At 47.5% G+C, this 55,433-nt stretch overlaps 3 protein-coding genes across 3 annotated transcripts; 2 read left to right on the forward strand and 1 right to left on the reverse strand.

The window, feature by feature from the left end:
- Positions 1-10,414: 10,414 nt before the first annotated feature.
- On the forward strand, positions 10,415-14,503 carry TMEM207 (transmembrane protein 207). Its single transcript, XM_066557119.1, has 5 exons — positions 10,415-10,510; positions 12,327-12,364; positions 12,786-12,830; positions 13,277-13,416; positions 14,355-14,503. The coding sequence occupies exons 1-5, from the start codon at positions 10,415-10,417 to the stop codon at positions 14,501-14,503; spliced, it is 468 nt and encodes a 155-aa protein (XP_066413216.1).
- Positions 14,504-22,875: 8,372 nt separating this feature from the next.
- On the reverse strand, positions 22,876-29,724 carry CLDN16 (claudin 16). The gene is made up of 5 exons (XM_066556971.1): positions 29,608-29,724; positions 24,966-25,068; positions 24,556-24,720; positions 23,331-23,522; positions 22,876-23,015 (listed from the first exon to the last, which is right to left on the reverse strand). Exons 1-5 carry the CDS (start codon positions 29,719-29,721, stop codon positions 22,876-22,878), a joined length of 714 nt encoding a protein of 237 aa, XP_066413068.1. The 5' UTR covers positions 29,722-29,724.
- A 13,472-nt stretch (positions 29,725-43,196) lies between these two features.
- Positions 43,197-54,526, forward strand: CLDN1 (claudin 1). The gene is made up of 4 exons (XM_066556453.1): positions 43,197-43,480; positions 51,388-51,552; positions 52,018-52,102; positions 52,587-54,526. Exons 1-4 carry the CDS (start codon positions 43,258-43,260, stop codon positions 52,747-52,749), a joined length of 636 nt encoding a protein of 211 aa, XP_066412550.1. The 5' UTR covers positions 43,197-43,257; the 3' UTR covers positions 52,750-54,526.
- The last annotated feature ends 907 nt before the right edge of the window (positions 54,527-55,433 follow it).

Raw genomic sequence — 55,433 nt, forward strand, 5'->3', positions numbered from 1 at the left:
GAAAAGGACCATCATGCAGGTCAAGGCAAGGCTGCAGGCACTTCTTCTTGACTGAGCTCCCCAACCATTTCCATCTTTCCTCTGGTGTATCCTGACATGTGCCACTGGCCTGCCATGACTTCCAGCTCCTTCACCATGAAATCACTAGTGAAAAGCTGCTTGTTTGATACCCTCCAGCTCCCTTTTCTCTTCCAGTGATTGCTGTTGATTGCTGGCAATCCTTCTGACATGTGCACTTAATCAGTTTGTGACAGGAAGATGGGTCAATGGGTGAGCTCTGAATAAACAGTAAGAGCTCCAAACTGGAAACAGGGATTGCTTTGCTGAGCACAGTTCTGGTGTCCTGGCTCCCACTACAGCCAGAGCAAAGTAAGAGAGTAATTATGAGTTATGTTTCTTCTGCACCTCTGTTAGTGTGAATCTAGTTTATGCATCATAACAGAAAAGCTTTCAAAAAAATATTGTTCTGCAAATTTTCCATAGTGATGTCCGATTTTTCTTCTGAATTATGTTTGGCTCTTGTCCTAAATAATTTCCAGCAGCCTTGGATTTCACAGGGCATTTATACACTTGCTATAAAATCTTCTGATGAGTTTTAAAAGGTTGGATTAAAGGATTTGACACCCATGAGCTACCTGCCAGTTGGCTGACAGTGCCTTCCAGCTTCACTCCCTTCTGTTGTTGTTATCAAGCAAATTCTTGCCCAGAGATTATTTCCAATTTGCCTTGATCATGGCAGTGATTCTCAAAGTATCTTCTTTGATAAAGACTGAACAATCTCAGGCTGGCTTCCATCAAATCAACAAGTTACTCTCATGGGACTGCACAGTCTTGAGGTGTGACCTGATCCTCTCCTCTGAAGCCATTAGAGATGGAAGCACAGCCCTCCAGGTTAGTTATTTCATCTCCAGGTGAACTAGTCCATCCTTTGGTTGCTCCATGTGCTTTCCCAGACAACATAAAGCTGAACTTCACCACGTGTTCTCCACTCCCCTTCTTAGCAGCTTTTCCAGCAGGACTTATCTCTGCTTCTTATTCTGCCAGCATCGCCTGCAGACCAACGAGCAGCTCGCTGCTCCTGGCAGTCCCCTCTTGCCTCTCGTGGCAGTCCTTCCTCTGTGATCTCTCCCTGCTATGCACAATCACATTTTCCAGTGTTTGTGCAGAATAATGGACATCCATGGAATCTGTGCAGCCCAAACCTTCCTTGTGTTGGGCAAACATGGCCTTTCTAGCATTACGTGCCCAGCAGTCTGCAAAACACCAGACATGGGGCCCCCAGAGGAGTACAGGAGGCCCAGCTAACACACTGACTTTAGTGGGGTGGATCTGTTTTAGTGCAATGCTCCTACTGTTCTGTTGTTTTTTCAGAAAATGACATAAAAATATTCCTAGACAACTTGTGAGCACCAAGAAAACAGGTTTTTTGCCATGGACCACACAAGAGCTTGTTGTTTCCTCTCACTTTTAATGTCACCACCCATGAATTCTGTTTATAACATTTTGGATAGACCACTGTGTTTCCCTTGCTCCATGCTGTCCTCAAGCTCTTCAGGCAGACAGCAGCTCTGTCACAATTGGATGTGATTCTGGCACTTACCTTCCATCAAGGAAGATGATTTTCCATAGTGTAATTCCAGATTCACTGAATCAAGTCTTAAACCTCAAGAGGTAAAGTGGGCTGTATTTTATACAGAAAATGGTTTTCCCTGCCAGATGAAATCTTAGGGCAGAGTTCCTTATTTTATATAGCTGCTTGGACATTTCTTCTATCTTCAGATTAATGGTGATGGGGTAATTTAGATTCTGTAGCAACCTGAGATGGCCGGATTTACAAAGTTATCAGTCCAGCCACTTACAGGCATCTTTGCTTTAATTGAGTTTAGTGCTGTGAAAATGATGAACTTGATGAAGGAAAGCCTTTTCCACTTGCCTGGAGAATAAAGGCCCAGCTGAGGCAGGACCAGCACCCTGCCTTCCTTGGCAGTGCAGCACCCACAGGGGGGAAGGCAGAGTGATGCTGTCTGGGGGTGCTCCCAGCCTGTGCAGAGCAGGAGGGAGCTTTGCTGCCTTGTGGTGCCTGTCCCAGAGTCTGAGCTGAAGCAGAGCAAGGGGTGCTTCTAGACCTGGCAGCTCTGTATTTGAGGTGCTTTTGCTTGCATCACCTAATCTCCTAAAGGAAGAGAGTGGTTTGGACATATGACTGGTGAACTGATGTCCATCTATCTGATTCCTCTGGCTCCATAAACTGTCAGCCAATTTTTAGCCTGATTTGAATCATCCCAAACCAACTCAAACCTAATCATAACTTCCTACAAGTAAAAAAAAAAAGTAGCTGACAGATAAAAAAGATAGAAAAGAGAGAACTGTTAATCCTCCCCTGAGGAGGAGGAGGAGGACACATCAAATGAGACAACATTGGGACAATATGAATCTGGAACTGTCAGACTGAGACCTCAAGTGGGAAAGGACCATCTCCCTAACCAGGACCAGCTTCTCAGCTTTACCCAGTGCATCAGAAATGCCAATCTCCTGCTGTCTCACTCAAAGCCTGGCCACCCTCTCATTTTTCTCACTGTGTTGGCAGGAGATTTGTGAGTACATCACCATGTGCCATTTCAAGCTTCATTTGAATAAGCGTCCCATATAATAGACTTTTATAGCTCTCTTCTGCGAATTCTAAATTAACACAACTAATTAAAATGTTCCAAAGTTTTATGTAAATAACTAATTAGCATTTGAGAAGGAATAGTAAATTCACAGATGGTCATGCTCCACTCAGGGCGCACGGTGTTGGGCCCTTGGTGCAATGTCCTGCCTGGCAGGACTGGACTGCCCAGGTTTCACCCCAAGGATGACCCAGCACCATCCTCCCTGCCTGCAGGCTCTAGGAACTCTGCATCTCAGGGGATTAGGTCCATTCTCTCTGACCTTGACATCAGGGCTTGCAACAGTAAGGAGAGCACAGGAGCATGGATGAGAACATCAAGGAAGAAGAGGTCTGTGCACAGGAGATGAGGGGAGTGTCTGAGCTGGGATTTTCAGTGTTTGTACTGAACAATGGATGTTCCCCTAGAAAACCTTCCTCTAGGATAGGAGAAGAAGCTGCTGTACTTCACACAACACAGCTGAACCTCAGCACTGCTGGGTTCCAGCCTCAGCGCTCCCACTGAGACCCTGGAAGTCTGTCCTGTCACACAAACCATGTGTCCATGGACCACAGCTGGGAATGAAGCTAAATACTTTCTTCCTCTCTCACAGGATTAGAGCTTGCTGATATCTGTAGCACAGTGGATGCAGGGGTAATACCTTGTAAGAATGGGAAGATTTAAAAAATAGATCTGCCTCTAATTCTGATTGCCATCCAGGTGGAAGTTGGAAAGTGTCCCTTCTCTGTCATCTGGACTCTCCTATGTACCAGGAACCCTACATTTATGCAGCCCATGGCACCCTGCACATCTAAGTGCTGTTGCTCACAAAAAGGACCCTCACAAATACAAGGAAGGAGTTGGCCAGCTGGAGTTTGCTCTAGAAGACAGAGATTGTCATTAGAGCAAGCAAGGAGAGGGAATTCATTTTCCCTTCCTATTGAACAGGTCCTACAGGATTATCCTCACCTGTTCCAAGGGCAGCTCTGACAGTTTGCATCTTTTGCTCCCAGAGCTGCAAAGACCTGGGGGAGATGGAGAGGTTTTGGTGTATTTGAGCAGGTCTCTAAGGAGGGAAAATGAACTTGGGAAGATTCATGTTGCTAGGACAATTTTTCTTGGCCAGAGGGAAATCGAGAGAGCAGAAGCAGGAGTCGGTGGGGAAATCAAAGGGTGAGTTAAAAGAAAGGAGTGTGAAGAGCCTGGCTGTTTGTGTTGAAATTATAAACAGGAGTGTGTTTTTCAGATATATTCTTGGGGAAGATGTAAAAGTGGGAGATGAAGTAAAACAGTAAAGCTGTTGAGGGGGAGAAAGGGCTAAGCTAAGCCTTCCTATTGCGTGGTCTTATTTGCAGTCCCTGTCTGCCCTGGAAGCATCCCCCATATCTCTCTCTGTTTATACATGCAGAAAACTCCTGCAGAGTGGGGAGGAAGATGCAAGCTCTCCATCTGGTCTTCCAGACGTTGTTTCTCATCCTGGCACCAGCCTGGAGAGGAGGTGAGCTCTGAATTGGGTGGCCAGAGGGCAGCCTGGCCATGGTACAGGGCTTTGGGGGCTCAAGGGGAGGGGAAGCAAACCCAGAGGAGCCTCATTGTCCCATCCTTACCCTGATCCCAGACACGGTGCTGCAACATCCTTGGGGAGCACGAGGTGGGTATGTACAGAGCATCTCACCCCCAGCATCAGCTCACTGTTCCTAGGCAGAGCATTTGGCATTTTATCTGTCACAAGAGGAAGCTGGAGAGCAGCCTGCTGGTCCCATGTTTCTTGAATCCATAAGTGCTGGTACCAGCCCTCACTAATTCTGGGCACACAGGAGCGTGGCTAGAGCCTGTTCTGAACTGACTCTGCCTGCAGGGAATGAGGGTCTGAAATCACTGCCCTTCCCTGCACGGAGCCCAGGTGGGTGGGGGTGCTTGGCAGGGGACAGGCTGCACCTGAGGCCCCAGCAACTCAAAATAAACCCAGAAAGGGCACCTGGAAGGAATTCAAGGTGCATGGGAGGCTGGTAAGCAATCAAGTGTAAAGGTATTTGGATCATCATCTTAGGCTGAAATGTCAGCAGGTGCCTACACTTAAGGACAAGCACAGGGTGCTCCTGTGGTGCCTGGAGCTGGGCTGTTGCAGGGGGCACAGGGGACATGTCCCTGTGCCTGCATGACCCCTCTTGCAGAACAAGGCCCTGGACCACGGGGTTTCCTGCTGAAGAAGCACATGTGCCAGCTGATAATGACCAGCATTCATTTGTATTTCTGCATTCATTGCTAAACGGTTCTGCCTGGAAAATTGCCTTGAAAATGTGTTTCAGGATGTGCCAGATAGTCTCATGCTAATTTCTCAGCCAAAACCTCCCATGTGGTGTCCAATGTGATATCAGTAACTCAAAGGCAGGGGAAAATGAAGCCTCTATTTGCTTTCAAGCAATTTATTCTCTTGTTGTCTTTTTACATCCAGCAGCTAAGTAAATTACAGGGATGAAAATACTAAAGGCTTTTAATTTTTTCACTGTAATTTCTTAACCCCTGGCAACTGAATAACAACCAAAAAAGAGAGATATTATGAAAAAGTACTAAAGCCTAACTATAATTTTTAATGATTAAATCCACATTCAATTTTAACTGATTAAAAGTAAGAGGACCTGTTGGAGTACAAAGAAACAGCAGCAGGTTTCAGAGTTCAAGTAGTTGTGATCAGCTTCAATTTCATATTAGAAAATTAAAAGAGAAAAATTTCTGCTGGTGATAACTTTGTATTTCTAGTATACTTCATCTTTCTCTTTTTTCAAGCTGCTTTTAATTCTATCAGCTTTAACCTTAATTCTGCTTTTGTGTTTCTTAACTATTGAGGATTATTCAGCCCTTTGAACTGATTTCTGACATGCTCTGTGTGAGGTACAGTGGTATCTGGAGAGATTGAGATGAAAGATCTCTTAAACTCTTTTTCTAGCTGGGCTGTAACACACAGAATTTCATGGGTATCTGGGAAGTCAGTGATAAAGCTCAGAATTATCTCATGCCCTAATGTCCAAGCTGGAAATAAGAGAAGCCCCACTGTCATTCAGGTGCAGTAGATCTTAAAATGTTATTCTGAGCTCTGAATTCTCACACAACAAAACAACTGCTAGGCTTGCTTAAATCCTGTTATTTTAGCACCTTTTATTTTTTTAGGATCCAGCTTGAGTTTTAAAGACAAAACTCAGCTTGGAAGAGGAAAGGAAACAGCCACTTCTCTAAACTCTTTCGGCTTCACCCTGCCCCACCACAACACAGCTCTCAGAAAGTCACTGCACACTGATTTCTGTATTTAATGGGGAGAGCAGAAGCAGCACCAAAGTCATCAGCACACACACAATGTTTGCTGGAAGTATACATTCTCAAAGTGCAAGAATTCCAGAGCAAGAAACCTCCTGCCTCAGTCCTTTCAGATAAGCTTAATATTTCAGTTGTTACAGTATTTATTTCAGGTGTTCATTATAAGGTTGGAACAGCAGTTTTTGGACAAATCACAACAGTTTCTCACAAAACTTCAATGTAGGGACTTCAGATAGTTTTAAAGTTTTGACCTCCCTGAATAGATGAACACCTGTGTATTGAGTTCAGTTTTCTGCAGTTCTCAGCAGGGGACATGCAGGCACATATAGGAGAAATCTCATATGCATAACCTAGAGGAGATTCCTTTTTCTTTATCTTCCTGCCAGGCAGGAGCCTTCACTGCCCCCATTCTCTGCTGGATTTTCCCTGCTGACACACCAGGGCAAACAAAAAGGCTCTCTGGACCATCCAACATGACGAGGTAGCAGATCTGCGGGGTGACCTCCGAAGCCCCGTTCCTGGGGAGGATGCAGCAGAACAAAGTCACCCTTGTTGGCATTCAACACTTCAAGCCCTGTGCAGAGTCTCTCCTTCCCCCTGCAGCACATCCCCCTCACAGGCTCACAAAGGGCTGCATTCATCAGGGACCAGCAAATGGGTATAATCCTTTTGAAAGACAACAGGCCCTGCCAGCTCCTCCAGGCCTTGGTTTAAAATGTTCATCCTTCCTCACCAACTCCAGCCCAGGGCCACCTTGGCTGACTCTCGTGCACATGGAGGGGTCTGAGGACCCACTGGGGTGGTTCTGTGGGGTGGGGAAAGGGCTCCCTGGGTCAGCAAGTCCTGTTGAAGTGGTTATATGTCGTGTGGGAGCTCGCTGACTTGTGTCCCAGGAGCTGTTTGGTTTCATGCCCACACTCCTCCCACGGACAAGCTGCTGCTCAACCTTGCTGCTCTGGATGGGGTGAACCGTCTTTGCTTTTCCAGCCTCAATTTATTCATGGTTGGTTTGCTCTCATTTGTTCCCGTGCCAGCACTGGCCATTAGCTTAAAAAGCTCTCCCCAGTGCTGGATTTGGTCATCTGTGTGTGTATGGGGAACGAGCAGCTCCTTGTGGCTTCCATTCACAGAGGATGAGACCGAAGCTGCTTTTGTTCTCCCGCTGCAGAGAGGAAATGCTCAGTCCTCCCCATTGCTCTGGTCTTCTCCTGGGCTAAATAAACTGAATTTGCCTGCTGAGTCATCCCAGGCTAGGCCAGGAGGGATCAGGGATCCCAGGCCAGGCCAGGAGGCAGCCAGACAGAGCCTTGATGCCAAGGCTGTGGCTGCAGAAGCAAAGACTGAGATGATTGTGGTGGTGCAGTCAAGAAGGGAGAGGAGAGGAGAGATCCCAGTGGCCTTGAATGGGAGCAAGAATTCATTGTGGTGGTGATGTGAAAACACCACAGCATAAAAAAGTGAACACATGCCTAACCCTTGTCAGTTGACCTTAATATAGAGAGCAGGGCTGCCCTGATATTCCTTGTCTCCCTTCCACATCTCTGTGTGTTCTCCATTCTGTTCCATGTCTCACCTCTCCTGCTGCCAGTCTCCTTTTTCTCTTTCTGAGTCTTTTATTCTGCACTGTTCTGGGAGGCTGGTCAAAACCTAGCAAGGTGCTTGCTTTCCCACAAGTCATCCCAGCAACCACCAAATGCTCTGAAGGCAGCCTAGAAAGAGCTTGAAACAAGTTTAAGCTGCTAGCTGTGCTTACAGGCTGCAAGGTGTTTTATGTGGGCTTCTGTTTGCCAGTGAATTGCCTCCCACTCTTACCAAGATCCAAAAATCCCCAGGTTGTTCCCTGAAATTTTGGCTTAATCTAAAAGCATATCTGAAATTGTATGACACCCAATGAAACATAGGCCATCAGTTCTAGTGCACAAAAATACAATTTGGAGCCCATCTCCTGAAATTCAGACCCCTGACACAACCCTGGCCCTCTCAGACTTGACGAGGTAAATCAGCTCCCAAATTCCTCCTGTCTCCCCATCCTGCATTCCCTTTCACACCTTTCATGAAACCCAGCAAGAGCCAGCCCCCAGTGGAGGTGGTTTCTGTGGCAACTCTGGAAGTCACCCTCTGAGTGATCCTAGAGCTGTCCCTCTTCCCACTGGAAGGAGCAGGCCCTTTAAGGAAAGCCATAATGGGCAGTCAGAAATTGCCCTATGTTTTGGTAGCTCCTGTTGCTGCCTGGGAGATGCATTTGTCACCTAGCAACAACACAAGGTGATGAGGAAATAACAGCACGTTAATCTAATGGCCATGAGTTACCATCCATCAGGGAGCAGCCTCCCAAGTCCACCAATCAGGTGAATAGAATTGAGGAGGAAAGAGATACCAAACTTTTCATCCATAAGTGGAGGAGGAGTGAGCACAGGTTATCTTCATGTGTTTGTACAAATGTATCTCCTCGTGGGGGGATGACAAAATCCCTGGAGAAATCCCTCAGACTGGAGCTAGCCCTCGGACACAGAGCTATCCCAAAGATGGGTCTCAGTTTTGCAAAACCCAAAGGCAGCAATGCCCCAGCTGGCAGGGAGCAGCAGGAGGGTGCCAGCCCACCAGAATTTCTGTGCAAAACCTCTCTGGGTTTTTGGTGTCCAGTCCTGACTGTCTCAGAGCAAGTCCTGAGGCTCCTTATGGCATTCATGTATTCAAGCTGCTCAGCTGATCGTGGACAGGGAGAGTTTTCCTGCTGAAGCAGTGATTCTTTTCAGTATTGGAATCACTCCTGAAGCAAAAGACTGGGCTATTCATGGACCCCCTTTAAGCCAACTCTGTCTCCTTTTGTCATCATTACAGAGAGTGCAGGACAGGCTTCACAAATTGCCATCATCCCTTGGAATCCCTGTATGGGTCCACCCAGCAGAAAACATCAAAGTTTGTCTCAAGACCAGGAGCTGAGCAGGGATAGAATTCAATTCCCTTTTCTTCTGGAAATAGATCCAGAACAGAGGCCCCATGTTATTTTTCAGTACCAGGAGCTCATTGAGGTACCTGCCCCCTGAAATACTGGGGTTGATCCATTTGGTGGCTCTAAATTGAAAGTACCCTGGATGCTGACATGAGGGAAGTAATTGTGAGAAGAAGAAAACTGAAATTAGTTCAATGATGGATGACCTCATTGAAGCCTGTAAGATTGTAAGAGTCACACAGTTCCCAGCAAGGCTGTGCACATTTTTATACTGCAGGAGCTTTTACTTTAAGAAAACAGCTAAGAAATTGGTTTGGCAATTTACTGTTGAGCAGCACTGAAAAGGATTGGTCTGAAGCAGGACAGCATGTTCAGACCATTTATTTTGTGTAGCACATGCACTTAGCACCATGATGAGAGATGCTTTCTCAGCGAGCATCATTTCAGGGACTCGCCTTTCATTAGTGCTGAGCTGAAAGTAAACATTAGAGAACACCAGGGCTTGGGCTGGGTTTATGCAAAACTTGAACATTAAATAACAAATCTGTGTTGTGCATGTATATCACAGCTGGTTAGACTTCTTGACCTCTCAGCTGAAGCAAAGCCACAGAGGTACATCTCAAGAGCAGCTCGGATTTGTCAATCATTACAGAAGTAATGGCATCCCAACATAATGCTTAACTCTGGAGTGACAGCTAAACATATTCATGGCAACACCCTTTGTGTTAAAATCTGGAAGAACCACAGTTAATGGTGCATTTCAGCCACGGGCTGTAAACTTCAGTGACAACCTATTACTGACTGCTGAACAAACTGGGATTGTCCCTTCCAAGGGGATCAGAGCTATGGTGCAAACCATCTTCTACCCCTGTTTAACCACATCACCTGGGATGGCTCTATAGGAATTGAATGTGCAGTGAAATTTTGTGTCCCTTGTTAGAAGCATTGGGGATGTATGGGGTTTTTTAAGCTGCATTTTCCTGGCAAACCCTGGCAGCTGCATAACAGCGGTGCTGGTACTGGTGGAGAGTGTCTCAGGATGGGAAGGGTGTCCTTCATCCTTGGTGCAGGTTTGAGGTGGTAGGCACAGTGCACAGGACATGGTTAGAGCTAACTCTGTAATGCCAGTATTCCATCTGAAGGCAGCATGCCATGAAAGTGTGGCCCCACTGCACAGACACCAGTGACTCTGTTTGTAGCAGGTCCTGTTAAATGCAGCCATGGGTTAATATGGAACTAAGTCTCAGCAGCAGGAATTTGTGAACAGCTCGGAAAATACCGAAACAACTGCAAGGTGCTGACCTTAAACCAGTGTTCCTTTAACTTTTGGTAGCTGTTTGTGTCCCTGCAAACCCAAATTTGCTCCCTGGCTAGCGGTAATTTCTGAGGCACAGGAAGCCATTGGGTAACGTGTTCTCTGGCTGCAGGCACCATGTGCAGAGAAGTTTTAAAAGCCCCAAATCACAAAGGGTAAAACACTGCTGCAAACAAAGCTCTTCCAATGTTTCTCACATTAATGATGCAGAGACCTGGAGCTTTGTGTTTAACTTCATGGATCACAGCAGGAACTGCAGTTCTGTGTTTAACCTTCTTCCAGGTAACCAAACCCTTCACTGGGACCAGGCTGATTTTAGGGACTTTGTCGGGGGAGAGGGGAAGGTTCCAACTTTTATAGAATTTAGTAATCAGCTTTCTTTTTTTATTATTATTTTGTGAAGGATTTTTTTGAGGACCTAATGAATTTGGGGAAGATTTAATGCTCGCAAAAATTCCAATTAATGCAGAGAAAACACCACTGCCTTTGTCCTTTATTCTGTCTGTGGCTATTGAGATGGAAGAGCTTGGGGCTTCAGCAGCAGGGGTGGGTGTTTGGCTGCTGTGACAGATTCCTGCCTCAGAGCAGATGCACTTTGCTGCAGTTTAACCACGCTGAGGTGGCTCTGCTGAGCTGGTTTGAAGGATGATAAAAGAGAGGCCAGAGGTTGTCATTCAGCCATGAAGAATACTCAGGATACATGTAATCACAGCAATCAGCTATCTGCTTTTGACTTGTTATTTAATAATCAGTTGAAATGCAAAAAAACCCAAAAGAATTAAAATATTATGCATCAGGGTGCATGTGTGACATGGCAAATTAGCTCAGTTTTAAAAGGACACGTCTGGAAGAGTTGAAGCTTCTGTCTTTTTCTCTTTTCCTCATTTGGATTTCAGCCACTCGTGAAATTTCACAGACAATGCTTTATATGAAAGACTTACTATACCCAAAAACCTCTGGTGAAACTAGGGACTGAAAGGCAGTGTGTGCACAGGATCAGACACATTATAGAGATCTGAGGGGGGATTTCTTACTGTTTACAGTGGCTTGAGTTTTGCATAACAGAAAGAACCTGTTAATTAGAGATTTTAAAAGAGATTTTTCAGTTATGCATATTTGATACAAATTTCTAGTTTAGAACAGAGCCTTCCAGTTTGACTCAAAGTCAAAAATCTCCAAGTGTTCTGGATATATGCAGAGGGAAATCCAAAGTAATTATTTACAAATTACATTCTAATAGGTTTTTTTTTTTCAAAGAAACAAATCTAAATTCCTCTATCTTGCTCCTTCTGCTTTCCAGTGTTATCACAACTCTACACCCGATCAGAATTTTTTTGTAGCAACGTTGGGCAACTGTAATAACACACCTAACACCAGTCAGCCAAAAGAATCTATTGAATTGGATTCAATTATACTGATGAACTGCTCTGGTTACTTTTTGCACAGATAATATGAAACTGAGGCTAAGATCAACAAGGCTTGCAAAAATAAACTGGCTTAAGCTGAGAATAGAAAATATACCTGAAAAACAAGTTTCAGGTTCACATATTTGCAATACCTGAAACCTGGCTCTGGGAATGATGCCCCACTACTATCTGAAAACAGGAAAATGCTGGGTAGAGCACACTTCTGGTCAAAACAGTTCCAATTTACTGCTGCATTCACAATTAGCTCCCCCCCCCCAAAAAAAAAAGAGCTACAGAACAAGAATTTGGTTATGGGCATTTTCAGCAGGTATTTCTGAATAGCAAAGCCCAGTGCAGCAAGCAGGTCTCAGACTCCAGCTGGTGTTTGCCTGCTCTTGCCTTTCCCTCTTCCACATCAAAAGGAATGCTTTCTCCTTGGCCTAGCTTTCATCTGCAAACTATTGAATTTATTGAGCTCTTGGTGAGGTTCTCTGCTAGTTTCGATTTGGGCTGGCTCAAAGCAGAGCCCCACAGAGGCAGATCCCTAAGGAGAGGTCTGGTTTCAACCCTGCAGGATCAGCACTCCTTTTGCTCTTCCTCTCCAATTTTCCACTCTAAGAACAGTAATTATACTGGTAAATTGTAAAAAACAAAACATACCTGCCCTGTCTGATTTACATGTGTGTTTTCAGTCAGCAGACTCCGGGTCGGACTGTGAGCTTGGCGAGAGGTGAGTGTGGCTTCATTCTCTCACCCAGGGCTGCCCCGACCCCAGGCTCTCTCAGGGGTGCTCTGCTCCTGCCTGGCACACCAGCACAGCAGAGGAATGAGGGCTTCCAGGAAAAGGATATTTAGGGTTGGTTGTTTTTCCAAAAGAGGAAATAGAGGCTGGCGACCCTTTGGGTTTTCAGCAAAAATGCTGCTGGTGGGCACCAGTGTTGAAAGGCAAACAAGTGGCACGCTGCTTCTTGCATCATCTGCATTGCTCCCATCCACATAGAGAAATTTTTAATGGGCTCCCTTCATGGAAGAAAACTTCTCAGTCTTCTACTTATTGATGGTGCTTGTCTTTGTGCTGGTAGATGTGCTGGGGCGGGTACAGCAGCCCCCTCACACTGGACTGGGAGTCCTTTTTATTCTTCCCTTTTTAGGTGCATTGGACAGAGCGATGAAAACTTTAGCAGCTGGTATGTGTGGTAAGTCTCAGATCTGCTTTAAGGGGAAAAGCTGGCAAATAATATTCTTTGATGGATATATGGAGAGAAAGGCATTAAGAGAGACTGATAGCTAGAGAGCATTGCTCCTGGGCTGTCCCTGTGTTCTGTCTTTACAAACTAATGGAAATCATTTATCCATATCCTCCTCACTGTACGCTGACAACTGAGCTGGGAAAAAATGATGGATTGTGTCAGGGAGAAAAGTTTGAATTTCCAGCCAGCACTGGCTGCTGAGCACTCAGGAGTGAGACATTGGTTTCGGGGGACTTTGATCATGTCCAGTGTGCTGGTGGGGAAGCCGCAACATTTAAGGGCTATTTGCAAAAGATGTTAATGAATATGTTAATTTGAAGACATGCAGCCATCTGTCGGTGCTGCCCGCAGATGGTGACAGTTCTGTTCCTCCCTTGCTGCCTCTGCCTCAGGTTCCTGGTGTTGTTTTTCCTGGCCCTGCTCCTGTCCTGCGGGATCTGCTGCTGCCTGCAGTGCTGGCTGAAGCGCCGGAGCTGCCTGCCCCGACGCACCGTGGCTGTCTTTGCCCTCAGCAGCTCGGATGCCTTTTGTGGTTAGTCCTGTCCCTGCTGCAAGGTCCTGCTGGCCCTGGTGGCCTTCCTGTGGCCCATCCATAACCCAGTAAAAAGCAGTCAGGCCTGGGAGCTGGGATGCAGCCTGGGGCTGTATTGCTGGTGAACAGTGGGGTGCCCAGCTCTGGCATCTTGGGGACATGTCCCCCCATGCACTGGGGGGCTGAAGCCACATCCACTTTTCACTGAGCCATACCTTGGTCCCTGTGTGTCCATGTGTCCCAAAGGTGCCTAGCTGGGGCTTGGCCAGGCAAACACTGGAGGTGTGTGGGACTTTCTCCTCGGTGCCAGGCCACTCAGTGGCCCAAGACATTGGGGCAGCCACAGCCCCTGGGGTCAGGCAGCTCTTTCCAGCATATGTCCTTCATTTCTCACTCAGGCAAAACTGTACTGGTCTAACTCGAGCCACCCCAGTACAACTCAACTGGCTAACACACCCTGGTCTGTTAGATTGTCCTGGTGGGTGCTGTTCTTTGTGGCAGCCACCCTCAACATTCCCCCAGGAGCACCCAGATTTTGAGGACTGGGCTATAATGACTGTGTAGCAACCAGAACTGATCTGGAGTATGGCCAGCAGCATCAGCAGGCTGAGCCAGACAACATCCCTCCAAGAAAAATAAAGCTAATCCCGTCATTAGGCTAAGCCCTTCCTAGAGGACATATTACCTGCTTTCTGGGTGGTCAGAGACAGTGTCTCCACAGGGAGGACCCGCCCAAACCCACCCAAATTCCTCTGTCCCAACTTCTTGTATCTGGAGTTTGTGGTGAAAGACTTTGTGATGCCATCCTTCAAAAATTACATCCGTGCCTTTCTTGTTTCCAAGTGGTTTGGCAGCTCCTCCTGGGCTCATCCCTCTCACTCCCACACTTGCCCTTCACGCCTGTCTGCTGTACAGTGGTGACTTTGCTTTTTCCCCAGCTACTGAAGCACCTCCGTGCCCATTCTCTGGATCCCTGAGCCCCTGCAGGACTGCAGAGATTTCCTCTTCTCCTGCCCCATGCTTCAGCCTCGGGGGAGCTGAATTGCCTCCATCTTATGAGGATGTTATGAAGGAAAACAAGCTCTAGACACCACATGTTGGCTTTCAGTGATCATACTTGGTTCATCAGAGATCTTCCATCGTGCCAAAGGAGCGTGAGATCAAATCAGCCTTTTCCACAGGTCGGCTGAGAGTCTCAAAAGCAGCACAAATTTCATCTGAACCTGAAAGAAGAGACTAAATGCAACAGAATAAATGCCAAAAGTATGTGTTGAATCTGTCACAGGAGTTCAGCTTGACATTTTGATATCTCTGGATTTCAAGAAGCTTCCTCAAAGGCCTGTCTGCATTTGGGGTTTCTGGCTCAGCCTCTAGATTTATCTCTCCAAGGCTGCTTGAGCTGGTGCAGCCCCATGTATTTTAGGACCAAATGTTGATAAATTACTTGGTAGTTACTTCTCAAGCTTGGGCTGCCTCCTTCACTCGGCACTGTGCCAAGAAACACCCTCTGGCAAAGTCACGTTGTTCTAATACATTGCAATGCAATCATGCCACTCTGTGATGAAGGATCGTTTGCCACATTTAAAATATTTAGCACAGCATATCAGATTTGTCTAGTGCAAAAGGCAGCAAATTTATGGCCAGGGAAGAGAAAACAAGAGACAGGGATTATGTAGGAGTAGCAGTGGCAGGAGCTGGTTACAGTGCCTTAAAAAAAAGTGAGTTTGCTCATTTGAGCTGTTCTTAATTTCATGATGACTGTCCTGAGCTACTCTTGCCCTAGCATTGCAGACCAGAAGGCTTTGAATGGCCCAAGAGCCACGTGGAAGTTCCCCACAGACATGAATTAGGGGCTTAGGTACTTAGTACTTAGCTATAGAAATCTATTAGGATAAAGAATGCCATTTGCTTTGAGGTGATCACTGCAGACAGGATGAAAAAATACTTTAAGAAGCCACCCAGACTGCCTTGTGCCCAAGCAGGATCATCTCAACCAAAGTCATTCCTTGGAGGTATTAGCCTAACTAGTTCTCAAATTATTGAAGAAAGATGCTGAATTTTCCCCTTAGCTGGATTCCAGATGAAAGCAAAGATTCCCCTTTGTTTGTCCTGGGCAGGGCAGGTCACTGAAGGCTGAATTCAGCCTGCCTGACCTCTCTGCCTCTGCTCTCTCAGAGGCAAGGGCTGGGGGTGCAGTGAAACCTCTCCTGCTGCAGAAGGGAATGTCAGCCCTGGTCCCATGCTCTGTGCTCCCATGGAGCCATGAGCCCAGTTTGGCCAGCTGGGCCCACCTGGGATTAGAATCCCAAAAGATTAATGGGAGCCCACAGCCTGCCTCATGGAGCACCTCCCCACCTGCAGAGTGAGGTTAGCACCAGCTCCTGTGCTCAGGAAGGAAACTGGGAAGATAAATGCACTAAAGGTTATCATATTCTCATAATGATTCTATGTAAGTACATTTGTGAGATAAAGAATTGCAACTTTTTTTAAGAAAAAATTATTTGCCAAAACCACTGCAAATTATCTCCCTAAAATCTTATTTTAGAAGCAGCTTTAATGTTTGACACTTGTGTAAAAGGAAATAAATGTCACTTGTAGCCAAATGAATGTTTGTGCCAGCAGGCTAAAATATTACTGGGTTTATTAATAAGGAAAATTAGCAAGTACAGACTCAGCCAGGAGAGAAATCAAGCAACTTCTGAGTGTCCTTTTGCTGGCTAAACTTAGTAAGAATTGCAGGTAATCAGCACCTCTCAGGATCAGATCTTTCGTGTACAGAACTGCTTCCACCACTCAACCCCTTCAATTTATGCCCTGAAGCATGAGATTTGATTATGTTTGTCACTGCAGCTTGCATAGCCTGTTAGTGGGCATTAAATCAGCTGTCACTTGATTCCCACCTACACACTGTTAGCTTCAGTGACCCCTTCATGGCAGAGAACTCCACAGGTTGTCTGCATTATGTGCTGCATAAAACATTACTACCTCCTGCTTATTAATGGCTTGGCTCTAAATAAATTGCTGCCTTTAATTTCACTGAATGTCACCTTCTAATCAGATGGCTGGAGAGGCTAACAAGCAAGGACTGCTCAGGTTTCAATGCCTCCAATCCCTCTGCATCCCTCTTTCTCCAGGACCGGTGATTGCCGAGGTGGTAAATCCTTCCCCAGCCACCCAACAGAGGGCAAGCAAGACTTTCAGCACACAAAACACTCGAGGGAAGGGGTTTGTTCCCCTGCTGCTTGTGTGCATTCAAGTGTGTTCAGTTTCATGTTTGAGGTGCTTTAATTATGCACAAAAGGAATCAAATTTTTCCATCAGAATTGCAACAAGTGGCTCAGAGTAATGTAAGCCAGTGGCTGTCCCAAAATCAGGCTCCATCTGGACTCACCAGCACCTGTGTGCTGTGGTACCTGTGCAACACCACAGGAGCTTCCAAAAACAGCTGAAAGCCAGGAGGTATCTGCAAAAAAGAGCTCCTGTAGGGAGGACATAAACTAATATTGCTGCTGGCTTGGGGTAAGGAAGGGAAGTACCCTGAGAAGGGGCTCAGGGCCCTGGTCCTTGACTTCCTGATCACCAGAATGGAGGAGAGGATGGGTTCCTTTCTTCTATAAAAGCATTTTGGGTGGCCCCACCAACCTCTTATTATCTATGGAAGCTGCTTGTCCCAGCTTGCCACCTGGCTCCTGTGTTCTCCAGCAGAACAGACAAGGTTTCTCCAGACCTGTGTTCCCATTCTTACACAAGCAGAGATTTTGCTGGGTAATTGATATTTTTATAAGTACTCAGCTCTTAATGAGGGCAGTTAAAGCAGTTGGCTGATGTTTCCAGAATTGCAAAGAGAGGAGAACCATTTCCTTATAATTCATCACCTTAGGAATAGGGTTCACCTTGGAAAAGCACTTGTCCTGCTGTGACTCTCTGGCTGCCACTCATCCTCTGGCTTACACTTCCTGCTGACTTTGAGAAGAAATGACAAACAGCTCTAGAAAAAAGCAGCAAACACTAGAAGGCAGATGTGTTTCTGGGGGAACTTGTCACCAGCAAGACTTGTGGGGGGACGTGGGAGTGGTGCAGAGGAGCCAATTGCTTGGTGACCAAGCAAAGGACAGAGGGAACGTGGTGGGCACACGGCTGGACTTTCACATCTGCAGATTAAGAGCTGAATAATAAAGATGTAAAGTGGCTCTCAGGCAAAATAGAGCAAAACCAGAGGTAGCTGAGTCATAACAGGGCATCAGTTTGGAATGCCAGGAGGGTTGGACATGAAAGATGGGGAAATAATTTGTATGCTCATTAATTAATTGTCATCCAAAATTCTGCATTATGGGCTGTAGACCTCTGTGCAGGGAGGATGAGGACAGGGTTGGGGACAGATGCCCGCTCTCTTTGGGTCACTAGATGGCACAATTCCGGCTCTTTTCTTCCTTGCTCAAAGGCGTTTTACAGCAGGAACCCAGCAGCTACAGGGAGAAAATAGTTCTCGCTGCCGTACCGGCGGTTGGACAGAGTATTTCAGTCATTAATCACTTGCCCACAATATTTAACAGATGCAGAAGAGCAAACTGTGGGAGTCCAGCCCCAGCTGAGAGAGAAAACCTTGCATTCTTGGTGGAATTTTACTTTTCTCTCCTGGAAAGTTTAGGAAATGACTAAGTAGATGCATCTAGGGTGAGACAAAGTCTTCAGCTGCTGCAGATGCATTGCTGCAGGTGTGCACTGGGGTCTGAGCTTTGTGGCTGCCAGCAAAGGTCCAGGCAGCCTCCAAAATCAATCCCCCATGCCCAAGGGCCAGTCCCATTTGTGCTGCTGCCTTTTGTGTGTCCTTGCAGAACAGCAGCGATCCCCTCCACAGGAGTCAAAGCAGGTCCTGAGCAAAACAAAACACCTGCTGAGCAAGACCTGGATGCGGGTTAGGGAGTCACAACACTCAAAGGCAATTGTGTTTATTGTATCCCACTGATGTTAGTTACAGCGCGTAAGAAAAACACAGTTCTGCACTGCTGTTCCTGTCTCCTGAAAATAATTGTTCAGATCCCCTGAATTCACACCAAAATCACATGGCAATGTCTGTGAAAAGGCAGGAAATCCATATCCTGGGAAAAACTGATGCAGCTGCAGTAGGAGATAGCCTGGTTCACAAGGTCACAGTGAGAGTGAGCACTAATTACAGCTGGAGATATTAAAAGCCCTCATGAGCAAGGCTGATCTGGGCAGGGAGAGGATGAGATGCTGCAGGCAGAAAAGGCCAGCCATTGTAGGTGCCATTTTTTATCTCCCTCACTTGCCTGTATTAAAATGGGAAATCAATAGTTATCTGTAAGCATGGAATCAACTTAGCAAAGATCTTACCTAAACACTTTACTGTTTTCCATAATCTGCAACCAGCCCTGGCTGAGTGCACGGAGATGCCAGGGGAGAGCACAACAGGGAGCCCCAGTCCAAGGAAGCACCCTGGGGCAGGTACACAGGCAGGAAAGGTGTCACTCCCTGCTCTCAGCTAAACCCCTGACTCTCCCTGTGCCCTGGGAAATGAAGACAGAGGTGCCCAAATGTTGTTGTTCTATTTCTCTAGAGCCCCATAATGATATTATCAGACTTCTAAAGGCCATACCTCTTTGGTGTATTCTCATGGCTACAGGTCTTCACTGACTACTTCTTCTTCTTCTTCATGCTGTTCTCTCTCAGGTCAGGGCTCCTCCAAGGCTCTCCCTGAGTAGCTAACCCAGCCCCTTTTATCCCAGTTATCTTCATTGGTCACAGCTGCAGCCCAATTAAGGACAACCGGGACCTCCCGGGGCAAAGCCTATATGCAGATACTCAGGTACAATACATTTCCTCTCCTATATTTCCCCCTTTTCTTTTACTTGAAAAGCCTATATACAGATACTCAGGTACAATACATTTCCTCTACTATACCCAAACATAGAAAAATGCCCCTTGTAAGCTAGTGAAAGTATGGAGAAACCTAAAAATCTGTTGGAACTGATGGATTAAATGTTGGGCCTCAGCTCAGCTGGAAATTACAATTGAGCAAAAAGCCTTGGTAAGCCATCAGTGGCCATCAGGAGGGGGAAAACAGTCTATTGTCATTGCTAGTGAGCTGCTGCTGAATGGAATGCAGGTAGGTATTAAGGAAATACTTTAATAACTGAGCTCACCTGATACATCTTTAGCCTTAGGGACTGGTTGTGATTTTGAAAGAATAAATAAGTCCTGTTTACTTTCTGGGAGGTTTCTTGCTAATGAATATATAATTAAACTAGAATAGATCTGCATTGTGACCTGATAATGAGCTAATGAGGAGTGAATCCTGTAGTCATGAAACCAGTGTCAGTATTAAATCAAACAGGGATTAACAATTAAATATTAACAGCTGATCAAAACATCAGCTAGACTGTCAGCAGAATTTGAATAATGAAGCAATGCAGTACTGGACTGGTTACAAAACATTAACCTAGCAAAACTAAGAGCTGCTGTGACCTTTTCCTGGTCCTCTTCTGTAAGAGATGGGTCCTCAAAACCTACCATAGAGTTTGGCTACAATAGAAGTATGATTAAGGAATTAAGTCTTATTCTATACACATACTGAAGAAGAGAGGCTCACAAGTTTTGATGCAATATTCTTGATATACAAAGAATATTTGTACATTAATTCTTTGTGTGTGAAGTGTATTTGAGGAGGATGAGTTAAGGTGGTATTTGTGCCCTATTTGTGTACCCCAAGGAGGAACACAGAGCTGGAGGGGCCAAAGAAATAATCTTTAATATTCACCCCTGATCAGGGCATAGACATTCAGTGCCCACTGAGCCACTGCTTGGCGTGACCCATGCATTGCAAGTCACAAAACAGCTCCCACCACCTTGAAACAAACTGAAGACCATTTAAGATAAAGGCCAAGAATTCTCCTCTATCACTGAACAGGAGAAATCAGTGATCTGAGATTTGTAATTACACCTGCACTTCTCTGCTAAACAAGAAATAAATCTTCACAGCAAGAAATAACCTTTGTGCTTAGAAAAAGCTATGGAAAACAACAGCAAGAGGCTGGCAGGCATCCCTGAGTGGTTGTGGGGAGGGATAATGTGCTGGCTGCATAGGCTGGGGAGGTTTTCATTCAGAGTTGATGTTTTTGCTGGGTACCTCCTCCCCAGGAGCATCTCTGAGCTGGGTGAGCTGGGCTGAGGCTGCCTGCAGCATCTCTCCTCCCTCAGGGAGGCTGAGGGAGCATTTGCCTCTCTGGGCAGGAGCAGGGATGTGGGCAGTGGAGCAGTCACTGAGCACAGCTCTGCCTCTGGGATGTGTTCACCCTCCATCTCCTTCCCACTGTGTCTCTGAAGGAGCAGGGCAGCAGGGACACAGCCCAGGGAGCAGACCCAAAAATGTTCCCAGAGTTTCCCTGCCGTGGCAGAGAGTGTCAGCAGTGCCAGCTCTCCTGCTCCAAAGACCAACAGAAAACGTATTTCTGATGGGGCTGTAAAAAAGTTTAAAAAAAAAACAAACAAACAAAAAAACCAACTGCCAAGCTCTGAATGCAGTTTCCTGCAATAACAGACAAAAATTCCTGTCACCTCCAGATCTCTTTGTGCATTCTTGGTATGATCTGTGAATTCATCACATCGCTCATAACTCTTGTACTCATCGTCTCTCAGGACCTTGTAAAAAAGCATCCATCACCCCTCCTACTGTGTTTACATCTGTTTGATAGAGCTCATCTGTTGGCAGTAACCTGCTCCCAGTTTGGCTGACATAAACGTCTGCCAGCCCAACAGCACGAACTCGGCAGGCACGAACGCTGCAGGCACCAGCCTCCCTTGCCTGGGCAGCACAGCTGCCACCAGGGCTCTGCTGAGATGGTTGTGCTGTGTCCTGAGCCCTGTGGAGGTGCCAGGGCTCTGCTGAGATGGTTGTGCCGTGCCCTGAGCCCTGTGGAGGTGCCTGGCCCTACAGCAGGGCCATATGGAGCTGCTGTTGTCCTGTCTGTTCCAGGCCCTGGGTGCTTCTCAGCTTGGAGCCATGTCAGGGCTGGGTTATGTTTTGGCCTTGCTGGTCAGCTCTGTGCTGCAGCACAAGGTGCTGCTTCCAGAGGAACCCATCAGAGGACTCAGCCCTACATCTTCCATCATAGGAGTTATCAGAAGTGCTGCTTGGGATGCAGCTCACTCCAGCCTCAGCCAGCCCATCTCTCTCTGGCCCACACAACATAAAGTTTCCTTCATACTGTCTGGGAGAAGGAAATCCAGCCTCCCCATCAAGCAATCTACAGAGGAAGCCTCCCTCTGGTAGTGCTTCAGCACCCACAGCTGTGCACACCCAGCTGAGACTCCAGCTTTGTTTTTCCACTGCTCCTAAGCAGATAAATCTCTGTGCTGGGAGACTTTTCTCAGCCCTCAGTGACTGTGACATGGTGTGGTGCCCATGGTCAGAAAGGACTGGATTTGGACAGTTCCTACCAACCCTAAGAAAACTCTGTCTCAGCTTCTCTCTCTATTAAAGGCATGAAAAAATGTTCACATCCATCCTTAGGGAACATGTTAAGCCACACAGGGGTTTTCCTCCCCCACCCTAGTGAAGACCTGGCTGATGCCCTAACCTCATCCAGCCTATGGCAGCCTGGATTGCAGCCAGGGACAGCAGCCCTGAACTAGGTTTAAATACCTTTTGATGGAAAGGGACAATTATCATTTATCCTAGCTTCTAGTTAATGTAGATATATTGTAATGCACAAGTTCAGATTTTGGATCTTCACTCACTTTGTCCAAGAAATGTTTTTATTAAGCAGAATGAAGCTGGCAATTTCCAGATTTCACTGAGTTTTTAGTAGAGTACCTTTTAACACTGACTGAGAAGGGCTGTATTTTTCAGGCAAGAATGCACCTGCATTTACAATCATTTCTCAGTGCAGACTCATGGACCAAAGAGAGGGTCAGACATTTAACACAGCTCTTATCTCTTGAAAAGCTCCCCAAGAGGGGCAGATCCCCCTACTGAGGGCACAGGGTCCAGATGTTGGTCAGGCAGTCAGTCCCTCCTTTTGCCAGGATTTTCTCCTTTGTACACTCTGTTGACACATTGCCAGATGTGGAACAGATCCATCTTGCAGTTTGGGGGTCTTCATGCAGAACACTGTGCTCTGATTCAGGAATGGCTGGTTTATCTCACTTCCACCAGTAGTGTTGAGACAAATGCTGAAAAAAGTTTGTGTTGGTTATTTCAGTCTGTGCTTATACAAGTGGTCTCAGCACTCAAATCAAGAGGATTTCAGAAAGTGGGATCTTCTCAGAGTTTACTTTCTTGAAGGAAAGGTATTTTGAAGCTCTCGTAATGCAAACATTGTGGCATACAGTAGGTCCTTGAAATTCAACTGCATCTGTATCACAACCACAAGAGCTTGAGTCTCTGTGCAATCCACTACAAATTAAAGCAGAGCTCTTTCTGGAGCACTTACCTCCTCCTCACACCCTTGTGTCCACCGCATACATTTTGGAGGTGGCTGTCTGCGAGGATGGCAAATGCGCGTTTGTTACGACAGTGGCAGCTGAGGAATAGCCTTTCCTCAAGGAGTAGGCAGAATGGAATCTTCCAGAACTGGTCTCTGTGAGGCACAGGGAGAGAAATAGGAACTGCTGATGAGTGCTTGGTGACTTTCAGCTGCAAAGTTTCATTATTCAGGGAAAGCAGCACTCCAAGATGTGACATAGTAACAACCCACTTTATGGCATCCTCACACCTCAGCTCCCACATGAAGACCTTGATGTGCTTTCTAGAGCTGCCTAAGACTATTCCCCTTTTACAGCTGAAAATATCGCCACTGGAGATGAGCCACCATGCCAAAGGACTTTCCCCACCCTGTAGCACACCCTGAGCAATGGCTCTGCCCCTGAGCTGTGCCTCAGCCGTGCTTCCTCACCTCTGAAGAGATACATGCAGCAGGTGAGCAGGGACCCAGACAAGAAGCAGCCAAGTGACCCCGCCATGCCAAGCCAGCAGGACCAACCAAACTTGTACTGGATGCCCAGGAAGATGTTGTGGAAGAGCAGAGAGGAGCGCTCCACGTAGACATCCACGGCGTACCACACAGAGCCCGTGATGCCAGGGAGACCTGCAGAGAGGGGCCACACTCACAACCATGGGGGGATCAGATCTAAAGCTGTAGCTGCAGGGTGGGAAGACCTTGCTGGGACAGCAGGTTTTGGCCCCTGTCCATGCTCTGTCCTCGGTGGATTCACCCTGGCTCCTGCTGGTATCCTGTGCTGCCAGGCAGAGGCTGCACCTCTTGGCTTGGCACTCACACACACTTCCAACACACTGGCAGCACTCAGGTTTCTGCAGCAAAAGACAAGGAGCTCCTCCCATCTCAGCTGCTTGTAAAGTTGTCTCTCCAGAATTCAATTTTCTGATCTGTTTTGATTTTCAAAAGTTTGATGATGCTTTTTAGACAAACTTTGAGAAATGAATTGGAAGATGCTTAAAAGAGCCTCTCGATGTGTTTTACATGTGCTCCCAGTGGCTGGGGGGAGTTATTAAATCTGCTGAGACTGAAGAAGAGGTAGCTGCTTGATATGGCATAAAGTCAAATTATATTATTTAGTACCTAGTTATTTTTGTGTTTAAAATTCTCCCACTGGCTGTAACAGCAAAGCACCTCAGCCAGTTGGGTATTTATCACCTAGAAGGGACAGACATATTATTATCCTTTTATTAGAGATCAGCTGCAGAGATTTTGGGCTAAGTGACTTGCCCAAGGTCACACAATCTGTGGCAGAGCCAGGGACCAAACCAGGATGCCAGGATTTTCTAGTCTTTCAGCAATTGGTTTAGAGACCTACAGCAAGGTCTCTTTACTGTATCAACAACCTCAACTGCTCCACAGTCAAACAGCAATAAATGGCAGTCAACTCAAAGCAAACTCACCTGGTCAAAACATGAACTGAAAGCAGATAAACTCAACTACATGGTGTTTGAGGCAGGTGGTGAACAGAAGCAGCTGCATTACACAAATAAATCAAATAATTTATATATTTAATCAAATTTCCCCCTACAGAAAATCACCAGCCAAAATAAAAGAAGGCTTTTAATGCTTCCCCACTTTGCTAAAGGGTGTCCTACAGAATGGGAACACAGTGGGGAAATACCTGCAAGGAGCAACATAACCCCAGCCACCAGGCAGATGCGCAGCTTGATGAGCGGCTCATCAGGAAGGAATTTCACACAGTCCAGTCCCAGGACCAGGAAGAGAAATCCAAATCCTGACAGGAGGTCTGCTGTTATCATCATGGCTCGGGTCAGCACCAGTTTTACTGCAGAACAAAAGCAGATCATTTTAGTGCATGAGGAATGGAAATGTGGGCAGGTAAAGGGGTCGGATCCCACAGGAACATTTTTTTTCTGGTGTTCAGCTTTTTTCATCTTCCCCTGGGAGTAATACCTGACTGAGAAAAGGAACATGCCTCTAATTATCTGTCACTGAGTGGAACAGATACTCTTAGTCTACACTCAAGTGTCCCCACCACCACTTGCAGAAACATCTCTGACTCTTACATACCAGAATGCTCGGCGTAGATGGAGTCGTACTCATCACAAGTTTGGATCCCATCAAAAACGTTTGTGACACATTCCCACCACAGGCCACGGCATTTTGTACTCACCTGTGGATTGAGAGGACAAAAAAGACCACAGGTTAAAATATCCACCAATGCAGCAGGTGGTTGTCTTAGCCCTTCAACAGAAATCCTGGTCCAGTTACAATGATGGTAAACCAGAGTGTTTAGCTTGAAGAGAAAAAGCAGAATTATGGAGGAAAAGGACAATGTTTTCTATGTCCCTACTAATGTTTTTACATTAGAGCAAAAAAAAAACAATCAGACTAGACATTAGGAAAAAAAACACTTGCCTACTAGTAAGGATAAAAATTTTAAGGAAATTTCTGGGAGGAGCTGGGGGGTGGCTGACCAGAAAGATCTAAGAGCAGATTTGCTCACTCATTGCCAAACTCTTGTCTAGGCTGAGCTGGGCAGGGCTGTGGAGCAGACAACCCGAGATCTTGCTGCCTGTGCTCCCCTTCCTTACACCATCCTCCTGACGGCTAAGAAGCAGCTCAGAGAGTGGGAGAGGAGTGCAGAGGAGTCTGGATGTGAGCCCCTCTGCAGACAGCCGGGGAGGGCGGCCCCCAGATGACTCAGCTGTGAGCACTGGCTGGAAAACCAGAGGCAGCCAGTGCTGATCCCAGCCCTGGGGGTGCTGATCCTGGCCCTGGGGCTCCCTCTGTGCTGCCGGCCGTGGGACCACGCGTGCCCAAGCCACAGTCATCACTGAGACATGCGGACTGGGGCAGGCCAGGCAGCAGCATCGTGGTTAATCGCCTGTCCTCCAGCCGTAGATACCCTTCCCAGCCCAGCCTTCCATAAATCACTTTAATACGGGAGGCGTTTCCATTACCAATGCAAATATGGCAACAAGCACCTTTAAAATATTCCTGGAATTGCTCACAGGAGGAGCAGAGTTAATGTCGGTGCAGCTTTGGACTCCAGCCCGCCCACTTCTGCCAGCGACACCCACTGCAGTTAATGGAAAGAGAAACTCTTCCAGCAAATGAGCTTCACGCAGGGGAAGGGGACCAGGCTTGCTCGGATGATGCAATAAATTCATTTTTCTTACACTGTGTAAATCACAAAGCAGATAATAACATATCTCGGACACATAATAAAGTCTTATTCAGGATGTACTGAGGTCTGTAGCCAACTGTAATATTTTCTCCACAACACAATGTCTGAGCCAAGCTGTGCACCTCCTCTCTGATACTGCTGTCTGGATCAAAGGGGAGGAAAAATGACTCGCTACTTCAGACTGGCAGAAGAGATGCTATTTATATTTGAATGGAAATAATCTACATGTTTTGTTTCATGAAGATGAGAAGTGCTTAACGTTTCTGAGAATCTCAGGGCATATTTAATGAAAAATGTGATGAAAAATGAGAAGCAGTGATGGAAAATCTAATTTCATTGATTCTGTGCTTTTCAAGAAAACAAAGTCTTGTAAAACAATTTGCCATGTTTACATTCAATGTATTTTTATTGTGGCCCTCTTAATGCAGTTGCAGGTCCTCTTCTGTCTTAACTCACCACTGTTCAGGCTGTGCTTGAAATTAGCATATTTTTATTAAATTACATTTTGTTCCACTTGTGTTTATATAATTTCTCTTTCCTCCCAAACCACCATAGGCTTATTTATACTACTCTGCATTCAGCTAATCATGTCACTTACTTCCTCACTTGCTGATATTATTACTGTTTTTTAAATCTTACAAGCAGCATCTACATCTAAATTATTTATAAGGAGTATTTATAAGGAGACTAACAGGATTCCAGGTTTTGTCACCCTCCAAGCAAAACAGAGGTCTTAAGCACAACAGTTATGGTCTAGCTTGTGAAATAACCCCCTTCCCAGACTAACAAAAACTTGTTTAATGTTTTTTGTTTCTTGGGATGTTTCAGTTGTCACTACTCCTGCTACAGCCAGCATGGGCAAAGCAGGAGCCAGCCCATCTCCACACAGCCTGTGTGCAGCCAGGGATAATTGTCCCATTGCCTGGTGCAGGAGGGATAGGAACAGGTGTCGGTGTGGGGACCTGTGGCTGCCCTGAGCTGCTGCTGAGCTACTCTGCTTTCTGCTGCCAAGGGCCAACACTTGCTCCCCTCTGCTTTGTTCACGGCTGATCCTTCTGGTTGTTAATCTGCTCCCAAGCCACCTTTGAGCATCTTCCCTTGTGCTGACAGCACAGATCTTCAGGCACATGGGAACTTGCTGCTGTAAAGGGGACAGGGGTCAAGGCATGGGGCATCATGTGAGGACATGGATTTCCCCATCCCATGGCTGGACTCTTGCACCATGTTGGTAGCACTAATTCCCCATCACCTCTCTCCCCCTACAGCAGACGTGCTCCAGCTTCCCTGGGCCCAGCCGAGGACTCCCAGAGCAGCCAAAATCACAGCCATGCTCCTCATCCCCCTCGGATTACAAAACACGACCTGCTTTCCCTAACACAAGTATGCATGTAAAACATGAACTGCATAATGACTGTAATACATATAATTATATCCTATTCATAATGTATAATTAATATTAAAATAATTCTCATACAGGAAAAAAGGAAAATTACAGAACAAGCGCACACTTCTCCTTCTGGGGAAAGCGGAGAAGACAAACACGTAAGCGATGTTAGTCACAGTGTTTTACCGCACTCTGAGAAGGTGCCAGCAGACAATGATTACAAGCCCAGCTTGAGTGTAAAACAGGCAGCATTTAACAGCAGTGGCGGTATTTATAATCCACCTGCAACAGGGAGGGACTGTCTACACAATACAGCACTCGTTGAGAAGCAGATTATGGGCTTTTTCCACTACAAACTACCGCAAAAATTGACCCAGCCCTGTCTTGATGCTTCACAGGCAGTCACTAACTTAAATAAGTTTCTGTAACCTGTTGTTTCTCAAGGGAGGTGAGGGGCTGTGAAAGCTGAGTCAGGGCCCCTGCAGCCTCTTCTTCCTGGGATGCTCCTCTCCACTGGGACCACAGTGAGGGTTTCATCCTCCCCAGCTGCAGGGGGCCAGGGTCAAAGCCAAGCAACCAGCCACCACCCAGCAGCTGTTGAAGGATGGAGTTCCCTTCTTCTGGAGCCAAAGTTGCCTAACATACCCTTTTTCCAGCTAAAAACGGGAGTCACTGCGGACTCTAGCCTTTCTGGCCGCGGACATTCCCTATTTAGAGAGGCAGTGAGTCATTAGGGTCATTAAGATCAGTGGTCAGGTATTAAGGCTGGGGGCGTTTTGCTCCATTATTTAGTATTCACACTCAGAGCCGGAATGTGAGAATAGTGGTGGCTAATGACCAAACTGGGTGTTAATGGAGCACTTCGGACAGCCCATCGCAGGTGCCTTTGCCCAGGAAGACAAGGTTACACAGCCTCAGGGCAACGGACCAGCTCTTTACTGGACTCACTCAGGAGCTGGGCTTCTCTCATCTGGTTTTCCCCACAACTGGACTCCCTTGGCTCTTTTGAGTATACTGATACCTTCATCTGAGTACTTTCTGAAAGGAATCTGAAATAACTCCCAAATGAAGAGTCACATCCTACCCAGCATCACTGAGTGCACTCTATTTGTCCTGAAAAGAGGCTCACTGAGCAGACATGCTGACCATCAGGAACTGCACTGCATTGGATCATCATCTATATCCACCTTTTAGGGTTTCTGATAGTCGGAGTGTCAGGATTTCTTGTAGCATAGAGGAAAAAAAAGTTTTTCTTGTAATTAGTTTTATCCTTCTTTCCTTGGATAATTCACCCCTCCACGTGCTGCAGCTAAATGTTGCATTGCAACCACTGAGTGCAGAGGAGCTCATGGTTTCATATGCTGGATAGCAGATAGAAAGTTTCCTCCTGATAAATGCAGCCAAACTTTCTGTCCTGGAAGGTGTTTCACCTTCACTGCCTAAACGATCCAGTTTGCCAGAGAGCAGATTCCTACACTGTGGACCTGTAGCTTAAATGTACAGAAATGAATGGCTGTGCTGGGAAGAAAATTACAAATTCACAGTACTAAGTGCTGGAGAAACAGTGGTAATTTTGGACCTGGAGTCTTTGGGGCACACCTTGCCTGTAAGCAGCAATCTGCTCCCTTGTTTGCAATTACCTTTTGCCAATAGCTTTCTCTAATAAGAGAGTGCTACTGTTCACATGAGTTCCAGGAGATCTTGAATGCCCATGCTCCCCTTAAATTTCTGGTAGCCCTGTAGCTCAATGGCTGGTCAGAAAAAGATTTGAAGATCACAGTTGTACATGCTGGATGTCTCCACCAAGAAGTCTGAACTACAGAATTAGAAATATCTTCAAAATATCCATGCAGGCTGGAGGTACGGGATAACTCTTCTCATGTAAAACTAGAGCCTGTAGATCTTTCCTGAACTTACTAAATAAGAGCACAGTCTGGATAAAAAAGTCTGGCAAAGAGAATTTCACAAAATACCACTTTTCTCCTGCTCTGCCACAGTAATTATTTTCATTCTCATCCACTTTCATCCAGCACAACAGGGAGAAAAAACATGAGAGTGGAGCGGAGCAATGACACCAGGAACAAACTCTCTAGCACACATTGGTTTTGGTGATCAGGCTCTCCTCACCCCAGTCTTACCTCCAGGGAGTCATCAGCATTCACCATCCAGCAGTCTGTCCAGGTAGATATTATCAAAAACGCAGCAGAGAAAAAAGCACAAAAGAAGCCCACATATTGGAGGAAAAACTTCATGCCAGCGGGTGCTCAGCACATCCAGGGAAGTGTGAACAACAGTGCCCAGCCTTGTTCCTAAAGCCAGGGCAGAGACAGAGTGTCAGTGTGCCAGATGCCCAGCAGTGACCATGAAGAGCAGGACCTCCTCTCTTGTGCAGATGCCATCTGGTGTGATGGCTGCAGGGCAGTGCTCACTGCCAGGGGTCGGGAGGAGGGTGAGAGTGCCCACGGGAGCTGCTGCAGCCAATCCACCCTGCCCCGCTGCAGCTCCTGTCATGCCTGACTGAAGAGAAATGGGGCTGTGCAGAAGGGACAGGTAACTGCAGGTAACTGCAGCCCTGGGCTGCCAGGGGAGGCAGCTATCATGGCAGGCATTGTCAAGATAGGCATTAGAAAAAAGAATCAAAACTTGTTCTCCAGGGCAGAAGTCTTGAGCCTTGCTGAGGGACACAGAGAGGAACTCTCATGTGCACACACACATTTATTCCTGTTCAATGGTTTATGCTTTATCAGGGAGCAATTATTAAGTGTCTTGGTGTAGATCCCAGGCCCCCTGGATGTTACCCTGTTGGTCTCTGGTGCAGTGATGATCTAGTTCAATGCAGAAATGTCACCAGGGAGGAAAAGGAAAAGGCAGCAGTCATGGGCCTTCAGAGCCAACATCCACCCCCCCTCCCAGAACTCTACATTTTGAATTTAAGTTAAACCTTGATACCTCTCATGCCCTAGGCCTCAATTTGTTCATGGCATGAGTACAACTCCCATGTGGAAATCTTGAAGTTTTTAGACTAGTGCAAGTCTGGAGGATTTCAGTTGGTTGGAATTTCCCTGCTTGCTTACTCTGACTGCAAATTTCTGTTTTCCTGCCAGGCTCTGCAGGTGAGCAGGGGTCACACAGGCTGCCAGGGGCAGAAGGCTGGGGCCTCTGTAAGAGGCTTCTCAATGTCTCCTCTCGTGCAGTGCTGAGAAAGCCATCAGGGCTCCAGAGCACCTTTCAGGAAAACCATGGGAGTGCAACTAGAAATTGCTCCCACGCCAAAGGTACAAAAGCACAGAAACCTTCGCATCCTCAATGATCATTATTTTTGAATATAAAGAGAAGCAGTAACAGGCAGAAGACCTGCCTTGAATGGAGAAATATTCAACACTGGGTAGAGGAGCAGACTCCTGCTCTGCGTTCAGTTTTGCTTCCAGCTGCTTGCCCAAGCTGGTGGTGTCTGTCATCTGAGCTGTCACCTCCAGATGGAGCCAAGCGGCACCTTTACAGCACTGCTCAAAGCTTCTGCTTCTCCGGGATTCCCTTTCAAATACCACAGCAATGAGAAGGTTATTCCTACAATAGATAACCCGTATAATTCCAATCATAACCTCATGACACAGTTTTGCTGACAGAGATCACAACTTTTACCCTCGATGCCAGGCTCATTCCACTCCTCAGAGGTCACCCTGTGGAATAGGTCCTCAGCACATGCTTAGGGAGGCTTAAGTGGAGAACAAAAGTCCCAGGTCATAAAGCCAGGGTATGCAGGAGGGTCTGCTGCTTCAGTTTTCTGCTTTCTGTTTCTTAATTCCATTTATAGAAGCTGACGAGTGAGGAACTTTTCTTCTTCCATCTTTCCCAGATGCAGGTCTTGATGTGGCTATGTGGATATGGTGCTTTCTGCTGAGTTTTCTGGTATCCAAATGTCAGGATTAGTCAAAGAAACCTTCATGATTTTCACTTCATGGCTTTCTTTGACAAAGGTAGCTTTGTGTTTTCAATAGTCCTGACCCATGGGGACATGGCAGTGGCCACACAGGTCCCATAAAGGATCATGACTTTCATTAGCACATATATGTATATAGATTACATTTGTCTGAGACAGGTACTGAAAATACACATCATCTTTCTATATTTGTCTTGTTCTAAGTTCATTAACCTCTGTCTGCAACCATTTCTAAAAAGCATCCTAGTCAGTTATTATTAGTGGTAACTCAGAAAAAGTGGTGTGGTGAGATAGAACAGGCCTGAAAAATCTGAGACAGCCTTCCCACAATCAGCATTAAGTCCTTAGCAAGTCAAGATCAGAGTTTAACAGCAACAGAGCCTGGATTAAGCAGGAAATGTATTATAGCCATTGCCTTCTCCTTCTGTCCTGTACCAAATCCTAGCCACTTTCAGAGAGGATAAGCCCAGTGGAAAGAAAGGGGACATTTTTTCTTATTTGGTGCATGGTGGAAGTGTCTCAATACAAGCATGACAGAGGTATAAAGTGGAAATCTCCCATGATAACAGCCAGAGAGGTGTTTCTAAGCTTTTGTGCTGGGCACATCATACTCTGTTCTTCCAGCCCAGCCCATGAAACACCCATGGACGTCAGACCAAGAGGCAAACTCCACCAAGGGGGGGAGGCAGAATGTGAGGCACCAGTGTTGCCTGTGTTTCACTCCATCTCCCCCCAGCTGTTATTGTAGTCCTGGTGATGTCTTGTTTATTTTCCACATGCCCAGCAATGTGTTGCTGTCCCAGCTTCTTCCACATCCCTGTGTTCACCTTCCCTGCAGGGCAGGGCAGGTGAGTGACCCTTCCTGGAGCAGGATGCCAGTGCTTCCCTGGCCATGAGTCACTGGGGGCAGGAAGTGGCTCCAGCCATTTGCATCTAGCTTGGGGCTCTGGAGCATCCTGGACTGGACAGCAAAGCAGGTCAGTATCCTCCAGTTTTCCCTGGTGTAAGGCTGCTCCAGAGTGGCAACACAATGAAGATGGTTTGTGGCTTTTCACCTGGTGGAGAGAACAATCCAATATCTGGTCCTTCTTTAGGTCTGTGTCTTCAAACACACCCATAGAATCTGCTGTAGTTACTAGAAAGAATACAATATTCTTTATTTAGTAGAAAATGGCAAGGTACATGTTTAATACTCTTTATTTAGAACAAGTCAGCATCTTCTTGAAGCAAAGTCTGTAGCTGTTTCTCGTCATGGTCTGCTTTCCTAACTTGCATGACAGATGTCCCCTCAGCTTCAGAAAACAGCTCTCCCAAAATAACTTCCTAAGATGCCTTTGTATAGCCCAAAACCTGGCTGACATGACGCAGGGTAGCTTTCCAGTGAATTTGTAGGCTGTACTACATATGCTAACTGTGCTTTGGCACTAACCAAAGCATTAGGGTATCCTAATATTTGATTGTCAGAGCTTGGCCTTGTCAGGCTCTCACTCTGTGTGGTATCAATGCAGCAAAACTTTGCTAATGTAAGAGTTTTATCACCTTGACTTCACTCAGTCCCAGCTCAGGGACAAATGCACCATGGGTCGATTGCTTCTATTACTCATTAACACAAGGTGGTCTGTGCTCTCCCTTAAAGCCAAGCTATTCGTGTTAGAGAAAGAGAAATGACTGCCAGTCTTGGGAAGTGGTTGTCACCAGTCTACTGACAAAACCATTTTTGCAGCAACACCCCCCTGAGGTTGCAGTCCCGTGGGCACAGAAGGGTGGTGTTCTGCCTTTCCTTCCTCAGTGTCTAACACACAGTGTAGCAGAGGGCCTGGAGCAAGAAGGAAGTGGTGATGCTGTGCATTCATGCGTGGAATACAAACCTCTCTGCAAGCACCCTTGACGTGACTTGCGCTCAGGGCTTGTCCAGCAGGAAGGGCTCAGGAGTCAGAGGTGATGGAGAGTTTTGGAAGGGGTTTCCCTAAGAGCCCTTCTGCTCCGTGGGCTTGTCTGCCCAACCCTTCCCACTCCTCCCTCCTGGCTGTACTGCCTCCATTTTCCTGCTTCACACAGCCCCATCCATGGACTCTAAGTGTGTTCAGCTCCAGAGCAGTGCTCCTGGGATGTGAGATGTGTACACAAATAAATTACAGAGCAGTGTGTCCCTTCAGCCATGCTCATACAGCCACAAAACCTTGGGATTTAGCTTAGCTTTAGATCAGTAACCCCAAGGAAAATAGTAAGACTTCTGAGCAGCCTATGATTTTTCAAGCAGGCAATATATAAGATTAAAGGAAAACAGGAAAGCAAAGGCATGTTCTGGTAGATGAGAGCTTAAAGGATTGGTAAGTAAAAACTGTGTTTGTACCTCGGTGCGTGGTTGTGTGTGTCTGTATATTATACACACAGATGTGATGCTTGCACACACTCCTTTAAAACAGCTTTTTTAGTCACTACACAGCAATAAATGCTAAACCAAGCATTTCATTACAGTCTTTTCAGGTTCTCAAAGTACCATCTTCTCCTCAGTACAATAAATTTAGTTTTATGGCTGCCTATGAAATCCCACACCTGAGAAACACATCATCTCAATGATGTATTACTAACACCACTTTAGACCTGGGGAAAACCAGGCCCTGACTAAGTGCCTTCAGATGGAGAGCGAGGAGTCCCGCTCCTCTTTAGCAGCGGGGCAGGACTCCCTGCCTGGGCGTGGTGAGATCCCTATCGGTGAGAACGTGCGTGACCACTCGGCTTTCCGGGGAGCCGCCGGAGAATACGCGCTGCCCTCGCTGCATACCAGCTGCACGCAGGTGTGTTTTGGCAGAGGAGCCGGGTAGTGGATCAGACACACCTTTTCTCGGCATGTCACAAGTTCCAGTGCACAGCCCTCGTCCCCAGGCACCCCGGGGGCTGTTGATGCCCTGCCACGTCCCTGCGGAGTCATCCTCACCCAAGCGTGCCTTTCCCAGCATGAGCCTGAACTTTCCCGTGCGCTGATACCAGGGTGATTAAACGCAAGGGAAGCACAACCTCCGTGCCACTGCTAGCCATCGTGCAGGAAGGGGGAGGGAGAGCAGCGTGGGCATTTAGCACTCTCCAGAGTGCAGAGAAAAGCGCAGGAGAAAGGAGCCGCGGTGGAAGGGCTCTGTGTCGTGTCCCTGCTCCTCAGGGACACCTTAGCGCAGGGGAGGGGCCGTAGGTGAGCCTGGCCCTGCAGGGCTCTCCTGGCTGGAATCCAGCCCCCCCCCGTGACTCACTTCACAAGAAACATCCGCTTCAGACCTCTGTGCCTTTCGCTGATACTCACCAACCTGCTTATCAGAGTGACGAAAGACCCTTTAGGAGACTCATCGAGAAAGGGATGAAAGTAACTAGGGGGTTAGAAATGCACAGTTTGGTAACAGGATGTTTGGTCTGCTATAAAAAGCCCAGGAGGACGAGAGCTGAGGCTCAGAGAGAACAGTTGCTGCTGTGATTCACAGACCATGAACGCAGGAGAGTTTTGAGATCTGGTTAGATGAGTGGGGGCCAGGTTTGGGTGCAGGATTTGCAAGGAGTTTCCCTGCAGAACTCTGGGGCTGTGACTCTTAAAATCAGTGTCTGCCCACTTGCCTGCCATCTGTCCGTACCGACACAGTCACTGTCCTGTCTCTCCTCCACGTCGGAGTCTCTCTGTGCACTAAGAAAAGCAAGCACAGCATGTCCTTCCCCTCTTTCTTTTACCTGCCCCTATTCTGCCCTTGTGGTCCTGGTTCATGAAAGGCCCAGTTTCTGTTCTTTAAGAAGATGTGTTGTTCCTCACCCACGCTCTCCCAAAGGAGATCATCCCTCCCCCCTTTTCAGGCTTACAGCTTCATTTGCCCTTTCTTTGTCAACAGCACAGGGCGTGGGCTCACGGAGCGCTCCCGAAACGCCCGTGGGCAAAGCCTCTGTGTACATCGGGCTTAAAGGGAGAGTTTCACCAGCAGGGACACAGCTGTGAGAGAAACACCCCCAGCCTCTGACCTCCAGCCAGATAACTGGGGTTTTAAACTCCCTCCAGGCATTGAAATATGACCTTGGGTTTCCAATGTGCTCTCCCAGTCCTAGCGATAAAGGGTGTGTTGGAAAGTCCGGGGAAGAAACTCCTTCCCTCCTCCTCTGCCAACACACATTTTTGCTTTCAGTGCAGATGGGTCTTGCACTTAGCCAAGGCTTTACAAGAGTTTCATTTCCTTGCAGGCATTAGAATTTAACCGGCCACATTTACATACTCTCTAAGTGTTTAACTCTGCTCCCCACTGAAAAATGCAGCCACGTGTGTCATGGCAGGGGCTACTGAGTGCTTCAGAAATACCTGGCTCTGATTTGGGTATCTTAAAGAGGACTGACCATATTGAATGTCAATACTTACAAATCCCATCCTTCTGTTCCTGTTTCCAGGGACAACTGCTTGTTGGAAGATGGTTGTACAGGGCCAGCATACCTCTGAGGATGCTGAGCAGTTGTTAACTGTTTCTGGCCTGTCATGAGATTTCCTACAGCACAGTAATCTGTGTGTAGGTTTGGTCTTATTGATCCCCAGAGGAATTCCTAGCAGCATGTGGAAGGGACTAAGTTCAGCAACCTGAAAAAGATGTGAAACTTCATTTCCTAATCTTTGCATTGCCCCTAACAGTCTGATCTGGAAATCTGGCAAGAATTTATGGCAGAGCCTTTCTAGGAAGGACACTGGATCACTTTATCTTCCCAGCACTAATTATCTGACATGTCATAAGGGCTTAGGAAAAGGGCAGAGGTTGTGGTGCAGGCTCACAAAAAGGTGAGACATAGCCATACCCTGAGATGAGAATCTTTGAGTAATTTCTAAAGTGCTGAGTCCAGCTTGGGCTTTTCCTTGGTGTGAAGGTTGCCCCCAAAACCAGACTCACAAGTACTTCATCTTGATGGCTCACTTGGTCAGTGGTTGGGCAATGTAAATGGTGGTAACTCTGACTTCACAGAGGTAACTCTGTCTTCAGGACTGCCTGAACAGCAGTTCCTGTGGAGCACTTCAGATGTAGTCATTAGGTATCTTTTCTCCTCCCCATCTCTTTGCAATATCATTCCAATGCCTCCTTCCTCCCTTGATCTGATTTCAGCAAGAACAACCTGAGGTTATTCCAAAGAGGAAATTTTTTCAGTGGTGATTCTGAAGGTGATCAGATTCTTGCCAGTCTCAGGAAGTTAATTTTGTAACTAGGGTATTAAGTTCATAAATGAGCATGGGCACCATCCATCACTGAGTTCCTGGTGGACACTTGGTAAGATTTGGGTAGAAAAGTGATTTCTTGCTATAACTTCATAACTTCATAGAGAATTATGACCAAGACCTTGGAAGCATCAGGAACATGATGAGAGAAAACAGGATGGGTAAATGGCAAGGACTAGGTCTTTACAGAGCCCATCTCCTGGGAATGCACTTAGAAAACTCTTCCATGGATGATACCAGGGATGATTTTTATCTTGTCAGGACCTTGGTGCACATCTCTCATGGCTCATGTACTGAGCATGACACTCACACACACATGGATCTGCCTTACTCTCAGTCAGCCTGGGTCTCACTCTCCTTGTTTCCCCTCTCCTGCCCTGGGACTGTGACACCAGGAACTGCTGTTCTCCATGTGGCACACGTGGGGAAAGTGGCCACACTTTGTGGCTGACCCTTCTGACAGGGCACACCTTCCATCTGCCACATCACTGCTGAACCTCCTCTCCAGATGCCTCGCCACACCTGTCCCAACGTGACATTCTCATTAGTTTCATACATTTTGAAAATTACATTTCTTGTTGATATGATGTAAAGCTACCCCCTATCTACAACATTTAACTCCCTGCTTTTCCTACCATTACCTCTCTAGTACTATGAAACTCATTGTTTCCAGGAATTTGATTGTGTCTGACTTTTGTTTTCTATCTGGCCTCTGGTACAGAATGTCCAGTGAAAGAACAATACTAAAATAGAAAAACTGAAAACAAAATAAATCCTACCATACGGGTCAAATCTCTTGGCCTCCAGGGGTTGGTTTTCGTGCCCTGGAATCTCTATCAGAGCTACCAGTATTGCTTTGGGAAACAACACATGAACAGCCAAGTGCAGGACCACCTTTATTCCTTGGCAACATGCTGCCTTGCACAGGCAAGCCCTGAGATCTGAGAGCTGTGGGTAATGACACACAAAGTACAGCTTTACACATGCCAAAACCACTTACTTACAGACGAGAAAGATTCCAGTGTTTTGGGGGCATTCTGAGGCACGGTCTCAGGCCCTGTAGTCATTTGTTGGTTGCTGATTCAGAAGAGAAGAAAAAATAAAGATAACAGGTGAAAACTGAGAAGCTGGGGAGGAGACACGATTCCTTTCATAGCCCTCACTAGAGAGAGATTTGGAGGAGAAGTCAGGAGTTCAGCCAGCCTCACACAACTTCAGTGTGTTACATGTAAACACATTTTAGCTACAGCCAGATGAAATCCATCATGTGAAGAGTGGAATTAAACTACTCTCAAAACTGTAACCTTATTAAAACTGGTGGGAAAATATGAATGTTTGAATGACTGCAAAAAGAGGGTTGATTATTAGCTTGGTTTATCTCCAGATGATTAGGAATTCCAGGTCATGTCTGCTGACCAAACATAGATTGGCTTATGCTTTTTCTATCCCCAACATTTGAGAATGAATGACAGCCTACTTTAAATTGTATTTTCAGAATATATTCCCTGTGTGCAATCAGTATCAAATAAATCCCATCAGTCCCTCCAATGGATGCTGCCCCTATCAACCACAAATTTCAATACCAAGGAGGAAATCTGAGCTTTGCTCCTGGAAATGATGGTTTCAATTCATCTGTGTAGGTAAAAGCTCTGGTTTTGGTGCTGTTCACTGACCTGTGGTTTATGGGCAATGGGAGTCATTTGAAGGAAGTCTTTTCCAACAACTTTTTTGTAAAAGTTTGTACTGAACGGCAGCCCTACAGGAGTGAGCAGCAGATGAAGGGTTAAGCTTTCCTTGTGCTGTTGCCCTCTCCAGCCCTTCAAGCCATGATCTTTGGCTGCTACAGCTGCTACCATGGTCAAACACAGTCTGCCTCTCACTGCAGACCAGGCTGGACACAATCCTGACTAATTCCAGGGAAGATTTGCAGATCCTCCTGACATCTGGGCAAAGACATCTGGGTGCTGCCTGCAAAACAGAGCTCAGAGCTAAGGTTCAGCAGGGGTGTTTCTCCTGGATGGATGGAGGAGTAAGTGGGAGAGAGAGAAGAAAAAGCAGCCTGCAGAAAACAACAGTCTTTTTAAGGTTTTTCTAGACAATGTAAACCTGAGCTAAACACATGTGGTCCTACCAGTCTGCCCTTTTCCTCCAGAACCTTGGGGACTTCAAATGAAAGAGCAAGTCACAGAGTTCAAAAGAAACAAGGTGTTGCTCTTTCCTGTGAAGTGCTGAGTAAATCTGCAAAACTCCTTCCTGTAGAATGCTGCAAGTGCCAGAAGTTTAAAAAAACAAACAGCTGAATTTATGGAGGGAAAATCGAGTGAACAAAATTAAAGTTAAAAGTACTGGCACCGGCTCAAGATTTATTCAGACATGGATCAGGGCAGGCTATAACACATTTTGGAGAAGGGTCACTGTTCTTGCATTATTTCCTGGCTCTACAACCAGCTGCCACCAGAAACATGGGCTGGAGTGCTGCTGTCTGGCCATTCCCATTTTCTGGTCCAGTTGTGAAGCTTGTGCCTTCAACCTGAAACCAGAGTAATGCAGCTGTGCCTGCTCTGCACACCTGCTGCTCTGCGCACCTGCCCATACTTACAACAACTTACAATCAGATGTTTACACTTACACATGAATTTTAGCTCAAGGATGAATTCAGGGGTGTCTGGGGGCAAACTTTAGTGTATGCAAGGACAGAGAACCACGTGTGAGCCCGTGCTTCCCAAACACAGGCACACACAGTGAGACCTTCCCCGAGAAATGTCTAAGAGAAGAGGAAGCCAGGCTGCTCACCTGCAAGTCTTGGCAAGTGTTGAAGCTTGTTTTTGCCAGAAAAGGAAACAGGTATCGTTTACTACCCACAGAGCTGAGATCTGTGCTGAGTACAGCGCTGAGGCTGCTCTCTGACTCACACCCCCAAGGGAGTGACATGACCAAGGTGCTGAGCATTTGGCCAGGGCTGTGGCACACGAGGGCAATCTCTCTGAACAATTAGAGGAGTCTCTCTACCTGCAGACAGAAACATCCCAGTTTGATTTCAGGGACTGTCTGTACACACACCTCTTCTCATTGGTCATGCTATTGTTAAGGACAAAAATTCAACTTGCATGTTTACTTAAGAGCAGGCCAATCACTGAGGACTGTCACTAGGGGAGTACCTTTAGCCTAAAGAATACAGAGGAGATTGCAACATCTTGGATAAACCCAGGTCTTTCAGCTGAGATTAATGATCTGAAGAAATGGTATTTCCCAAAAGTCAGGTATAAAAACTAGGTGAAAATAGAGTGAAAACTCTTTGGGAGTCCCAATGGAAAAAAAAAAAACAAACCAAAAAAAAAAAAAAACCAAAAGAACCTCAGGCAGAGGAGGAAAGACAGTGATTAGGAGTAAAAAGAGGTTTTATTTTGCCCATTGAGGCAGAGCAGAAAATCATCCAAGAAAAGAAATCAGATATTTCATGACTCAAAGAAAGGAAGGAAGTTCAGAAGAGGAGACTAGGTGCTCTTAGGGGTACTGTAAAATCCACTGCAAATTCCAGAGCACTGAGAACATTGATGAGTGATGAAGGGGAAAAGCGGACTTTCAGTGTTTATCTTGCTATGTAAATTCCTTGTGATGATTCCACAGAAATAGTTTCTGGGTTTTGAAATCTTTCATGAAACATGAATAAAAAGAATCAACCTCAAATTGTCCCTAGAAAGCAAAATACAATTTTGGTGTTCATGAGGCTGGCACTGTGCATGAGGGGACTGTATAAACTCTGTGTACAGATTGTCAGGGATGTTCAGTGGTCAAAGAAGCACTGGTGACTTGTGCTGCAGCCTGTGAGGGCTGCAGGAGGTGTGAGAGCACATGGATGTGTGTCCTTATTGCCTTTCATTGGCTTTGTTTGACCCAAGGCCACTCTGTCAGCCAGTAGCCCTGCCCAGTGCAGCACCATGAGGGACAGAGCAGCAATGGGATGGCTGCACAGCCCCTTAGGAGCACAGCATCCACCTCCAGGCTGCAATCCCACAGTAGTCCTCTCAGAATATTGCTATTTCCAGTCTAAGTTCCATGTCCTTCTGGAAGGGGAAGACACTGAGCACAAATGCTCTCCTACAGTATGAGCAAGCAGTCAGACTCACACTACAGACAGTTTTGGCACAAACTGTCCCCCAGAGTGCCACGACGACGAATTCTAAGATCAACCCTAAGCCAAAAATTCCCAAGGACACAGTGGCCATAAATCTCAGTCCATCCAAGAGCTAGCAGCATGGTCAGGGTGCTACAACATGCATCACATGCTGGTGCATGCATTTCCCCAAGATCAGTCTTGATGTGCCTCCCAGTACCAGTGCAATCAGATCATTGGTACCCAGGACTCCTCCCTGTACTTTCCTAGAAGGTTCAGTATAAAGTCCAAGACCTTCCCATTCCTCCTTCTGTTCCCCCTCCTGGCTGCTGAGAGCCTGTAGACAAAGGATCTAAACCTTCTAAAAGTGTCTTGGTAACTTTTAACCCTGTCCAGAGCTGACCTTGCACTGCAGGAGTCAGTGAGAAGCTGCCCAATCTGTCGGGGTAGGGGCTGGCAGGAGGGTCAGGAAAGGGGTGAATCAGTTCAGTGCTCTGAAGCACCAGGAACCCTGCACATTCCTGTGCAGATGGACACTGTTAGACTGAAATGACTCTGCAGATGTTAACAATCAAATCCAGACACTCCTAACTCTGCTCTCCTCAGGTCCACATGAGTTTCTACCCTACCTCTTTACCAGGCAAGGAGTTGTTCCTCACAGGAATCAGCTCCAACAGCCAGCACCATGCTGGTTCTCCTGCTCCCTGTATCAGAGTTCTTCATGAATACACAGATAAATGCAGCTACTTTGTTATCTCTGCATTGCCAAAGAAAACTTTGCTGCTTTCCTCTTCTCCACTCCCAGAAGTATAAAACTGTGGTGCACAGAGACACAGGAACACACCATTTATTCACATGCAGAATCACAGTTCCCTAATCCTTCAAAAGTGAAAAAAGGCATAACTGGAAAAGTTTGCTACCAGGCAACTGGGGTGGATTTCATCACACCAGCACTGCTGCCTGGACACTGGAGACCCGCAGCCACGAGTGTTTTGAGAGCAAACCAGCTCTGCTTTGTCTCTGGCCGGTGGAGCAAGATTGCAGTGGCTTTTCTCCCCTTTGACCCCCCTGGCATTGCACAGGACTGGTCAGGTAATCACGAGTCTGTTTGTTTGTCTGTTTGCAAATCTCAGGAAGCAGCTCCAGCAAAATCTCCTAAGTCATCAGAATGCAGCAAAACACGGTGTCAAAACAATGCAACCCCATCCCTACCTCCAGCAGGACCTTTATCAGGAATTATCACCTGCTTATCTCAGAGTTTGGGATTACAGCAGGTCCAGGCTGAAGGACCCCTCTGTCCAGCCTGCGGTGAGGGCGGGCAGCACCACCCAGCCCATGCTGTGCCCTCTGAAGGAGACATCATTTCCTCACTTTGCCTGCTATGATGCGTCAATATTCAAATATTCGTGCAGGAGAAAGGGAAACTAGAGTAACTGGACAAACACACATCCAAGACACAGGACACTCCTTCCTGGTCTGTAATCTCCTGGTTCAATAAACCTTAGCAATTCACTGAAGAGAAATTTCTCCCAGTAATGCAGAGGTGCACCGTCCTTATTAAAATGGTAGGTTCAAAAGTTTGGATTTGTTCGTGGATGATGAGTGTTTGCACAGCTGCCTCTCTGAAAGCCCTTCAAAATCAGAGTGCTCATGATTCCCATGGCCGCTCTACTGCCTCCTCTGTGGCTGGTTATCCCACGCGTGCTGCGTGTCCAGGAGCCAGGCAGCGAATCTGCCGGGGGAAATGTCCCCTGCCTTGCCTGGCGGCACTGAGCGGGGCTGGGACGGGGTCACACACACAGGACAGGTGGAACTGGCACAGCCCTGTCCCCACTCCCCTGCCCGCTGTGCTGGCTCCGGGAGGGAGACCCGGAGAGCCAAGTTTACAGCTCCAGCGGCTGAAGGACAGCGGCGGGCTGCCAGCCCCAAGGAAAGCACCCCCAGCTCGAGGAGGGGGCAGACGAGGGCACAACTAGGGCACCCTTTCGAGGTGCCAAAACAGCCAGGGGTGCCAAGGCAGCCGCCCTGTGGGGGACAGAAGGGATCATTCCTCCGTAGGGAGGGGCAGCGCGGTGCGGTGCGGGGCAGTGCGGTGCAGGGGGGGGTCACCGGCGCTGAGGGAAGGGTCACTCCCCTGAGGGAGGGGTCACTCCCGGCCGCACCCGGGGCTGCGCGGCCCCCACGGAGCGGTGCGAGGCGGTGCGGTGCAGGGCGATGCGGGGGGTCACGGGCCCTGAGGGAGGGTCACTCCCGGCCGCGCCCGGTGCGGTGCGGTGCGGGGAGTCAGTCAGCGCTGAGGGAGGGTCACGGGCCCTGAGGGAGGGTCACTCCCGGCCGCGCCCGGGGCTGCGCGGCCCCCGCGGGGCGGGGCGGGGCCGGGGCGCGGCCGGCAGGGGGCGCGCTGGGCGCGGGTTCAAGAGGCGCGCGGGGCGGCGCGCGGGCGGCAGAGCAGCAGCGCAGCGCGCGGGGCAGAGCGGCGCGCGCCCTCCGTCTGTCCGTCCCCTCAGCCCGCAGACATGGCCAGCGGAGGGCTGCAGCTCCTGGGCTTCGTCATGGCCTTCCTCGGCTGGATCGGCATCATCATCAGCACCGCCATGCCCCAGTGGAAGATGGCATCCTACGCGGGGGACAACATCGTCACGGCCCAGGCGCTCTACGAGGGGCTGTGGATGTCGTGCGCCATGCAGAGCACGGGGCAGATCCAGTGCAAGGTGTACGACTCGCTGCTCAAGCTGGAAGGTAAGCTGGGGCTGGGAAGGTGCTGAAAGTGTCGAAGTGTCCGTCCCGTCGAGGCTGTCCCCTCCGCCTCGGCGCCTCTGGCTTCGGTCGGGGCGGAGGGGACCAGTCCCGCAGGGTCATTACCCGGTGTCGGTCGCGTCGAAGTTTAGGCTGAACTATTTGGACTGAGTTTGCCAGTCCTATTGCACGTCCAATGTCCCATCTCCGTCGTCATCCCTCGCGCCCGCCCGGGTGCCTGTCGCGTACGGGATGCCGCTGCTGTCGGGTCCCACGGTCTCTGTCCCGATGAATTTACTCAGCCTGTCCCTTCAGGGTTGAAGGTGCAGGTCCCCCATCTCTTTCATGACTCCTCATCCTGTCGGAGGTCGGATGTGTGCCTCTTGGGGCTCCCCGGGAGAGGAGCGGGGGCGCTCCAGGGGCAGTGCTCGGGCAGGAGCGGGAGCTGCCCCGCATCCCCCTGCCCGCTGCCCGTCCCCCCAAAAATGCCCCGGGGGGAGGAAGGGTGAGATTCTGTACGTGCGTTCCGGAAAGCGCCGTGTTTGCGAACAAGAGCTTTTGGCCGTGGAGGTCCAGCCCAGAGACTGGGCTGCCTTCGCTGGGCAGCAGCGCTCAGCAGCGTGGCCGGAGTGGGCTCTTGGAGCACGGGTCCCGTTTGCCTTTGGCTGTTTTGGTCTTTTGTTCTCTGAGAAAGTCGCTGCTGCTCCCGCGGGGCTTTTAAGCTGAGGGCTGGCAGGTGAGCTGGCCTCCTGCCCAGGTAGCACTGCCTGGAGCTTTTAGGCAGGCCAGTATGCCAAGATAATATTTGGATCTCTTATCTTGTCCTGGGATGGTGAAGCCATGGTGTGCAGGCAGGAGCTGCAGCCTGGCCGGCTGGGGGGGCATGGGGGTATCAGCCTGGCCCCCTGTGGGTCATTCGGGTGCTCAAGCCGAGCTGGAGCCTCAGAGAGGGCTGTTTCTAGAGCGCTGGGGCAGATAACTTAGGCTGAGACCGAAAGGGGTTAAATGTACTTTCTCAATATCCCTTGTCTCATCGCGAGTCCTGGAACACCCTCATCCCTCCCTAATTAATAAAATAATAATTGCCACTTTGGTCACCTTCTCTTTCCCAAAAGAATGAGCAGGCAGTTTCACGTAAACCGATGTCGGCGGGGAGTGTCCCCGAGTCCGATTGCCACCAGCCCTTCCCGTGTGTCACGCGGTGAAGCCGGAGCCACCTTCGCGGCCAGCCCACGTCTGTCTCTCCCGGCTGTTCCCTGCCCCAAAGCCCCGCAGGAGGTGCGGGTCGCGCCCATCGGGAGCGCTTCGCACCCACTCGGCACTCGCAGGGTGCGGGGCTGTGCTGATCGGGGCAGGGCTGGGCGCGCAGTCCGGACTGCTCGGGGTGCTAATTATGTGTCAGCTCAGCCTCAATCCTCTTATCTCTCACTGGGGGTGGGGGGCGAAGATGCCAGCAGTGGCTGAGGAATCTCCATCCACCCCCCTGGATGGCTTGCGAAAGGTAACCTTGCCTCGGGGGCTGTGTGCAGCCCATTGTGCTGTAAATGGAACCCGCCTTGAACAGGCTCCCCAAAACCTGCCCCAGGCCCTCCTGACCTGGCCATTCATGGCCGAGCACCGAAACTAGCTGCTCCCCTCACCTGTGTCCGGCCAACAATGCGAGCCCTTCTCTTCCAGGGGAGGGAGTGACAGGGACCGAGGCTGAGCTTGTGGCGACCTTGTATGTTCTCGCCGAGCTCTGCGGGACGGTGTGCCTGAGAATTCTCAAATAACAGGGAGATCATAGGGTGTGTTATCTTCACGGGGAAAATCAGTGAGGGCTGGCAAAAGGGCTCCTCGTTCTTGTGCTCCCTCAGCTTGCTTAGGCTGTGCCTTTCCCGCTTTTAGGCAGATCATGCCTAGGGACATACACCTTATCTTTAGTTTTCCCTCCTGGTGTCCCTTCAAGGTCTTGCAGTCACATAGGCCTGGGTTGGGACCAGCAGCTCTGGTTTGAGTGGAGGTGCCAAAACAAAAACCAAAACCAACCCCCCCCCTCAACAGCCACACCCCGGGACAGGTGCCGTGGAGAGCTCCCTTACTGCATTCATCTGTGTCCTGGTGAAGGTGGCACAGCTGTGTGGGCAGAACTTCTGCCTGGCCGTGCTTTCCTGCCGGGGCTTCATCTGCCCCAGGTGCTCTGAGCCACATGTCAGAGCCACATGCACTGATGGGAGAGGCTCAGGTCTGTAATTACTTTGTCCCTGTAGAAAGGACTGAACCTTCTTGCACCTGCAGTAACTCGTGTTTGTGGGAATGCTGGAAGGCTTTGCCAGCAAGTTTTGGAACATCTGGCAGGTGTTGCTATTCCTGTGGATGTGTCGGTGTTCGGCTGCAAGGCAGAGATGGGGTTGGCACAAGCTGATGAGCACCATTAGCCAGCCGAGGGGCCTCCAGCCTCCCGTGTGGGCACGCTGCTGGAGTGCACCCGTGCTGGCACTTCTCCCGCAGCTGTGTTCAGCTGAGGGCTTATGTCACTGCTCCTATTCAGGCGACAGAAAGGCTGCGTTTTGCTGGCTTACGTGAAAAGCAGTGCGTGGCCACACGCAGACATAGAGGCAACAAATGCCAACCTTGCAACAAGGCTTTGTTGCACAGCCTCAGCATTGTTCTTGTGGCCCTCCAGCATGGTCCATGGAGCTTAGCCCAGCTTTGTGCTCCTCGGGGTCTCAGGGGGACGGTCCCAGACACGAAGGAGTAGGGCTCCTGGTACCTGTCTCTGAAAGTTTCCAGCCCCACCTAACCACATTCTCCTGTTCAGGACAGATGTTGTTCTGGATCCTGTCTAGGCTGTTTTAGTTGAAGATACTCATCGACCTGTTTGATTTTGCTGGGAGAGGTTCTGTGTTTGAGACAAGCTGAGACTCATCTATCACTTCATCACCAAACCTAGTACATCCACAATGAGCCTTTGTGCCCTAGCCCAGAAAATAAACAAGGTTTTGAATGCCCTCTGGGTCAAGCAACATGGCTGAAATGTGAAATCTTCCCTCCTACACCTTTACCACCCTGGCTGAGCCTGTTCCAGGAGCTGGGGAAGAGAATGGGTGGGGGGAAGGAACGGTTCATGCTCAGGTTACTGCTGCTCAGTTCTGGTGGTAGGGGAGTTGGGATGGTGGCCCAGGGACAGACAAAGCATGAGGGACATGTGTCCAATTCTCCATCTTTAGATCTTGATTAAGCAGGTAGAACCTGCTGGTATCTGTGCTTTCCTGTGGGTTAAGGGTTAATTTGCTACTGTGTTTCTCAATCCTTGTTCCTTCCTGATGAAAAAATGTGATTAAGTGATAAAACAGTCTCATTTGTGCCGGCTTTGAGAAGGTAGAGGGTTACTTGGAATGCCACCGAGGCTGTTCCTGTGCAGGGCCCTGGTGTGTCTGCAGGAGGGGATGGATGGAGTCTGTCGCAATAGACTGGCTTTATTGCTCTACAGGCAGTTTCTAAGCAGCTTTTAGTAGCTGGTAGTTACTATGTGTTACTAAATCTCTTGGTGAGGGAACTTCCAGGCTTTGTGGGAAAACAGGCTGCCCAGGTCTCCTCTGACCAGGAATCTGGAAGTGGTGGTATCATGCTTGTCTTACCAATCTTTATTTGTCAGTGAGGGTAGGAGGGCATCGAACCTTACTTGCTTTCAAATATGCAGAGTACAAGGCCACTGTTACCTACTGAACTCGCCTCTTGTGCACTGGACATGCCAGTAGGGAGTTCCTAACCTTCCCATTTTGTAAAAAAAAAAAAAAAAAACAAAAAAACAGGACCCAGAGTCCCTGTCCTGCCTGGATACCTCGGTATGGTCATTTAGACTTGTAGGGAAGGTGCTTTGAAAGTGTCCAGACTGGAGTCTGCTGCTGGGTATGCAAGGTGGGCCTTTGCAGGGTCTGGTAAGGGGGTTGAAAGCCTCCAAGCTATTAGCAGTTTTTGAGAAAAACTTCAAAGTGTGAGAGGGATGTTTGCTGGCCACCTCTGAAGCTTGCTCAGATCTTCAGTCCCCTGTCTACTAACCAAAAGTAACTTTCACATGCTGGCAGGGCAGACCTGCAGGATCTCAGCTCTCGCTCCTTCCAGGGAATCCAGCTTTCATGGAATCCCAGTGGAAAGGCTTTGAAGGCTGCTGGCTTCTCTCGCAGGTGGGCAGTGGAACATGCTTCCTGTACTGCAGGGCTGCTTGTAACTCCTGGGGAACTTCCCTCATAAGGACTAGAGGGAACTGCAAAGCATCTGTTTCACCTGTATTTTGTCATCAGTTAGTTGGATGAAGGCCCATGGGAAGGGAAGGAAAAGTCCTTATTTTAAATTAAGGCAGTTGATGAGCATCCATATCAGAGAATCTGCACACAAAGCCATTACAGCAATTTTGCCTTACAAACAGGCATTACAAAAATCCTATGGCACTTTTCCAACAGCTTTTCTGTAATATAAATGACATAAACAGATTGAATAAGGAAATGGGATGATAGAGAAAACCTTCAAACATCTGCAGGTGAAGTGCTGAAGTATTTTTTTATATAACTAAGCAGTTACCAGCAATTACTTCTGTCTCAGTTAATGATAGTTGTGGGAAGGAAAGCATATTACTTAGGCCTCAGATAAACTGAATAAGGTTGTTTGTGTCCAAAACCACTAACACTAATTCTGAATGGTTTGTTAGTATTTTTTTAAAAGATGTGGGGTTTATTCTGTGAAACAGGTGTGAGCTGCAGCTGCATGTTTGTGGACTTTGGGGTTTATTTATGCCCTGTAGAATGCACATTTGTTATTAATTGTCATGAGGCATTTTAAGCCTCTGTTTTTCAGTTCTTGCTGCTTTGTTGCTACAGGGTTTTCAGACCATGTCTCTCATTGCTAACCAGCAATCAAAAGGCTTGGCTTCAGAGTGAATACTGGTTTGTATTGACAAAATACTGTTGCCATCTGACAGCTCTTGTTTGGTGCCAGGCCACTTTGTCTCACCTTGTATAGGACTGTTTTTTCCCCAAGGGCTCCCAAGACTGCCTGGGTTTTCCTGTTCCTGTTGGTGAGACAGTTGCAGCAGCAAGGAGTGTGGGGGAAATCCTGTTTTCCCTCTAATATGGTAGAAGTTGTAAAGTTAAATTGCAGTGGATTACTTCTACTTGCTGTCAGCAGCCTGTCCTGTTTAGCAGGTTGAGACAATATTGTACTTGTATAATTTTGGATTTTTAAAGCATCTGGAAAAGCCCGTGTGAACAACAGAACTATTATTAAAGTAGCTTTCTCAGCCCCTGGATGTGCAGCTTCCATTGACAGCGTGTCTGTTAATGTGTAGTTACTAACTGGTAGCTTGTATGATGATTAACTGTGGCCAGTGCACTGCACACATTGCAAAAGTGATTGGAGGACAAAAGCCCTGCCTCCCAGGCTGTGCTGGGAGCACAGGGCAGGTGGAGGATGGTTGGCTAACACAGCCATGTCACATTTCAGCTTCTTGGGACAAAGGAACAGAATGTTCTGCAAGGGCAGAACCTGTTCTGCTGTCCCACTGCAAGTTTCCTCCATGTTTCTGTCCCTTTGTGAGCCATGCATGAGGAGGGGGCGAGGGCACCAGGAGTTGTCCCAGCAGCATCTGCTGAGAGTGGGCAGCCCTGGGGAATGCTCACAATGCTGTATTTTGTTCAGCTGCTTCTGCAAAGCTGTCGTGGCATGCATCCAGTTAATACTTATACATATTGAGATTTTGGTGTGTTTCATAGTTGGATTTTTAGAGGTCATAGAAACATTTTCCAGCATTTTCCTGTGTTGGTCCCTTGGCACTGTGTGTGAAGGTGAAATGTTTTTTTCCACCCTTATGACTGTTTTTCTAGTTTTTAGAGATAGCATTGCCTATTTTGAGCCTCATGAAAGAACTCTTCCAAAACCCTCTCCTATAAAGTAATTTCTTCTGCAGCAAGACTGAGCCAAACTTCTTGTAGTCTTGATAAAACAGGTTTGGTACCTCTGCAGAACATAGGGTTTCCCATGCCTAGTACAAACTGGTACTCAGCCATAGGCCTCTCCAGAGCTTCTGCTGTGGGGCACAATTTAGCCTTAAATGTATGGCAGCTGAATTGGTTGCCTGTCAGCTGAAGCCTTTCTGAACGCTGGCATCGCTTTTGTAAGGTAGAAATTACTTTTGGAGTGTAATCTCTGACACTGGAGATAAATCAATTAAAAACGAGTTTGGATAGTGCAGTGGTGATTTATGCTAAAGTGACAACTGGCTTTGTTAATGGGTTTCTGTACATGCAGCAGATGGGCTTAGATTAACACATGGGTGGTGCAGAGGTGTGTCACCTTCCCCTTTGAAGGAAGTGAGAGATGATATTAGCCAAGCTGATTGAGGAATTTTTCCCAAGAAAGCCAACACTCATGAAAGTGTGTTCCTTCCTGTTCCTCCGATGGTCTTTTTGTTGTGTTGTTTGTAACTGGTTTCATAATGTGTTTACAGAACAATTAGGTTGTGTGTAAAGGGGCAGATCCAGATCTGTTTTAGAGCAGAGTTAGAGTCTGGCGTTGGTATGGGTCACAGGAGTTTTCTGCACCAGCAGCTCTGTGGGACCAAGTGTAGTAAAGAAGCTGCAGAGGATGGCTGTGGGGCTTTGCTCTCCTCCTGGCCAGGTCTGAGCTCTGAGTTTCAGACTGGGCCACAGAGCCCATTGTTGGGGCAGGGACTCAGATGGGCTCACCATGCCAGCCCTGACTGAGTGTGCAGGTGCTCTCTTGAAGGCTTAAATCTTGCAGTTCAAGCCTGAAATGCTGTGCAGAGCTCTACCAGGATGCAGTCAGGGTGTTTTGAGGGGTGAGCTTCAGATCTGAGATTCTGTGTCAGGGGACACCTGTGCCTTGGGAACAGCATGCTCCTTGGAGCTTATTCATTTTATTAACTAGCCCTGTTTGTTCTCAGGGCTTTACAGGCCTGTGTATGAAAATTCATTCTGTTCAAACAAACTTGATTTGCCAGACAATGAAGCTCAGGCTCTTATTTCACTGCTAGTCAGGTGTTTTGTCACCTGAGGGGTTTTTTTAGTAATGACTTGATTTACATTACTACTTTTCTTTAGTATCAAGAAAATCTAAGTTCAGTAGCTCCCATTCACAGGATTAGTGTGTCTTCATGCCTTCAGATGACTCCATTTAAAAACCAAATCCCGAGGTACATCAAGTCTGTCTGCTGAGAACTCACTATGAGAGGCATCACCCCATGTTCCAACTCTTCAAAAGCACAAGAAGCTCTTAAAGCATTTAAGCATCTTTGAGCCAATTAGGTTAAATATTTTATGTAGAAAAGAAAACAAGGTATTTTTCAATTGTCTGGGAAAGTCCTATTTCTTTTGCCATTGTATTTTTGTACCCTCTGGGACTCAAACTGAGAATGTAGCACAAAAAACATCTGAATCAGCACTGAGTTATTTGTATAAAAGACAGGTTTTGGAAGTGTGGAGCAGTAAATGGCCTTGCTGTCTGCTGTGGCACTATTCATATGTATGTCACTATTCATATTAAAACATGTGCTTAAGTACTTTGTCAAGGTAGAACCTAAATCTGAATACTTCTTTTGATAAACAGATATGCCCTTCCAATTGGGATTCAAATGATCAAGGAACAAAAGATGTCTGAGGGCAATTCCCAGGTCATTTCCTGCAAAAGGCCGCTGCATGCCCTTGTTTGCCTTGCATTTTAGAAGAGGCAGAGAGCCCTCTGATCCTGATGCATGGCAACCTTGAGACTAAAGCTGAGAAGGCATGTCTTGCTTGGCTGTATCCTGTGTATTAGGGAGCAGGAATATTTAGATAGAAGATTATTGAGTCCAGTAATTTGAATTTTGATTTGTATCTTGAGTTTACTTTGTGGGTAACTCAAATCCTGTTGTCTTCCAGGCAGTCTGCAGGCCACAAGGGCTTTGATGGTGGCTTCAATACTCCTGGGGCTCGTTGGAATGTTTGTTGCTGTGACAGGCATGAAATGCATGAAGTGCATGGAAGATGACCAGGTGAAGAAGATGAGGATGGCTGTCTTCGGTGGGGTGATCTTCATCATTTCAGGTTGGTAACATACAGATGTGTTGAGTGTTGAATGTGCTGTTTCCTAGGTGGCATATATCCTGTGCAGGATGTGGGAGGGCTTGATGTGTTGCTCCAAGAGTATTTTGGTCTGGCAACTCCTTAGAGGACTTGGGTTCAGGCTACCTGAGGCACTTTGGTACTGGCATTACAACCTCCATATGGACTTCATGCTGTCCATATCTGTTGGCAGAGCTGAGTTTGACCCTGCTTCGGTGAGAAAAGGCTGTCAGCAGAGCAGTCCTGCCTTTGCTGCAGTGTAACTGTGGGAAGCCTCAAATCTGTTCTTCTCTCCCAACCAGCACTAAATGGAACAGCTCAGAACTTCCAGGGTAGCAGCAGCTCAGCTTTACTCCAGATGCTGATTCTGCTGCATCCTTATTTTTGCAGTGATTTTGCTGATTGTTTTTTTCTTAAGCCATGACATGATGTTCTGTTTGTGTGCAGGTCTGGCAGCGCTGGTGGCCACCTCGTGGTATGGCAACAGAGTGGCTCGGGCCTTCTATGACCCTTTCACCCCTGTCAACACCAGGTACTGACCCATTTGGTGTAACACACTATAGTTTAGCATGACAAGTACTCACAGGGCTTAGGTTTGGGTAGCAGTCACTCAAAACAAAGAAAGGAATTTTCTGAACTAGCTGGGCTGCCTTCAGGCTGTACAGAAAGAGCTGGGACCAGATCTCATTCTCCATGTGGCTCTTAGGTCTTGGCTTTAAGGTAACATCACTGCCAGAGACCTCACAGCTGGACTTCTGTGATTTTTCCCCCACTAGGTGCTAAAGGGCTGGTTTGCACAGTGCTTGGCCTGCAGCTGTTGAGGGTGACCCAAAATACTGGAGAAACCCAACACTTAGCTTTGAGGGTCAACAAAGCCTGACTGCACCAAGCTGCTGCCTTATAGGAAACCACATCCATCCCAGTTTCTGCTTCCTCCTGCTATGTGTGAATGTATAACTGCAAGTAATACCTTGGGATTACAGTGATTCTCACTTTCTCCCTTCTTTCTTCTCCAGATTTGAGTTTGGGTCAGCTCTCTTTATTGGCTGGGCAGCTTCATCTCTGGCCATACTGGGGGGATCCTTCCTCTGCTGCTCCTGTCCACGGAGAGAAACTTCATATCCCCCCACCCGAGGCTACCCAAAAAATGCCTCCTCCACAGGGAAGGATTATGTATAATGAAACAAAGAAGAGGAGCCACCAGCACTGGTAGTGAAAGCATTTTGGAGAGGACACTACAATGCCACTGTCTTGAGCAGAGTCCAGGCTCTAGGTTCTGCCTTCCTCTTCTCCCAAAAATGTGTATATTTTTGTAATCCTCTTTGCTACTGGACATAACTTCTCCTTTCTCTCCCAGCCCGTGGAGGAAGGCTAGCCTAGATTCATAGGTTTTGCCACTGGAAAGATGAAACCTCCAAGCTTGGGTTAAGTTTAGTATTTGGGAGTAAAAGGGAAAATGATACTGTTTTTATAGACAGATGTTGGTGCTTTTTTTAGTTGGTTGTTTTTATTTTTTTTAAATAGATGGTAACAATTCAGTCCCATATCCCATTAAGTTAGAGCCCAGTGTGGTGTGTGTAGAAATTAAAGGAACATATATTATATACAGAATGATGAAACCAATAGCTTAAGGGGAAACATAATTTTGGGGAAAAGGCTTTACATGTAAGAATGTTTGGAGATGTAAAATGCTCTTGTACGGTCTTATTGGCATCATCTTCAGCACCCTCCTTTCCATGCAGACAAAGGGTCAGAAACAAATTGCTGTGGCTTAAGTGGAAATCCACACTGTCCGTGCACATGCTGTTGGCTAATGGAAGATGCAGTGTAAGGTAGAGACCACAGAAGTTACCAGACTCCCAAAGCATCTGCAGGTTTCCCTGGTGCCAGGGAAGAGCTCAAGGAAAAGGATTGCCTTCTGTTTTCACTGTGTGTCTATGGTGAGGCTGTGGCTGTTCCTTAGACACTGAGTGCTGCCAGTGATTGTTTCTCCATGTTCCCACCCCGGCAGCTGAGCTTGAAGCTTTATCCCTGTGTGTGTTACAGGTCACCTTTCACACTCTCCTTTTCCTCTAGGCTTTCTCATTTGGGCTTAGTTTCCCAATCTCTGTTTGCCTGATGCAGCTAGCTGTGTTAAACCAAACTGAATGCACTGCCACTCCCTGATGTTTCCCCAAGGATACCTCACACACTGCCATTCCATCCTGTCTATTTCTTGTAAACACTTCCAGTGATGATATGAAGGCAAATTCCAAGAAAACTGACCCAAAGGTTATGGCATTTGCTTGTAATCCAGGTTCACCAAAGAAGAAGAAACAACCATTTTAAAGAGATAGCCATTCTTGCATATTAAATCATGTCTAAAAAAATAATAATGCTGTTCATCAAAGGTTCCCACCCCTTCCCCTGAAACACCCACTCAGTCACTTGGTGTTGGCTGACACTGGGAGTTAAGTCTTGTGATTCCTAGAGGGATGGTGCCACTTCTCCAAAGCTCCAGAAGGAAACTGGTGCTTCTGACCAGGCTTTATAATTGTGTATATGTTCAGAGGCATCAGATCTCCTGATTTCCTTCCGTAGACAGGGAGAGCCTCTGGCTGAGCTGTGTACCACGTTGGTGGTCTGTACAAGCCTTGTACCTCTGTACCTGACTCCTGCAGCATAAAGTTACTAAAAGAAACCAACCAGAGCATTTGCTTCAGGCTTGAGTTGCTGTTGGCCTGTACTTGGAGCTGGGCCATGTGGCTTCCCCTTCTCCATGGGGAATTGCCTGTGCACAGCAGCTGCCTTGGGAGACCTCTTGTCTTGGGAGGTGGCAGCTCAGGTCACATTAAAGAGCTGCTGAAGTCTGTGCTTTTGTATTTGCATTAACCCTGAGCCAGGGAGCAGATGCTTGTACTGGGAACTTGTACAAAGTGTTTAAACAATTTCAATAAATGGACTTTTTTAAGGAAAATCAGACTATTACTTCATTTCTTGTTTTTGAGCAGAACTTGGAACAGTGCACATGGAAGTGAAAAGTGGGACTTGGGCTTTTGGGAGCCTGCCTGCCAGGATGGAGCTTGTTTAGCTGTGTGTATCTACAGCAGACTTAGGTGGGGACAGATCTTCTGCAGTGAGTCAGGCAGTTGTGGCCTCTGGCAGAAACTCACCCAGTAATTGCTCCGATTGCAGCCCAGGAACCAGAAGGTCTGCTCTGCTCCTCGGCAAGGCAGGCTGCACCCTGGGTGTGGAGCAGGAAGGGGCAGGGGGAAGGCAGACTGTCCCTGGCAGGGGAGTGGGAGCTGCAGGAATGGGGAAGGGATGGGACACAGAGCCAAGGTGTTCCCAGGAGAGGTGCTCTGCCTTCAGAGCAGGGAGAGTTCTGCTGATCCATGTGTGACTCCTTCATCTCACTTTAAGGTCCTTCAGGGAGTGTACTGTGCTTCTTTTGTGACAGCACAACCTTTCTTGCAGGCCAGGTAGAGAATGGTTCCTGTTGGGCATGGGGTCTTACAACCTACACTGATACCTCCCCAAGATAGCAAGGCTCTATCCCCCTGCTTCTACCTGCCCTTGAAACCTTTTTCTCTTCATCAGGGTTTTGAGTTCATCCCTTTCATATTTTTAAGTACTTGTGATGAGGGGCAAACTGTATTTAAAACATTTTCTTAAGCTCTGTCAAGGAGCTGCCTCTAGTCCCTCACTCTCCAAGGGCTGTTTGCTTTTGTGATTACAAACAATAGGAACAAAGCTAATTAGGCCTTGTAAAGCTGGCAGAGCAAAACAGCCAGGCATGTGGCTGGCTGAGTGAGCTTGCAGTGCCTGGAGCAGGCTGGTTGCCTGGCATAGTTTGGGGTCTATGGTCATTCTTATTCCAACCT

This window comes from Molothrus aeneus, chromosome 10, assembly GCF_037042795.1.
Source record: "Molothrus aeneus isolate 106 chromosome 10, BPBGC_Maene_1.0, whole genome shotgun sequence".
In the NCBI taxonomy this organism is placed as follows: domain Eukaryota; kingdom Metazoa; phylum Chordata; class Aves; order Passeriformes; family Icteridae; genus Molothrus; species Molothrus aeneus.

What these genes read in the sequence shown, in the direction of transcription:
- TMEM207 (XM_066557119.1), top strand. Translation starts at nt 10,415, where the DNA reads ATGTTTCTCACATTAATGATGCAGAGACCTGGAGCTTTGTGTTTAACT. An exon ending in TGTGTTTAACCTTCTTCCAG is followed by an intron (nt 10,511 to 12,326) that starts GTAACCAAACCC and finishes GTGTGTTTTCAG; the next exon opens with TCAGCAGACTCCGGGTCGGA. An exon ending in GACTGTGAGCTTGGCGAGAG is followed by an intron (nt 12,365 to 12,785) that starts GTGAGTGTGGCT and finishes TTCCCTTTTTAG; the next exon opens with GTGCATTGGACAGAGCGATG.
- CLDN16 (XM_066556971.1), bottom strand. Translation starts at nt 29,721, where the DNA reads ATGAAGTTTTTCCTCCAATATGTGGGCTTCTTTTGTGCTTTTTTCTCT. An exon ending in ATGCTGATGACTCCCTGGAG is followed by an intron (nt 25,069 to 29,607) that starts GTAAGACTGGGG and finishes CTCAATCCACAG; the next exon opens with GTGAGTACAAAATGCCGTGG. An exon ending in CATCTACGCCGAGCATTCTG is followed by an intron (nt 24,721 to 24,965) that starts GTATGTAAGAGT and finishes TTTGTTCTGCAG; the next exon opens with TAAAACTGGTGCTGACCCGA.
- CLDN1 (XM_066556453.1), top strand. Translation starts at nt 43,258, where the DNA reads ATGGCCAGCGGAGGGCTGCAGCTCCTGGGCTTCGTCATGGCCTTCCTC. An exon ending in GGTGATCTTCATCATTTCAG is followed by an intron (nt 51,553 to 52,017) that starts GTTGGTAACATA and finishes GTTTGTGTGCAG; the next exon opens with GTCTGGCAGCGCTGGTGGCC. An exon ending in TTCACCCCTGTCAACACCAG is followed by an intron (nt 52,103 to 52,586) that starts GTACTGACCCAT and finishes TTTCTTCTCCAG; the next exon opens with ATTTGAGTTTGGGTCAGCTC.